The 69,244-nt window shown below is 41.8% G+C and overlaps 1 protein-coding gene across 1 annotated transcript; it reads left to right on the forward strand.

Annotated features, from left to right (window-relative positions):
* Nucleotides 1–51,494: 51,494 nt before the first annotated feature.
* FZD8 (frizzled class receptor 8) lies at nucleotides 51,495–54,133 on the forward strand. Its single transcript, XM_059818418.1, has one exon. It carries the CDS (start codon nucleotides 51,495–51,497, stop codon nucleotides 53,502–53,504), a length of 2,010 nt encoding a protein of 669 aa, XP_059674401.1. The 3' UTR covers nucleotides 53,505–54,133.
* Nucleotides 54,134–69,244: the final 15,111 nt, after the last annotated feature.

Below are 69,244 nucleotides of genomic sequence, written 5' to 3' on the forward strand. Positions count from 1 at the left end.
ATCAAAGGACAGTTTGGTCACCTGCATGAGAGGTTACACTGTTGTAACATTGTTTTAAACATCTGAAAGGTCAGTACCAATAAAAATATGTGCTCCCAGTGAGAAGTTCCCTTATTTGACATCAGCTGCCCTACACATGTGCTTCTGTCCAAACCCTATCCAGTCTAAAACCAGAGACTGGAAACAGCTTAGCTACTGGCTCCAAAAGTACAATGGTATTCAACCCTTTTTTCCACTTTTTGCCCGCTGCAATGTGAATAGCCGTGATTAACGTAGCGCTTGACCATGTTCTCTTGGAGTCAAATCTGAATTTTATTTGCCCCCTTCCAGGGCAGTTTTCCCTGTGGGCTTGAGGAAGGCGACTTGACGGTGTCAAATTCAGGCCTCTTTTCTTGTATATTCACCACGAGACAATAATCCAGGGCCAAGCTTACTTTCCTGACAGCAGAGATTCAGGAAAGAGGGTGTATTATTTCAACAGAAGAATGAACTTATTCCATCGCTAGCAAAACTCTAACTTACTTACACTTTTACAGCCTTACATAAACATCTATGATCTGGAAAGAGAAGGTGCATCTCAAGCAGACTGCATAACCTCTCAGAAAAACTGGCTCCTAACACCTCAGCTTAAAGTATTGGTCATGTGTGTGGTGCAGCAACATCTAAAGACCCCAAATAAACTTGGGACTCCTTGCGTTAGGTGCTTCAACCACAAATGCTAGGGGACATTGCTACAAAGAATGTACTATTTTAAAAAAAAAAAACACAGACAAGGAGAATGAGAAAATATGTTTATTTCCAGATTGTTACTGTAAAACTGAGGCATACAAATATCAGGCTACGCTGGAAGAGTGAGTAGAACAGAGAGTTAAGTATAACACCCATCAAGGTATCTCATGTTGCTGAATCACAAGGTAACAATTTCTTTGTTACTCCAAATCCTTTAAGAATATGTGAACATATATAATTTACTTCTTCTGAGTAGGATTGTATATCCGGTGGATTTTCATATTTTTTGGACAGCACAATATTCCTTGAAATTTCTCCAAACCTGAATGACAGTGTTTTAAAATTAACTCCAGTCACAGTTTCATTCATCCTCAGTCATGATCCAGACCTGCAAGGGGCTGGAGATCAAAACCACCCATGATCACATGTATTCTTACATAAGAGTGGCCACGCCGGGTCAGACCAAAGGTCTATCTAGTTGGATATCCTGGCTCTGACAGCAGCCAGTAGCAGATGCCTAAGGAAAAGTATCAGAGCCAGGCAAGCAGGCAGTGATCCTTCCCCCAGTTACACTTCCAGCATCCTGCGGTTTCAGGGCTTCCTGAGCCCGAGGTTCTGACAGCAGTTTTGTATGTTGAATTACAGGATTCAAATCTCCAGCCCTTTACTTCATGTAACAATGGGAGAAATAAATGTTTTGCAGTTAATTAATTCATGTGATAAGCAAGATCCGGTTTTTTAGCCTCAACACAATTTAAGTGCTCCTGCTGCAAAATTACATTTGTTTAGGCACATTTCCATGTCACACATCTAGACATGAATTCCATCGATCTTCTCATTTCATTTGCTGTTTGAAGCTGCAAAGAATCCACAGTTTGTCCATAACAGATGCCGAAAGCCTAGAAACTTATTACACACTGCTCGCAGTGTGGGTTCAGATACATTATCAGCATAAAAAGAGAAAGGCAAATTAGGCCACAGTAGGAGAACACATTTTTAATATTACAGTCTGCAGCTTGCATCTCTAATTTGATGCTGCTGTTTCCCAAAGTTACACTGCATCATTCTAGGTTGCTGAATTGAAGAGATGACAGTGAGCTAAATTTTTACAAGCAACTGGGCAAGGCAGGTAGACAGTGCACTTGATGAATTCCAGAGAAACCTTTAGGGCCAAAGTAAATGAGACATTTTCAAAGAAATCTTTAGGCATTCATATTGACAGAAATTCGGTATGAATATGTTCGGTGTATCAAACTTGGAAGAAAGGGAGGTTTAGCGCATTCTTTCAAAAGAACAGAAAGGAAAAACACTCAGCACCTGTAAGCAAAATGCATATACCCTCTTTAAGCTGTAAATGCTCAGTCCGATTGGTTAAATATACACACCACACACAAACTTCACATAAATTATCATCTCAAGAAATCATTGCTTACCAAGAGGATTATCTGTGCCATTATGGCTTCTCTCTGAAGCTGATAGAGAGTTATCTTTTACATCATATCTACTGTTTACTCCAGCTACAGCAGAAATCTTGAAAGCAGTTATCAAAGAATAGCAAAGAAATACAGTCAGCATGGAAAAATAAGTTGCAGAACTTGTAGTTTCATGATGCATCTTCCTAAGATTCTGGTCATCTGGGGCTACTGTGTTTTGTTTAATTTCAAGTTTTCTTTATGGAGAACCTCCCGACTAAGGGTTAGATAACTGATGTTGAAGGATACCTCAGAGACAATGAAACTTTAAGTTACGTTATTTTTATGAAGTTACAGATTTTTCTGTTTAAGAAGAAAAAAATCAGACAGCTCATATATATATGGGAAGTTTTAACCTGGTCAGATGGAAGCAGAAAGGCGAAAGCCTAGTGCCTGTTGACTTTAGGCTAAACAGAAGTCTTCTTTAATATTAGACAGGTCCAATTTCAACAGTTCCAGTACCCTGAGATTTTGCAATACTGTTCACAGGAGATGGGCTTATCAGAGTTTACCCGCTACAATTACTGTCAAAGGATGATGAGTTTCTGCCTTGAACATTTACTTTGCTAATATTCAAAGGATGCACATGCATGCACCACAAAACCAGTCACCAATGAACACCATGTCTGCTCTGGCTGCTAGCTACTAAGTGTCAGGCAGAGTAGAAAATGGTTCAGAATTGTAATTAATCTCATGATTATTCAGCCAGCATTTCATTTAAGATGCTTACAGCAGGTCATTTTATGTTGTCCAAAATAAGCAGTCTGCTACCATTAGATATTTCCCTCATGCAAACTAAGGAATTCACAGTACAGGAGGATTGCAAAAGCACTACATAATAGTCAATTTTCATGTCAGCAAATTGTTATCAAAAAATGGCAAAAAACTAGCTGCTCTTCATGATGGATATTCAACATGTTTGGGCCTCTTCTGCATTTCTTGGCTTGCTCTGGGGAATGAACGGTTTGAGACCTTTTGGTCTCTATTATAATCCAAAGTATTGTGTTACTTGAGCAAACAAATTGAACACAGCAATTAACTGGGAAGAAAGTGTCTGTGATTCTCGATACCCTGAAGTGGATTTAAGTTAGCACTTGCACTCATGTATCGAACATATTATCACTGTCAGATGTTTATTCAGCAACACTGCAGGGCCTTAGAGCCTTTAAATTAAATTTACATGGCCAGTTTTTAAATAGAGGATCAATAGCCCATATGTCTGTAGTGTTTGAGACATGTATGGTTTGCTGGACTGAATCATCAGGCAAGCTTTTAATTGACATTTTTAGCATTTTTTTTTCAGGAAAATATGTAAGTATAAGAAGATAGGAAATGTTTAAAGATATAAAGCCCATTTCTCTCTCTCACTCAGGAAGAAATCAGGATCAATTCTTGGAAATACTGGATGTCTGAAAAAAAAATCTAGTTGTTTCAGGACTAAACTAGTCTATGAAAAGAATTTCCTAAGTGTATTTTAGAGATATCAGCCTGAAATGTAGCAAAGTTGGTGAGCTCTGAGTGACAGAGGAAATAGTGGAACAGTGAATTGACAGGGTTCAGCAACCACTGCCAGACAAAAAGTTCTGTAAATTAATTAGTAAATTAAGAAACCTTCTTCACAGTCTCCACAGACTCCAAACTGAAACAATCACTGCAACTACCAGACTTTTTCCCCCATTTCAGTAGTCTTACAAATGAAGAAAATAGGCAAGAGCACACTTTAGCCACAAGAACATAAAACTGGCCAAACAAGGTCAAACTGAAAGTTTACCTCATACCACAAGGTGGACAGCACTGGATACTTAAGGAAAGACTATAGAAACAAAACAAGAATTTCTTCTATGGTACCCTTCCAGTTTTGGCAACTTGCAGTTTAGGGATAGCCTGACCCAAAATCTATATCCACCCACTCCTTGATGTTTAGCAGTTCATCATAAACTTTTATTAAATTACTTATAAATAAGTTGAGTAGTTCAGGTTGTACTGTAGACTCTATGGGAGAACACACTGAACACCCCTTTATGAAAACCTGTAATTTTTTCTACCCCCTCTTTTTAATCTTTAACTAGTTATTACTCTATAAGAAGGCAACACATTTTAACGCTATTCATTCCTTTAATAATGAGGCTGATGATTGATTAGAAAATAAATTCCACACTGTAGCTAATAATTTAACAATTCCATATTTGAGTTCTTCCGCAATTCCTGCAATGGCACTGTGAATCCTGGGACATAATTCATCTCGTCCTGCTGATCTGTCATTTGCAGTTCTGGGTAGTAACTTGTTGTTGTACTGCTGGCCAAGCTGGTTTTAGGAAAAGGTTCTTTTTTAAATTTTTTCTTTGATAGGTGGTACACTTTTACTCTGAGCCACTTTAATTATTTTACCCTGTTGGCTGCTCTTTTATATTTCTTTCCATGAAGCTTTCTCATTTTTATGTGATTTCCCTTTTTGAAGTTAAATATTACTACAGTGTTGGGTTTTTTTCCTTCCATGGGATGCAAACTTTGAATTTGTCCTGATCTCTTCAGCCTGACAAGTAGTAACATCTTGAACCACACTGTGTGCCATGATGAGGATTTATTCAGACATCACTTCTCCTTTTTTTGATTTTTGACTCATCACTAACAGAGGAGAACTTTCTAGACAATACCAAAGATGGTACTTCTTAGCAGCAAAATTGCAAGCCTGAACTGCTTCTGATGCATTAGAGAAATTCCTATGCCACTGAGTCAACCTCTGTGCATATAAGATTGTCACAAACCACAAATCATAGGTTGCTGATGAATAAAGTTTATAAACACCTATCATGCTATGGGGAAATATTTTTTTATGTAGAAAAAACAAGAATTGTTTAAACTGCTTGCTTGTAATTGTGATTTTGCTGGATAATACTAAGATTTCCTCATTTTTTATATAAAACAGCCATAAAGTTATTCCATCGTGCTTATATTTTGAATACGTATGTAAGGATAGTCAAGTTAAATGCAGCTTCATATTTAATTTCCAAGAAAGTCCTCAATGGCTGGTTTTACAAAGTAGCAACTAGAATCTCAAGAAAATTAAACAAAACTGAAGACTTGCCTACAACTGAAACTTTCACTGCCACAGCTTTGCTAAAAGTAGGAAAGAATTATGGTAGACCAATAAAAATCCTGGCGTAACTGAAGTGGTATCACTCCCCAAAAAATACACCTTTTTCATGAATGCAACAGTCAAAATAAGCTCTGGCAAAATGGTTCTCATTTGCAGCTGTAATTATGAAATTTGCAGTCTTAGTTACGGAAATTTGTAAGCATAACACAACCAGTAAACCTTGCATAGATAAATGCAGCCTTAGCCACATCCATAAAACAGCAGTTAGCAGTATAGTGTTTGCTAAATGCAAGTAGAGCAAAGGCTAATACTGGTTAGCACCAGATCTGAGGCCCTATGCGCATGAAAACAAGCATGATGTAATCTGTATCGCAATGACTGTTACTACAAATTGATTTTGAGACATTCTGGAAAGACTAATTTTAAAATTCAAAGGCAACTTCATTTTCAGAAATGTGTGGTGTTTTAATTTAATCAAAACATTAGATCTTACCTTGTTTGGAACAGACCTACATTTGTATGTCTAAAGCCACAAAATAAATAATCAACTACAGTAGTCCATGTGTTATTTAGTTCATATTAAATCCCCCACCTTAGGATGTGTAAATGACATGCAGGACTGGAATAAAAATACTGACCGCATGTTTCTGCTAAACTGGTTATCAGTAAAAATTACCAGGGTTGATATTTAAAGGCTGGATTTTCAGGAAAACTCAGCATTCAACATTTAGACACCTAACTCAGTGGACAGACTTTCAAAAGAACTTTGACCCCATTTTGGCACTGAACTGTATTAATTAGATTTCCAGGGACTGGGTCCTACAAGGCATCAGGCATTGGCTCTGCAGCAGTGAAGCACTTCAACACATTTAATTTAAGCATGTAAATAGGGTTATTTGCACACTTAAAAGCCCTCACACAATCTATCGTGCTGCTGGCTCAGGGGCAGAGTTTTCAGCACCTCACAGGAGTGACCCCAAAAGTAGCAATAGAGGCCTGGGCACGTTTGAAGCACTGCCATAGGTACTGGGGCTTGACTAAATTAAGGGAAGTTTGTTTCCCTTTTGTCTGAGAGTTTGCCAGTAGTTGGGGCCTTGCTCACTTGCTTCTATTTGGAGGAGGAAAGAATATATATGAAGTCCTATTGAACAAAAAGAAAAAAAACAATACCAAAGGTTAATATCATTATTTTGAAATCCAAGTCTGCCCTTCCATTAAATACTGTACATCTAAGCTCTGCAAACATCTCCACACTCCCTGTTGCCATCTCTGCTTCTCTTTATTCACTTAACTTTCTGTTCATTGATGTCCCTCATCCAAGGACACCTGCAGAACAGCTGAATTGGCAAGCATTCCCTCTGAAATTTCTTTTCCCATTCATTTTAGTTCATGTTTGGCTTTTCCACAGTGTTGGACATCGGCTTCTTATTGTTTCTACCATCACCACATAAAGGCAGAGGTCATTGCTCTTTCTCTTTAGCTCGAGGGAATGAAAAGTGATTATCGCTGGTGAAGAGCAGCTGGACAGATGCCACCTTTAACGCACACAAAATAAAACTGTGCACAGAAATTGCCCTAAGGGCTGTCATAGCATCAGTGTAAACTATCAGTCATAACTGGATCTGTGATCACACTACAGATTAGAGATGGCAGCCACTACTGCCAACATGAGTTGTCCACTCCTATGCTACATGATCATACTTCTCTCAAGTCTCCACGGCCACAGTAATTCTGCAACAACGGGACTACTCCTGCATCGCTCACCCATATGCATGAGCCACATGAACCATACCATCTGGCTTTACAGCTTACATTAGTAGCACTGTAACAGCTTCTGCGGGACTTTTGCTTTTGTTTCTGCGAAACATGACAGCCTCCCAACTGCAGCTCCTCTCTAACGTACAGTGAGCACTGGTCGGGGATGCCAAGATGATAATGTCAATTCCAGCATTACATGTGATGGCATCTTCCTGCTACCATGTGCAAAACTTCACGCAGCCTTTTATCCCTAGTCTGCGCTTTTACACACATACACATACAGCTGTTAAAATTGCCAGCATTCTTCACCAAAAGGATGTTAACTTCTATGAATTTATCACTTTTACAGAAAGCTTTTTGGATAAAGGGAATTAAAACTGTTCTTCAAAATGACGCGCATTCCTATTATGTGTAGTAAACATCACACTGAAAGGGGGAAAAAAAGGAAAAAAAAAAGCATTCCACGCAGCCAGCAGCTGTCAAGCATCAAAGATTTCATTTCAACATTATGTCAAAAATCACAATACTTTAAGGCACATCAAAACATGAATATATCTCCAAGGCAGATGTCTTGACTCTTGAGGCTGTTGAATGGCTGGATTATAGAAAACTTACCCAAAAAAAAAAAAAATAAAAAAAAGCACCCACCCACGCATCTAAAATTTTTCAGAAAGAAAAAGCATCCATATATACACAACAGTAACAGCTACCCTTACTTTTGGCTACCTTTCTAATTTGTCATCTGCATCTGCTATATCTAGCACTCCTTTTCTCAGCTGCTAAGGCCCTTTCGAAGTGTCTTGGTATACTCTCTTGGTTCTGATTCCACTTGTTCTCCAGCTCTAAGCAATTGTTACTGCTTTTTAGTGACATTTTTCCTCATTTGCCTTTGTGTAGGTCATACAGATTTTTATATATGTTAAAATGTGCATTAATAGACTCTGCGAGAACGTATCAGGCTAAGGATAAAAAATTCATATAGGTAACAAAAAAAAAAAAGAAATTGTGTTTAATTTAACTTTGGTCTAAGCTAACATGTTACCAAGCATACTGCTTCACAGAATCTGTTACATATCTGTGCTCTAAAACTAAATAGTGGAAAAAATAATGTTCTCCAGAACTCACTGAGATTCAAATAGGTGAATTTTTCAATTCCAGTGGCTTTAATGTGGCCTCAGCACCACTTGAAATGGGTAAAAAAGCCAGCAGCAGAAGTGTGAAAGATACAAAAGATATATTAATTGCATAAAGATGTATAAAACCAGATCATATTGGATTTATGAACCAAACTACAACATAACATCTTATTAACGTCAAGGTTTTAGGGGAAATAGCCATTGACACAAACTATAGCAGCAACAGATATCTAGACTCTCCAAAAGCCTTTGACAATTTTTCACTTGATGGATTAGTCCATACAGTATTAAATACAAGCTGCCCTAAGGAAAATTTGAGACTGGATAAGGAAAATTATAAGGCTAAATAATTGGTTTATAGACAGAAAGCAGAAGATCAGAATTTAAAGTATCCATTCACTATAACACGGCAAGAATTGTTTTGCATGGGATTTATATCAGATAGCTATTCTTAATATTTTGACTAACAATTTACAGAAAAGAATTAGACGAAATCCGTCTATTGTCATCAGCATCAGAGGTTAGGAACTGGTTAAAATGCAAAGAAATGTTTACATTTTGATTAAAATACAAGCTCAAGGTGATACAGGAATTTTAAGTTCCACATGTAGGATGATGCACCCAGAAACGGTAATTCCTTAATTAAGTACAGGTCAAATAACAGGAAAACAGTGCAATGGAGAATGCGATCTAATTAGGTACGGTCACAGTTTTTACATTCACTGTCTAACACAAAACAGAAATTTAAATGTATTTTGCTTTTCTCAGAAAGGTTCTTTTGTAAGAGAGAAATCCTCATGGAAATCCACAGGAGTTTCCCAACTAATTTCAATGGGTCAGGGTTTCACCAAAAGTGTCTACCATTGTTGGCTCTATCTAAATGAAGAAGGAAAATGTCACATGGGTAAGTGGTGAGGTTAAATGCAACAGGAAAGCTTTTCCACATGAGAGAAAATTGGAACAAGTGCAGATGGGGTGGGTAAATTTACTCTGATGAATATACTTGACTAACTTAAGGACTTACTTTCTGTAAATTAACCAGTCAGACACATCAGATGCAAATGGGCCTGTCTGAAATTACTTAACAAATGGTTCCTGTAAATATACATTACACTCTCGGACAGACCACTTTCCTAACATGCTTGTGGCTCACACCCACCTCCTCCCTTTGTGTGTAGAAATGAACAGCTATCACCTTCTGGATTGTTTCCAGATGGTCAATAGATAATTTAAGTAAGTCTCACAGTTTTTGTAAGGAAGATGCTCTCTCCTTGAGCCTCAAAGATAAAAATACACAAAAGGTCATTAAATTATAAGTATGAAGAGTTTTTTAATTGCACTGGAGCTGCTGCTGAAAGCCATCTCCCTATTTATTGGGGCGGTGGGGAGCTTGGAGGGGAAGGGAAGGTCGTCTTTGAAGGATATCACCTTGAGGTATATCCTCACAGAAAAAAAAAAGGATTTCATCCAAAAAGACAACAGATTTCCTCAGAAGATACAGTTCACTGCTACCTTACACCATGGTGTTCCAGATCTAGCATAGGAACTGCAGTCCTCAGACAACTATCACTCATTCTTCATGCCAAGTTAGAGCATTTTGTTTGAATTAGGTTTCCAGCTTGCAAATTCTGTCAGATTTAGGTATGGAATCAAAACAAATCGCTGCCTCAGCTTCCATCCCACCTATAGTAGGAACAGAAGTTTCATGACGTCACTCAGCCACCACAACTCACAATCCAGCACATGTATGTAAAACAGCAATCAACATCAGCACACTGCCTTTGTCTTTTGCTTTTTTACTCTCCTGAATCAACTCTTTGGGTTTCCCCTTGCCTGCCTGTGTCTTAGGTTCTTTCCTCTGCATTCCTTTATCTACAAGAACTTCCTTTCACATGTACCTTCATTATCCTTACACACACTCACTCACCTTATTTGAGATACCACATACTAATTACAAGTTTAACTGGCACTGAAAAATCATGGAATTTTGGAGTCCACACTACAATGAAATTGAAAGCAGGACAGAAATCACTGCTTCAATGATATTCAAACTACACAGTAAATTTTTTCTTAAAAATTATTAAGAGAACTGTAGAACATAAAACCACACTAGGAGTCATGGAAAAATTCCTGGTGTCCTAGAGGCTACATAAATATACCAATCAGAACGTAAGTCTGAACACCTTCTTCTGTGCAGATGGAGGTCTTAGTGACCCTGGTCCTGATTCATCCTGAAGAACACTGGCATTTAACTGAGGTGCTTAAATAAGTAGCCTCTCATCTCAGGAGCCTTCTGTTATCACAGAGAGACACAGACATACATTAGACTTGCTGATTGGCTTTCTTGGTAATCCTGATCCACAGGCATCTCATTGCAGAGAGAGGACAAAACAGAATATCCATAGCAGTGATACCTCAGTCTAGTGCTAGAATTAGCTGTGATAAACACAGGTTATAGCATTTTGCCTAAAACACCTACTAGCAAGCATTGTAACTTCAGGAAAAGATTAATGTTAACATTATTGGCTCCCTCAGAGCCTGTTTATGCTTCAACTGGGATTAAAAAATTAAAAAATGACTTTTAAGTAAATTTACATTTTAATACTATGAACAACTAGGAATAACCAAGAGTGTACAGAGATGTAATTGGAATAAATATATAGGCACACACAATTATTCAGAAAGAATTCTGGAGTGGCTATTCTTGACTAGCTCAATATATAGTCAAGCCCTCAGTGAAAATGGTTTGCTAGGTCAGGGAGATGTAAGGATGGACATGGTTCTCAACGGAGAAATCCTGTATTGCAGACTATCAGCCTTGGTCAGCTGACTTGCCCTCTGGAGGTGCTCATCTATCATTAGGAGCTGCTTACACTCTCTTCTTGTATGGTTTGGCAAAATACATAAAGTTATACGAAATAAATTGTGGTCATATCAGTCTCACAAGAGTCTGGAGCAATTGGGAATAGAAAAATGTATTAATTAGTATTTTTAATTGAGACATTCTCAAAGTTAATTTATCCTTCATGGGTTATTCTTGCTTCAAGAGAAACAGCAGTTGCTCCACATATAATTCAACCTCTGCTTGACAGGCCACCCCAAAACTAGTACAGACAGGCCACTGAGTTGGCTCATTAAAAGAGAAAGAACATGTGGTCATGGGAGGAGACTCCCTGACACTTCCAAAATCTACACGGACCTCTGAAAAAAAGACAAACTGGAAGTATTGTTACAGGTGATCTATTCTTAGATTATGAACAAAGAAAACCACACAAAAATTGATTAAAATAAATTGGAAGAGTAAGGATAAGATAGCATTGTGAACAGAGGAATAATGAATTTCCAGGAAGAAGTGGTAAAATTAGGTGTTAGTAGTGCATATAAGCACAAAAGTGGATAACATGAGCAGTTCAGTACGCTCGAGGAGTATCCATCAATTCAGCACCCACAAAAGCCATTTCACCTTTCTGGGACTCACTGGGGATTTTGGATTGGTGATATATTTCCTCTGATATATTGGCTATGACTCACTCTGGTGTTCTTTCATTCTTCACCACAAGGTCTACCTGTGATGTTCACCCTGCTTTGAGCAGGGGTTTGGACTAGATGAATGCCAAAGATCCCTTCTAACCTAAATTATTCTATGATTCTGCAACGTTTTTATGACTCACAGTTTCACAAATCGATCAGCTTGGGAAGTTTATCTTACCTCCCCAGAAATTAAAAGCTCCTTGGACCACATTCTATACTGGGTTATATAATGCACTGCCCCACTGAAGCCAATGTTTTCAATAAAGAACAATGGCCCTTATACATCCATTGCCCAGAAGCTACAACCAGACCTGTAAGAATGCTAACCACGGCCGTGAAAAGAAAAAGCCCTTGGTACATACCGAGTCCTATACAGGATGAAACTTCCTACCTAAAGGCTCTGTCTCAAGGACAGAAGTTTTTGTAAATACTTTGTTTCTCAGTAAATGCCAGATAATCCCTTACGTGATACTGCATTATTCTGTTTCAGTGTAAAAAGGTCTCAAGTAATCAATTCCAGACCACCTATTCTTCTCATGGAAAAATGGTTATGAAGAGTTGGTGTTACCTGAAAACAGTCAATGATCATTATTAAAGGTTAATCATAACTAACCTCTGTACACGTGTGTAATTTTTTCTGCTCTTTTTCACTTTTAGTATCAGACACTTCATGTAAAATATATTCATGCTGGCAAAAATGAATCTCTTTTGCATGAAAGATTAAAATATTAACAAAAATGTGTAAAATATTTTGAAAAATATATACATTTTCTTTTTAATGCTGATCCCATTATGTAACAGCTCATACAATGTGTTCCTAGAATCATCTGGGTTATGAAAAATCTCAGTCTGTAGGATTTCAAAGGCTATCTAAATCCAAGCCTCCTGCAGCATAATTTCACTAATCCTACACCACCCCTGACAGATAAGCATCTTGTTGAGTCTTGCATATTCCAGTGATACTGGTTACAAAACAGCCCTTGGCAGCCTTTGCTATTGCATAATTGCTCCTACGAGGGCTGAGTTGACTTTGTAGAGTTTGAAACTTGGCAAATACCTTATCCACTTTTTTGAGGAGTCACAAAAATAAAATCTAAAGTTGGGATCCATTTTTCTTATAACTGAAACTGATTCTTACCAGCCATGAAAAAGCTAGGCTACCTTAGGTTGGTACTTAATATTTTGAGCACATGGAAGATTTTTGCTGTGAAGTCACCGTCTTCTTCCACTACACCTTTATTTCTGAAAGCAGGCCATTCTTTGCTCTTTTCTACTCCAATCTTCCATTCATAGCTCCTCTATACAAAAAGTAGATTCAGTGGTTGAACCCTCAACCCGACAATGAATGCAAAATTAGAAAGGACAAATTTGTCTATTCATATTTCTCACTACCACAATGCAAAGCTTTCTGATTATTCTTAAAATAAGGGTTTTCTTCCTCCTGCTGAAGGCTATTCATTATTGTTTTCTTATTAAGCAGTAGGAATAATTGATGACAGTAATCCACAGATATCCCTTTGAATGCTCACAGACATAATCAGGTCTATTTCATTACACATCTTTAGATTTCAGCATGCAGTGACAGCATCTATAACATTTTATTAGCTCAGTGCATGTGATTTAATTTTCCACTATCAAAGCAATAAACACTCCTCAGACTAGAAAGGAACAGTGCCATCCACAGCAGCTTTCATACTACATGCACTCAGATTAAATGACAGGGTACAACTGACGAGTTATTTGAATTAATAACACTCTCAGGGGCAGAAGAAGCTACTGCCCCCTAGAACCTGACTTCCTACTATGAAATATATTCTAGTTTTACCCATAACTTTAATAAGAGTTGTTTACTTGACTGCTGGAAACATTTGATTAGTACTAGGAACATTGAAATTCCAAAGCTCATAGAAACTATTTTTACCCCTCTGGAATATTAAAAACACCCAAAGAAGGCTCAGCTGCTATTTGTAATTTGTAGACTGTGAGTGAATAAATATTTCAAAGTGTGTTGTTGGTGAACTTCAGTGAGCATCATTAAGAAGGAGCAATGGGTAAAGATCCAAACAAAAAAAGGCTGTTGCCCTGAGCCAACATTTTTTTCTGCCCTTGAACACAGGGGAAAAGCCACCAACACATGCCAAAAAAAAAAGAAAAGCTTTTACCTTCACGGTACACAACAGCCTTCGCTGGTTCTTAGATCTTTCTCCTATGCTTCCTAATAACATGAGCTGTCAATGTTTGCTCTTGTGGTGGGTTGACCCTGGCTGGACGCCAGGTGCAAACCAAAGCCGCTCTATCACTCCCCTTCCTCAGCTGGACAGGGGAGAGAAAATGTAACGAAAGGCTCGTGGATCAAGATAAAAACAGGGAGATTGCTCACCAATTACTGTCACGGGCAAAACAGACTCCACTTGGGGAAATTAGCTTAATTTATTACCAATCAAATCAGAGTAGGGTAATTAGAAATAAAACCAAATCTTAAAAACACCTTCCCCCCACCCCTCCCTTCTTCCCAGGCTCAACTTCACTCCCCATTTTCTCTACCTCCTCCCCACGAGCAGCACAGGGGGATGGGGAATGGGGGTTGCGGTCAGTTCATCACATGTTGTTTCTGCCGCTCCTTCCTCCTCACACTCTTCCCTTGCTCCAGCGTGGGATCCCTCCCACAGGAGACACTTCTCCACAAGCTTCTCCAACATGAGTCCTTCCCATGGGCTGCAGTTCTTCATGAACTGCTCCAGAGTGGGTCCCTTCCATGGGGTGCAGTCCTTCAGGAACAGACTGCTCCAGCGTGGATCCCCCGCAGGGTCACAAGTCCTGTCAGCAAACCTGCTCCAGCGTGGGCTCCTCTCCATGGGTTCACAGGTCCTGCCAGGAGCTTGCTATAGCACAGGTTTCCCACAGGGTCACAGCCTCCTCTGGACATCCACCTGCTCCAGTGTGGGGTCTTCCACGGGCTGCAGGTAGGTATCTGCTCCACCGTTAACCTCCATGGGCTGCATGGTGACAGCCTGCCTCACCATGGTCTTCATCACGGGCTGCAGGGGAATCTCTGCTCTGGTGCCTGGAGCACCTCCTCCCCCTCCTTCTTCACTGGCCTGGGTGTCTGCAGAGTTGTTTCTCTCACATATTCTCACTCCTCTCTTCTCCGGCTGCCGTTGCACAGTTGTTTTTCCCCTTTCTTAAATATGTTATCCCAGATGTGCTACCACCGTTGCTGATGGACTTAGCCTTGGCCAGCGGTAGGTCCATCTTGGAGCCGGCTGACATGGGCTCTGTCGGACACAGGGGAAGCTTCTAGCAGCTGCTCGCAGAAGCCACCCCTGTAGCCCTCCCGCTACCAAAACCTTGCCACACAAACCCAACACAGCTCTAATGCTTAGATCAGCTCTGCAAATATATGGTGAATTAGCAAGAAGAATTCAAGGACATTTATCACAATAAATATCATATATACTCCCAAACTCCTGAATCCATTTCAATGTCATAACATTTGGAAATGTAATTATTCAATGAAAGAAATGATGAAATTATGCCCTGCTCCATTCTAAAGAAAATCAAACTTAAGCTAAAGTTTAAGGTATTATTCTGGTAATTTGGGTTTTTTCCTCCCTCATTTGATCAAATCCTTGGTAAAGGAGTTTACTTTGTAAGTTAAAAAGCAGCACAGAGCTTGCAAGCAGAAAACTGTTAATATTTAACTTGGACTAGAATTCCCCATATGTTGGTGGAATCAATGCACAGTGAGTAGAAGAGCTGATACTGACAATATATCTACCTGGAATAAGACCTCAGAAAACTTTGTTGTAGTGACCAGGCAGCATATTGCAATTAAAGTCTCTGCTTTTCTAGTTTAAGCTAATACTTCTGGCAGCTGACAAAAATGAAGCATTTCTGGTAAATGCTTTTTACATGTTTTTTATTACTCACAAACATTTAAGAAGTTAATTTTCAATTGACAAGGCTGAATTTCTCTCTGCTGCTTGTCTACTTAATGCACAGTGATGCTGTTGTTCTAATGGTGCAAAACCTGTATAATAAGATACCCATATCAATGTCAATTATATGTGAGGCAAACTGAAGCAGAAGTAAAAACAAAATGTTGGAACACTTTTGAAGACTCTACAGGGTATTTATCAAATTCCACAGAGGTAGTGGGACCAGCTATTTTTGCAAAAAGCATTCTTTAAAAACCTTCTCAGTCCTTGACTCAGTAACAAAATGAAAAGGCGGGAGATAAGCATTACCTGAAACCTTACCAAAATGACCCAGTTGTGTTCTATTGTCGGTCATCATGACCAGCTCCCAAGTCATGGTACAAACCTAAGTTTCATCTTGCTTTTTCATGAAAGTCAAATATGTTCCTGCTCTCAATTAAATCAGTAAAGCTTTTATATTCATGGCAAGACACAGAACTCTGCCCTACATCACCATACCTTCAACATACCTATCTATAAATAAACATCTAGTGAGCTAAAGAATTCAATTAAGTTTTCATTTCTCTCAGTCAACTGCAGATCACAGAGGAAGCTCCAATGACAGCAAAGACAGATGATGAAAACCTGATCAATCGCTATCACTTCAATTTAGATAAAAAGTCACTCACTTTTCAGCTCTGCTTGGTGCCCAGAAGAGATTAGATTAAAACTAAATCAAGAGGAAAAAAAATCTAAACAACAGTCAAAGAAAACCTTTCCAGCTCTTGTAAGTGTCCTCAGTTAATCCTACCATGTAAAGTCAGGCTAACAGCAACAGCAACAGCTAAAAGCAAATTCCAGAAGGCTTTTGAGTCATTAGTACTATTGAGCATTCAGAGAAAAACAGCATGAAAAGTTAAACTACCTGCTTGCTAAAGTTGTCTCCCTCTATACTGGATTTTGGACTATATTAGAGAACCTTCTAGAACATGACTGGGGCAAACATTACTAATTCTTGTGTCTGCATTACCCACTATTGTGTACAGCTGTGCTGTGTGTGATTCCAAGAAGTTCTAGTGTTATTCAATTGTTATAAAGTCACTGCAGAAATTTGCTAAGATCTGTCTATCACATCATGATTTATTTCAGTTTTGTGAAATGCAGATAAAGCACTGAGATGCAGGATCAGCAACTGATACTTTAATTTGTATTGGATAACTGTTCTGCAAGTGGTTTCATAAAGCAAAATACAAAGAATGTGAATTTAGCTCTTTGTTACAAACAGAACACAAATAAACAGAGAAGACATCTATTTTACCACCACAATGCTGTCATCACATATAGGAGTCTCTAAAGCAACAGAAGTAAAAAATCTTGACTTTATTTAAAAAAACCTTATGCTTTATTTAAAAAAACCTTATGCTTTATTTAAAAGCTGAGGAATTACACTTGGTTCATCCTACCAAATTCTGTGTACAGCAGCAGTTCAAATATGAATAGCATATTTCAGCAGGCAGAATTAGCACCAAAGGAAACATTTTAACAAAAACAATATTAATCCTAGATTTTATCTTTCTTCTGTTGACATTTGTCGCTAGCACAAATCATGCAGTCACTTAACCCATTGTCTCGTGATGCCCAACCCTGTGGCTGCAACACACATCAAGGCTGTCTACCACAGCCTTGGCCCCTCTTTGGACCCAAGCGTACCGCCAATGTATGAACACGCACCCCACGGTGAGACCCCCACAGAAATATATATATCACATCACATGACTGAATATATCCCTCTGACGCAGCTGGGCTTACCAACCCCATCTTAGGATGTAATGTACACCCCACACACTAACAGAGCTGCACTAAGGAGTGCAGCAAGGAGGGGGCTGCAGGCATTCAGGACAGGTTATACATTGGCATGCAGTACAGCTGAGGGGACCTCGGAGACTAAAGGGAGCACAGAGTGGATTACAGACTGTGATCTGCCAGGCTATACCAGAACTGCTATTGCCACCTCCACATGATACGAACAATCCTTTGGCTTAAATTCTCTTTTCTAGCTGTCAACAATCAGCATAGTACAAGATAAACAGAATTTTGCAGTAACCAAAAAGGGCCAAAATTTTTAAAGTACCATAAAATATCTTTCTTCTTTGAGAACCCTTGTGTAGTATGACTTGGCGAAATTACCTCATAACGCCCCATGTTGGCTCAAAGCTGAGTGCACTAATGAAACTGTGAGACAGAAAAATTTGAATGCTTTTCTGCCTCTGCTGCTAAAATAAAACTGGCTTTCCTTCAAGCCTTCTATTATTTAACTCATAGAGTGCCACCATCTTGGTCAGCTAGATTTTTTGAGAGTAGGCAAAGTGAGACAGAAAGCAACAAGCATATCGGTAGAAACAGCACGCAACAAGTGTATGTGCTGGCTGTGTACTTGCATATTTAGAGGGAAGAAAAATGGGATAGAAAATTTACACTAGACCAAGCAAGCCAAACAGTGGTAGCCTAAAAATCCAGCAGGCAGAAAGAAGATACAAAGTGGAATGACAGAAGCCTTCATGTCTCCGAGAAGCCACACACCTTCCCAACAATTCACAGGTTCTAAAGCTGACCAGAGTGTTGAGGCAGAATCCCTCTTCCCTACTTTATGCTGGCTGAGCCCACTTTCATTAACCATTTCTCTCTCCAGTTCCATATAAAGTGTTAACTAATATTAACATTGTTAACAAGTTTTCTCCCATTTGGACAATAAAGTCCAAATCTTAGCTCAGGACTGAGAAACTTCATGCGAAAAGTAAAAGGCTTGACTGCACAGTATCCAGGGCTTACCTCCCTCTTCACACCATCATTTATACACAGAAGTTATCTTGTCACGATGACCGTTGGGCATATGGTGGTCACACAAGCAAACAGTAGAGCAAGCCCAACAAATTTTGCAGGATATCCCTGGGAAGACTGGATAGATGCACAAACAGCACTTTTAGTAGGGAATACCTTTACACTCACACAGTTTCACTTAACTCTGCCAACATCCCAACGCTTCCAAAGCTGTATACCACTTGACATGATTCACAAAAAAAGTTAGCCTGTTGACATGCACCACACTAGTGTAAAGGGATTGAAGTCAACCAGCTACAAGTATGGACAAGCCTTAAATTTCACAATTGTACAGACACTTGCAAAAGCATTGTTTGGCTATGGGGTTTTTGTTGTTCTTGGTTTTCATATTCTTGCACACATTATTAGTCAACTACAACAAGAACATGGAAACGGTATAGTGAGTAGCATTTCTCCAATAAGACAGGAAAAGGGGTTGTGTAGGTCCAATGGTTAAATTTTCACTGAAGCACTTCATGCCAGAAAACATCAGTTTAGGAAACTGCTGCTTTTTTTTTTTTTTTTACAGGAAACCATCTCTATTAAACAACATTTCTCACTAAAAAATGCATGACTGGTTCTTCTGCTGCAGTTTTAGACACTCATTCCAAAAATTGCTGGCATTATGTTCTGAGATTTACTTCAAATTTTATACTGTTGTTATTATTCTAACATCAGTTTTAAGAAGTGCACAGTGCCATGGCTACTAGAGAAAAGTGAGGAAATAATGAAAAAATAAAAATCAAAACACACATCAATATAAATATTCATTTGGAAGTGAAATTATGAATTGTTATTTTGGAAAAATACAGTAACACTACCCTCAAAGAAAAAGAGACACCCATCAATTATATTCTCATTGTTTCCATTCCAGAGGAAGACTGGAGAATTATTACTGTAACAAGAAATAGAAGAGCCAGTATTTCCCACAAACAAAATTTATGATTTTACCCAACCCCATACCTGCAGCATCCCATCTTCAGACTACATTTTCTCCCCTTCCTCTCCCCTCCTCTCCACAGACACATGGGAGGGATGAAACCTATCTGCAGACTCCACCATAACCAACAGCTTCCATATTCATGAAGACCCAGAAGCCAATTCAAGCTTATTGCTGAGACGACAGTTGTGTCTACAGATGAAACACAGGAGAAAAAGAGAGAAAAGGGATGAAACAAAACACCTGAAGTAGAAAGACTAGCTCAACAGTAGCTTTTTAGATCTTCCGAAAAGAGCCGATGAAGACAGAATATGGTCTGACTAAGCCTTGTCTAAACTAAGGCTGCTCAGAGGATATGTGGTAGCAGACGTGTGAAGCCTTAGCTTTTTACAGCAGTGAAGCAAAGGGCACGCACATCACAGTGTGATTTTGCATTATGAGGAACATCTACCACATAAAACAGTTCCGCTTGGTTGTGTGATGATTATATGTGGAATTCTCGGATTTGTTCAGCTTTGCTATGAATCTACTGCTATATTATTTTTCAGAGACATTTCTTTTTCTAGATGCCCAGAGTCAGAATTTGATTGATTAGTGTGTTTTTTCTGGCTTACCCACTAAGTTGATTTGAACAATTCATTTGTTAATATAGTGAAACACACTATTCAAGATTACAAATTGTTTAACAAGTCTTGACAAACAAGTCCCTTGGTGGTCTTGAAGTTTCTCAGAAGCAGATGGATGAAGTACAATTTTATAAATTCTCTTTCCTATTTGTGTAAAGCTGCTAAGGTCTGAAATAGGCTTTAGTGTAAACAAGGGGCATTGTCAGACAATAAAGAGACAATTGCCTGTGTTAGCACAACAATTAATTTATTTGCAGAGAACCATTCAGTCTATTTGTTACCAGAAATGTGCTAATTATTCCTGCTAATTACATGCAAAACCTTCATTATCACCTATATGAGGAAGAGGACCCCTCAGGTTTCAGTGACAAATTAATTACTGTGTTTTCCTTCTGAATGTACTTCTAGACAGTCCCTGTTATCTAAAAAATAAATTGGCTAGCAGGAAGCTTGTCTCTCAAAGACATTCTGCAAACTAAAAGCAAACATACAAATACCATATCAAGTTACTATTGCTATTTTTTCAGGCCAGTATATCCTGAAGCTCTCAGAACTACTATATTAATTTACAAGCTCTTAATCCTAATAAAATATACCATGCACTGCTAAATTCCACTATGTAACTGCTTTAAGAGCCTTTTACACATCTATAAAACAATGGATAAAAGAGAGCAGGCATTAAGTTTTAAAAATACAGCAAAAAAATCCAATGGTAAACTACACATTCAGTACAACATAGATATCATTTCAGTGAATAAATATGATTTAAAATTCATAATAACTGAAGTGAAAAGGACAGCAAAGTGGTTGAATTACCCAGTCTTTCATTATCACCATTCTAATTCAACACATAGGACACTTGCCACCAAGTCCTTGCAATGCATATCAGGGGCAAGGGAAATTTCATGCAGAAGGGTGAGGAAGAGGAGGCACGCAGGATAAAAGTCTTGGTTTGGAAGGTAGGAAACATGTCAAGCGAAGGATTTACAGCATAACAAATCTGGCAGAGCGATGAATGGAGAGGCTGCAGTGAAATCTCAACACACAGGCAGATAAATCGCCTATTTTAAAAAAATGTTTTTAAATCTCTTTAAATTTTGCTTAGAACCTGTTAGGTAAGTTTCAGCCATTCCTGTATGACACCTTGCCAACAGCCTGCCTCTAGTTCCCTTAAAAGGTGCTCTGGAGTATAGTACCCACTGTCCATCCTGCTTATAGTACTCGAGGTCTCCTCAACTTCTGTGTTTGGCACAGCAGAGCATCAATACCTTAACAATTCAGAGTATCATCAGCATCCAATAGTGGGCACGTGAACATCATCACACAACTCCAGAACGTGGACTTCAACTACAACTTTAGCAGCACCAACAACACTACATTGTACAAAACAACAGCTAATCCATGGCTAGATACAAACTGTGCACTCTAGGCAATATGGCAGGGATGGGATAGAGTAGCTCAGATAGGCTACTGAAAGGCTAGAAATACAGTTTCATAGTGAATCAGGTGATGATTAGCACACACACGAAGTCATATTTCAACAGCCACTTCACCTTATGAAGATAAAGCAGGAGTAGAGGAGTGGATTCAGAATCTGGATGTCTACAAGACACAGCCCCACCTCTCCAGACCATCAACACAGAAAGGCAATGTCCAAGAGCGCTGAACCTAGCCTTTGAGACTAGTTCATCCGTGAGTCACTGGACCTACGCCCTTCCTTCACTTTAATCTGGGTATCACTTGTCATACAGCCCTCTCCACTACATAAAATGTAAGATACTTCTCTTCATCTTTACTTGCATTTGTAGCCCATTCCCTAGACCCTTGTATCTATTTTGTATACCAAGAGACTGACTTAAGCCCCTAATTCACCCATGATACCTCCCATGCCTACTTGTTTCTCTTTTTAAGTAACTGTGTTGGTGCTTTCTGCAATGTTCTCCCTCAGAGGCAGGAAACCCCCATAAGTAACTATATGGCAACTTCATTATTCTTCAAGTCTACCTTCATCCTCTCCTTTCACTTGAGGCCTTCAAAAACCTCAGTAACAATAATGCTAATGATATACTCAGCTTCTATACGCTGTACTACTGAATACAGAGTTTCGCTGCAGTTTCCACCTGTATATCTTGGTTTGTCTCTTGTGTCAGAGGGTTAGTTCTCCAAAGCTAGAGCCATCTCTTTGGTGAATTCTTGTAGTAGTCAGCATGTCTTAAACACTACTTGATTGTAATTAATAATAATAGAAGAAGTAATAGTAGTAAGAGGAGGAGGAAGCACAGTGCAAGTTTTCCAAACCAGAAATGCAGGGAAAGATTCGATATTTGGAGGCCAAGTCTACTTTTGTCATTATTACAAAAAAAAATTTTAAAAGTTAATGGCAGACCAGCAGAGAAAACATGCCAACTGGCATGTAACCACAGCTGTATGCACTTATAATTTTTATTTTAATTTTAGTCTATAATCCTAACTGAGGTTCTGGCATATATGCATTGTCTATATTTGTATCCTCTAGCTCAATACCAACCTCCATTCAAATAAATCAAAATGAAAACAAGTGGATGAAAAGGAGGAGTACTGTACTACATCTGAGTGCAATAGTTTTTTGTTTATTTTTAAGTCAGAGACATTCATATAAAAGTTAGAATGTGTATGGTTTTATTTCCCCAAAATAGTAACTCATAAAATTATGCCTAAAGCTCAGACCCCGCCCCCAGCATAGCAGCTGCTTTGTTGATAGGATATTAGTACAGTCCATGAGGATAATAAACTTTTTACATATGAAAAATTCTCACCTCCAAATCTTAGCTTATATTACCAGGTTTTCTGTTCCAAAGCACAGGAAAGTTTCCTTGACGTAAGCAAAAAATCCCATCCCTGAAATTCAGAACACACATTTCACATTTTTAACCAGTATATCACCCTGGATGACTGACTGAAAACCTGAAAAGAGAACAGGATAACTACCATTGCTGCTAGGCTTCTAACAAGTGGCCTCCAACCTATTGTACCCAAAACTAGTTCAGATCCAGAAAATGTAAAATTAACCCATGATCAATCCATTGAAAATTAGTCTCAACAAGCAAGAGTTTTGCAGCAGAATGCAAAAGCAGGGCATAACTTATGATAGAAAGACCTTTCTTCAATTTATTATAGCCAGGTTACTCACCAGATTATTTTATCTGTTTGTCAATAACAAGAACAGCAACATTGGACTGACTGAGAGATGGCTGGCAACAGGGAGGCCATGTGGCAATGAGAATAGGAGGATTCTAAATTTGAGGGGAGAGTGATGGAGGGAGATTGATCTGAAAAATAGAGGTGCATAAAGAGAGCTGCATGGCATCAAAAATTATTGAGAGCTGGAGGTGAAGGGGAAGATGGAAAAGCAGGTGGTTCCAGCCTATTTTTGCTATGACACAGAGGAAGAACAAGACATTGCTTTCACAGTGAAACATTTGAGCAATAAAATCATGAGTTTGCCTAGAAGGCAAACCCTTTCAACATGGGCCTTAATATCTTCTCATTTGCCTGGACTGAATTATGAGGACATATTTTTGGCCTGACCTATACCACAAAATATGAGTAGGATTAAGAGCATTCAGAGTAGCTGACAAGATGCTGAAGAAGAAGAGAACCTTCCCGCAGAGACTAGAAATAGGGGTCAGCACTGGATTAGCTGACACATAGACTGCATCTTGCATTCCAGTGGCTTAATCACTTCACTTAAACATATCAGCATGTAAATGTAGCAATAGAAAAAAATTATAAACTCTTTGTCATAGCTGGACACGGCAACTATGTGACAAAGAATGACTCAGTAGTATTTCTTGCTTCTTTACTACATATGAAGTTCTCAGAGATTGCCTCCTCTCTTTTTATTCATTCCCATCTAGTATTAAGACAAAACTTTCAGTAGTCAGAATTGTTACAATTGTAACAGTTGAGTAGTACGGGCAATTTTTTCAAATGTAGGAGCCTAGAGACTTATACATCTACAGCTACAAACGATATGGGTCTACTCTTCCTGACAATACCCACGCTGGCCTATCGAGTTCTCCAAGAGAAGCAGCAAATACTGAAGTTGGAAAGAACTGTTCTAACTCAGAATTATAGTACTACTAGAATTTATTTTATTAAAATCCATGTGCACTAAAATACCAAGTAATTTTAAACTCCTTTACATTTGGCAGGGAGCGGGAAGTAGTTGTTGGGGACAGGATTTTTTCAGGTCTACATTTTCCTTCAGGTTTTCACATGCTCCTGCATAAACATTTCCTGGCTCAATATTGTGTTTGCTCACACCACAGTTCTTCCACAGAGGCATTTACTTCCTGCTGCAAAGAAAGGGAAAGGAGGCATTGTGCGGTGTAGCACCATTTATCCCTTTCAGAGAAGGTTTGATTTAGAAAAGAACCAGCCACAACTTGCTGTGTACCAGGAGCCAAATAAATGATTTTACTGTTTGATTATCCACATAATTCAAAAACAGTGTAAGTGGCAATTGGCTTCCTTCCTGTCATACTGGGACCTGGGTTGCACAACAAGTTTGTCTTGCACACAAACACTAGGTTTCTGGAGTTGAAAGGCTCCTGGAACTGTTAGTTTTCAATTATTTTGTCTTGGACTGAGCACCTTAACTCCTCCCTGTTTTCTAGCACAGCAGCTAAAATGGAGCCATCCTGCTGGAGCCTGTACAGCCGGCAGCTTCCCTAGGGACCCCCACACCCTTCCCCTCACTAAGTCAGGGGCTAACTAACAGAGTAAATAGAAATAAATTAGCAACGAACTTATCCTGGTAGATGTCCAGGAAGAACAGAATCCCAAAGAGGGATTTAAACAGGGAAAAAGATGTATGAGCTTTACAGTTCAGTGTAAGAAAGAGCGCTTGCATAAGATACTGCATATAAGAAAACAAGAAAATGGTTTTAAACAAAATAGCAAGTCAGTCTCTAAGGCTTGCACCACTAATGGAATTGAGAGGAGTTATGAAAAATGTTAGTATTATCTCTGGCTCAGGAAGTCCCAAAGCCATGATTCAGTAGAAGGTAGGAGAGTACCCCAAGAAAGGATCATTACATGCTTGACATTTTCTTCTACGCTCCCCCAGGCTGCTGTCAGAAACAGGATACCCGGCTAGACAGATGTTTAGTCTGATCCTGTATGACTGTTCTTACTTTGTGATAGTAAGACATAAATGTGGATAGAAAGAAAGTTATGTGCAACTCACAGAGATCACATGAAACTTTAAGTTGATGCAGGCATAGCAGCCAACAGTGAGGGGATTCAAACTGAGGGGTGTCAACTCTGGGCAAATTCCGATCACTATGGACTTCACCCCTGGGAGAAGTTCATACTGTCCAAAATCCTTCTCGCCCATTTCAGGGCTTGTCCACTTCCCCTACCCTCCTCTGGTCCTCCAGTGAAATATTTCATTCTTTCACAAAAGAAAAAGTTTCTTTCCTCTCTGTCCATGAATTAATATCTGTCATCATGCTATTGCCAATGTGGACATTTTCTGCACTGCATTTTCTAGGTCTTTGCAAGAAAACAAATCTTCCCCATGCCACCAGTCCTCATATGCAAGTCAAAACTTATTCACTAAGTACAGCACCCATTATCCCTCCACCAGACGTTTGGGAGCAAAAGCAGATCTGCAGAGATATTTTGCAATATAATAACAAGGTCATGATGTCAACCATAATTTCTAAGTAAGTTGTACATAGATGCCCCAAATCATCCCAGTTCAAACACAGCTGGAACAATGGGTCAGGAAGGGTTTTATTTCCTACTTTAGTAGAGACTACAGCAAAATGAGACCCAACAGTCACAAGAAATTTTCTTTCAGCAAGGCCATCAGAAATACTACCTTTACTTGCTCCTAGCCATTTTAATTCATGCTTATGTTCCAGGCAGGCAGGCTTGCTAAAGAAACTGTATATAGAAAATGTTATACAACAGTTGCAGCAAGTAGCCTATACAGCAGCTTATTTGCTGTGACAAATTGCACAGAGCATGCCACACACCAATACTCCATACTCTCTTCTGGGTCACTGAATTGATTCTGGTTCAAATTCCAGACAAACCATTTCATATGCAAAGCCATTAAAGGACTAGAACTATTTTCTTCTGCTAGCTTAGACTAGCCTTTACTCTAGGACCTAGGGTAATCTGCAAGCCAATACGCAACATGGATGCAAGCCCACTCAGACATTTCTTGGAAGGCTATCTAGCCACTATAATGTTATATAAAAGGGAGCGGCACCATCTTTCTCCCAGCGGTAGCAGCTGTCACTGCATTTTATGAGGAGATGAAGCTGTCCACGGATATTGTGGGCTCTGGGAACATTTACCAGCTCAGCTCTCCCAGGTAATTCTGATCCCAGAACATCTGCTTTCTGGATCCCAGCCAAGCTTAAGGAGCAGGGCAACAAGCTCTGCTGAAACAGGGCTGTTTTGAACCTCAGCTGCAACAGCATGCCAGGCACCATGGAACGGTACAGTGCCTTACAGAGCTTAGGTGTCTCCAGGGCCAGACTACAGTTAAGGAGGTACAGTCACAGTTCTGAACTTAAATAGCTTACTCTTCCAAATGTCATTTTAGGTAAAAAAAGGGGGGACTTCAGTGATTTATTTCTCTCAGCAGTACTGTACACTCTACAAATTTATTCCTCAACTGATTAAGAAAATTACTTACTGGTTGTGTGCACCACAGCCTGATCCCTAAGATGAGTCTTCAGGATAGAAATGTTGTATAAATAATACATGGAATAGTTATAATGGAATGATTTTCACTATGGAGGTATTCTTCATTTCAGCCACCTTTTAAAAAACAGTATTTTCTTAATTAATTATCTAGGGTCTCTTTCATAATGGGAGGGTGATTTGGTGACAGTACCGGCTTAAGCAGCAACTTCCACAAGGTCAGACCTGCCACTTAAAGAATAAAAATACTCACGAACAAAGTTTAAAACAGATGGGACAACTGGCCAGAGAGCAGTACTTTCTCTCTGTCCTGACAACAGATGAAGAAGCATAGACAACTGGCTTCAATTAGAGAGCAACGTCCATACAGTCAATGTCATCTTGTACCAGAAGAAAGAGGACACATGCAGAAGGATTTATTTGAAGCTAATGCACTTTAAAATACACTGGTATTACATTTTTAGTTAGCATCTATAGACTTTTTCTGCTCTGTGATTCTTGCAGACTTGAGACTTGTGCAACAGGCCAGGTACACCAGGTAAGATTTCACACTATACTATGAAAAAGAGAAGTTCTCAAAACAGCAAGAATTGTTTAATCTACATTACCTTACACTGTCCATCAGAACGACACTAGTTCTTACTGCTAAGTAAAAATATATGTGTGTCTATGTAAAGAGAGATACACAGATGGATATTCTGTTAATTTAAAAGAAGGTTAAATCAATCTTTACATATTAAGGAGTGTTTATCATTTCTACCATAACCCATTCCAGTCATACCATTGTGCTCTTATGGCAGACCACAATTAATCTGCTACCTCCCCAACTAATATTTCAGTGACTTTAGAGTTACTTAAGACCCCTTCCAGACCAATAGCCCCCCATGACTGAACCTTTGTTTCAACAGGAAAAACTTTACTGGGGGGAAAAGAAAAGTAATTTCTGTTGAAGCTGTAATCCTTATCAGTGATACTTAGCAGCAACTTTTTTGATGCTGTCTGACACCAGATGAGAAATCACTTTCTAATTAAATGGAAAAGTAGCATATATATGAGGTAAAAGCCAGCTTCTGAGTGTGGAAGTAGTACCATTTTCTCATTTTGCAGGGTAAGTCTGCCCTCCTTCCTCAAAAGAAGACACAATAAAGGAAAATGTGACCTTGGAACGATTTGCTATGTATGGCGTACAAAAACTCTTATTCCCAAGACTCCACAGCCCCTAAGTGTTTCAACAACAGGCACAGAAGAAAGAAAAAACAGACAGGTGACAATGATGGCATCAGCAAAATACCTTATGTCTCGCTTAAGTATTTTATATTCAAGGCACAAGTTACAACTCATATATTTCATTAAATCTACCTAATTTATACCAGAATCCATTGCCTCTTTGTATTTCAAGGGAATAGAAATACACGAGATTTTGTGGACAAAACTGATATTTCTTGTGGAAATAAAATCCAAACAGAAAAAGAGAGTGAGAGAGACTTAGGCTTAATCTTCCTTATTATTTGATAAGAAGTATTTTCTGAGTAAAGGTACAAGTCATTTGTGGTTCTGATCACTCCAGTACGTTGTTCCATACCTAAGAGTAGAAAATGTTTCAAATATTTAACAAATCAGAGCTAATTATATAGAATAATTGAATCCTTAATATAAAGCCTGAGAGACTTTATTCTTCTAACGTTACTTGCTGCTGATGTGAATACCATGAGAAAAGATAAAGCTACAGACCTGTTAATACAAAGAAGACAGTAAAAATTACTTCCAGTTTTGAGAAAAACACTAGGCTCTGGATATAAGTTAATTATTAAAGTTCAAATCCCTTTTTTCCCCAAAAAAACTTATTTTAATTACTGCTTTTTTATGCCAAGTGTCTGTTTTACTTAAGAGAAGAAACTACTTTCTATTTGAAGCAATGTCTACTAGAAATAAGAGTTACTCAAGGGCAGTGTTTTATTGATAAAGCCTTTTTCTTTATAATCATCATATGTCATAACATTTCACAGGATTCATGAGGTTCATATTTTTTCAAAGACAGAAATAACTGGAAGTTCTGATCTGGAGCTAACAAAAAACCCCAAAGCACTGTCTAGAGTTGAAGTAAATTCTGCATTTTAAACCCTAGAAAGAGTAAAAGACAGGGCTTCATAAAAGTAGGAAAGGTTATTTGTTACCGTAAGAGCTACCATTTTTAAACTGTTATGAGTATTTGCATACATTTACATGCACTGAAAGCACAGCCGTTCAGAACAAACAAGGTTCATTATGAAGACAAACATGCAGAGTATGACTGAGTGACAATCTACACAATGGCTGATTTAAACTTTATTGGTCTCCTCCATTCACCGACCATTTATCTGACGATGAGGAACAGCTAAGGATGCCTTACATCTCTTTGGCTACTTTTTATTTTTGATAAACCCTGGGGCTGCCTCTGTTAAGGTGAGAAAAAACACTACGCAGTCTGTTCGGTCTGTTGAAACCTCCGATATGGCCTCTGACTTCTAATAGGCAACCTTACAGGAATCTCTCTCAAGTAGTGGAATAGGTAAGAAAACTGGTTTAGCAAAAAGACATACACAGTTCCCTTAAACAGTTCAACTTTAAGGCATGTCTGCATGCATTCCTACTGCCTGTGACAATAGTAACACTTCCTTTCAGCCTAATAGGTCCTGAGCCCCATCCTTTGTCTGCTGATTAACTGCACTATTCATTGACCAGACCACTAATTGCATGCTCCTTATAGTTACCCTACATTACTGTAAGAATTAATGAGACACAATTACAGCTCCCAGAAATCTCAGGCCTAGCCAACTGCAAAGCACTCCAACTGAATAAGAACTCCCCAAGAATAAAGAGAAAAATTCAGCCCATTGTTCACAGGAAGCAGAATGTTTTTTGTTAAAAAATTGTATTTATTTGAAGCTGTTTCATAATTAGGCCCTGGAGAAAAAAAAAAGGAGAGAACAGAGAAAGAACTTGGGAACCAGCCTTCACTGAGAAATCGCAGTGGATGCAAAGAGACGCGCAGACAGTTCAGATATGAGGAGAAAAAACATAAGGGATGGAGTGCATGAAAAATTAGTGCTATGAATACTACAAACATCTATAAGCAATCAGCTGTTTAAACAGACCATGTCCCACTGTATAGGAATTACCACTAATGCAACCTTATACTTGACTAATATAGCTTCAGTCTTGAACAATTTAAAATAAGCATACAGCATGCTTCTGCACTCATGTCTCTACTATGAGGTGGAGGAAGAGGAATTTAATTTCCCACTCCTGGAATTTAATATGCATTAGAAGTCAGTGCCATTAACCATGAAAGTCAAAAGGAAGGACAGAAAACGAGTTTTTTTAAAATCAGCCATATTGAAAACTACACTCACATTTAATCTGTGTAATCAACAGCCACAGCTATTCAAAGTCTTAGTGACTAGAATCACTACCTATTAGCCTGTAAGTAGTTCAAAAGCTATTATTCTCACTTGAACAATTTTCCAATACACAAGAAACAGCATTAAGTTAATGAAATTAATATGCAAAGTCAATATTCTTTGTTATGAAGTTGTCTTCTTCCATTGGTTCATCTTCAACATATTTTCTCCATATAAATTTGATTTAAATTACGTATACAGTTTGACAAAGCCACTGGTACTTAAAATAGAGCTTGAAATGCAGCACTATACTTTATAGTCCCAGTAACCATTTTCCAGGGTACAATTTATAGCAGCCACAGAGACCCCAAACTAAGAATGTCATAGACTGGCGCTGCTACATTCCAGAATCAACATCTTTGGACAGAGACAACATTTTTTGTACGACTCTACAGGGATTCTCAATAATTGCACCTAACTGCAGTAATAGTTTAAATTCATGGAAAATGGATGTTCTTCTGATACTATCGCTCACTGATATCACAGCAGAACGCTTTCCTGCACGAAGCAGACAGTTACTACCATGTGGTGCTGAATCCCAAGCAGGAAACAAGGCACGAATATGGATCAGAGACCTTTGTGTTCAGTGTATAAGTCATCCAATATCCCTGTCATAGAACAGCAATCATTAACTCGGGGATCTTTTGTTAAATGGCCCCTGTGGCTGGACTGGTAACAGCAGGGATTGAATTTGCAATTTCTGTATCTCAAAATATCTCCCTTTTATGATTATGATCACATCCAGTGCCATAGTTATATCTCTACTTACCATCCTCAAGACTAGATTCATCTGTCAGGGAGACTTGCAGGCCTACAAATTCATGCATTTCCAAAGTAAGTCTCTAGGACTTGAACTGAAATACCAATTTCCATTACCCTTGGCTGATTAATCAACCTCAGTGCAGGACCACAGAGCTTACATATGCAGCTTTGGCTCTGGCAGTATTATTTGAAATGGTCTTTCTGCATCTCTTGAAAAAACCTTTGAAGAAAAAGGAAACCTCTGCCTCAAATAAAACATCACCTAGCTCATTCAAGCTATTCCTGTTTCAAGCCCAAAAATAGAACGAGTCCAAATTCCTGCAGTGTGACGTGAAATTATTTCTGCTAGTGCAAATAATGTATTCTAGTATCTGGTCCAGCTTTCATTTCTGATGTTAGGAAATAACTTGAACAAATACAAAATATGTATACTCTTGAGGCTAGCTGTAATTTCTAGTTAGGGTGTCTCTCTCTGCGTAAGAGAAAAGGGAGTCCTTCCTGCACACAAACACTAAGAGCCCACTCTTTAGGTCATCAATTCCAACTAAAATAGAACATCTAAATGAAAGACAATTAAAGGCATACAGGAACTATATCTTAAGAGACAAGGGAAGGTTTCAAGTCACAATCTGAGTTCACTCACATCATTTTTACTCTCCTGTTCCACTACCAATTTCTTTAGAACTACTTGGGATTTACGGTGCTGCACATAGGATCAGCAAAGGACAATCCTGATCCATTAAGTGCTTCCACATGCTTATTTTTTCTGGAACTGATTCACCCAAGGAAACTTCCACTTTTGTACTTCTCATCCCTTAGTTTGTGTGTTGCACATCACAAGCTTCACTACTAGGGAGTTTCCTTCCTTCCTTTTCATTGTTATATCTGCATCCAGACTCCTTTCTTCCTACAGGTGGTTCAGTGAAACAATGGTTATGCCTATACTGTCTCCTAAGTGTGGCCCCAAAACTATCGTCAAGACTAGAACCACCAACAGGACAGGCAATAAACATGAAAATTCATGCATTGCTAGGCATTATTCATGCAACTTGCAGATGTAAGACAACCCCATAGACAGAAGATGATCAGGAGACAGAGATCACATACTATTCTTAGAGTGGCTCTAGAGGTCATTCTTCAGAGTGACATAAGTGTAGACAATGATATATCATCTCTGTCTGCAGCGATAAACTTGCATATGAGTACCTACAGGATGAGGCCTACAGTTGATTTACATTAGAAAGTTTAATATAGAAATTATACTAACAAGACTCCTCTTCCCAAGCAACTTACACCTATCCCTCAAGAGAAGTAAAATGTACAGGTAAAAGAACTTCTTACACAGCTTCTCCACTAGGGTTTTTGCTGGCATAGCTATGTCAGCAAAAAAGTCATATCCCTCCCTGACAGGCCTCCTTGGTAACACTTTTAAGTGCAAATCAGGTGTCAGTATTTCAGTTATGACAGAAAAATATTTCTACACTAGTCATGTGCTAAATATGTAGCCTTTCATGACCTCGAAAAGCCCTTGCTTCCAAGGAGGTCAAATCCCATGATCATGTTTTCCACCAGCATAATCTCTCATGAGCACTGATTAATACAGTACTAATATGGTACTGTATTAACACATATAGAGTAGATGAAAATATTGTATCAGTTGACAAGCCACTTATATTCTGCATTCCGATCTAAATAATGTTTATTTACACTACATTAAAGCCACAAAAAATGCAGTTCATGGGAGGCACCATGTAAATATGTGCTGTGATTTTTAGATTAGACTAAAAATCATTTTAAATCTATTAATCTCTGGACATTTCAGTTGGTTGCATTTGGCATTCAGAAAGATTTAGATGATTCTAAGAAGAGATTCTATAGATTGAGTTCCCAGATGCATCTGATCATGAAACAAGATGACCAAGTACATCTTTCATTTTAATCAGCATCATTAACTAGAAAGTTAACAATACTGGTTTGAGAGCAGCTAGATAGCTTTTAAATACAAGGTTCATAATTAAGTACATAGACCTAGCATATGGCATTAGGCAACAACCCCACAGCTGAAGAGAAGATCGGAAGAAGCCATGCTGCCACAGGCAGAGCTGCAGTGTCCCTCAAGCATCACCAACATTGTACCTGTTCCTAACCTAGTTTACCATATTCTCATCATCTCCAGTTCAGTTGCTCTCTGATCCTGTGAGATTATTTATGGAACATGCTTAGGCCTTGCACTGATGTGGCAATAGATAAGGCCCTTTGAAAGCACCCCTCACTGAGGTGGAGTGCAAGGGCCATGGTCCACCTGGGGTGTTCCTCAATACAAGCGATGATGCCCCATGATAAAAATCAGCATGAATAAAACAAAGTGTTTCTAACTACTTACACATGCAACACTCATGGCCATCGATTAGCCAAGCAGCATAAATCTCTGAGCCACAAGAAAGAGTCAATCACATTAATTTATTTAATTAATTAATGTTCCTTTACTGAGTATAGAGAAAGAAAACAAGTTTCACAAGCAAAAAGCAGTCTGTGATATCCAAGCACTTAAATCACTACTGCAAACTGTATCCTACTCCTAAAACTTTTTTTTTTTTTTTTACTATTAGCATTTTTTATAATCCACTAAGATTACTCATAGACAGAACTGTGGCAAAACTGGGATTGTATGTAAACTGTTCACATACCACTAGCTGAGAAAAACACTGGTATTAGTCCAGAATAGACCAATTTAGTCTCATAAATCAGCTTTATTCTTGCAAACAACACTGAGGGGAAACAATTTTGCAATGAGGCAACAGCAACACAGAGCACATGCCCCCTTCCGTCTTCACCTTATTCACTGCCCTTCCAACACTCTTTCTTTCATCCATTTAGCTGCACCATCCAAAAATCCTATCACCCTGGACACCAGTCCTTAACAGGGCGATTTCCTCTTTCCTGTGTGGTTGGTGGCCTATGTACCCACAGCATCGTGTGCTCTTAGGCTTTCTCTGTCAAAGTCCATAAGCCACACAGATAAGACAATGCTGTCATCCCACTCAGGGGCTGGAAACCACTCCCTGCATTCTCCTTCCCCTGGTATAACTTTACTCCTTTTAAAAAAGGAGCGTGGTACAATACCAACTGTGTTGAAAGAATCAGGACCCCTCACCTCCACTCATTCACCCCTTCCCGACTCCTCCTAGGTCTAGAAGCTTTCTCTTGCCCTCACCATTCCCCCTAGAGCAGCTAGACACTTGTCTAGCTCATCATTTGGGCAGCAGCAGAAGCCAATGTCTGTAGGTTATTTACTTTCTTCCAGTCACTTTCATCTACCAGGACGCAGGGCAAGGGATCCCTCTTGCCGATAACCACTGTGGTCCTGAGGTAAACATGCTTCATGATCACATGGGAAAAGATGCACTGCAGTTGAAGGATGGCAGATTTTACAAAGCATCCTTTAACACTAGAGTCCTTGTTTAAGTCCGTTTCATTCCTTTCCACTTGCTACACTTTAAGGAAAATTGTACTGTGGAAGTTAAAAGTCTAGCATAGGAAGAAAGTGTTATGCTTTCATTGTGCACTTCAGTTACAGATAACATGTGTAGTGAACTAAAGAATGGAGAAGTCAGATCATACACAGCCAGAGGAAAAATTGATTTATGCCCTGATTTACTATTGCTAGTTTCAGAAGAGCAACCAGCAGAGTCATTTCAGTGACAAAAGCATTAGACTGACATAAGGTTTTGCATTATTTAACTACCTGTGGCACATACCCCTAGCCCTACCCTTTTTGTCAGTCAAACAAAGTAGAATTTGGCTAATATGCAACTTGCATATTGGGCGTATATTGGTCAGAAAACAGACTGAATGGACAAAATAGTCAAATCCCTGTCAATTTTGAGCCTTAATGATTCCTTTTATAGCATCTTTACAAGGTAGCTAGCTCTATTAATAGCAAAGGTCTTATGTTTCATACATGCCAATGTGAGAGGGAAGCTAAGTCACTGGAAATTAAGTGTGCTAGTGCCTTTATTAGGTACACAAAGTGTAAGAGTGGAAAGAGCTGAAAAGGAACAGACAGTCCAAAGAAATACAGGATAAGATTAGGAAGAAACATATCCCAAAACAGAAGCATAATTAAGCATCCAAATTGCCAAATAACAGTAAATAGCCAACAAGGAACATGTATGGAAGAATGCAGGGATGTGTGGAGAATTAAGGAGCTATATTGCAACTAAGCTTTATTCATGGAGAATTCCAAGGTATATAGGCTCCTAAATCCTACTTAGGAATATAAACTCCCACTCAGTTCTACAGGAAATTAACCACTTCCACATCTCTTAGGATACAGGCTCAAGGATCACTACCATAAGGCATCAGTGTACATGCCTCTCTGGTGCCTGTCTTGCTGTATTAGGCAACCAGAAGAATATTACGAAGAAACTCTTGATGCACCAGTGACTCAGAAAAAAACTCCCACTCTACCATAAATACATTTAATGTACTACACATAGGACCATTTAACGAGACTCAGTAAAAGCATTAGAAGAGCAGTTGTATTGTAGAAATGCAGAGTATGGGGGAAGGGAAGTTACAGGCAATTGCTTATCCTGAACCTACCTACAGGTTCAGAAATTTCCTCTGTAAAGCTGCCAGCCTTTCTTCACACACAATTATCATGTACGATTTGTATTACGGTAGAACCTACAAGCTCAGGTCATGGATCAGTCCTACACAAATGCAAAGAAAAAAAGCATGTGCCTACACATCTGATGAAAGTCATGCAACCCAAATATTAGCCATAACACAATTTTTTAAAATTTTATTGGCTTAGTGTAAATCTAATTACTATCATCCATTCTAGAATTATCATAAAAACGTTCTTCATATTACAGTTGAACAGGCTTAGAAAGGAGAAATATTCATTAAGCCACAAGGAGGAATACAGATTGTTACAGTATTACATATACTCTAGGTAGGCAGGAGAAACGCCTTCTTTACATGCAGTGGTTTTTTTTATATAGATAGCTAGATAAAATGTATTCCATGTAAATGACTTACAAAAACTGAAGAAATGGGAACCACTCCAGTAATTAAAATCTTGGAGAGCTTTCTGTTATAAACATGAGAATATGTTTGTATATCGTTTATAACACATATTCCCCAGCAATAATTTACCCTTCCACTCAGAAACCTCGTGTAAAAATGCTTCACTGTTACCGTGCACAAAAATCAAAATAACTTATAAGAAAGCAACAAAGGAAATTTGCATCTTTCAGGCAACCTGACACTAATATCTTCATAGGGTAAGATATATTTTAATGAAGATATTCTCAGCAATACATGTGTTTATACTTTTTTTTCTTCATACTTGGATTTTATTGCATTTATGTCACGATCTACCTTGCAAGCCTAAGAAATGCATCATTTATTCATGATCTCTACTTTCTTTCAGACCCCCTCAGTTACACAGATGACCAGGTTAAAGAAAAATCAAGTAGTTTGTATGATAACTGTTAGCGTCAAAACAAACCATAATGTATTTCTGTTAGCTGAAGTCACAATAAAAAAACCAAAACAATCCAAAAAAACAGTGCTTGCTTTACCTTTTTCCAGAATAAACCCTCATAATTAAACTTTCCTCTTTTCCAAGTAGCTGACTATGTATTCCTGCCCAGCAGGAGGTTTTCTCCACAGACATATTGACTTGGACAATAAACAAAGCAGAAATCCCTGACTGGAATTTACAGCTAAATTTAACCATGCATATTGTTAGCAAAATTTGCATATCTGTCTTTCAACACTAAGAAAAAATAAAAGTTAAAATTCAATGAATTTGGGCACTGCACTGCTTCGCAAGAAAAAAAATTATATTTATGTTGTAATTTCCATACTTACTGAGGCTGTATGTCAAAGGAAATCTGTGCAAAAAAATCCAGGTGCTGCCTCAATGAGATTTGAAAGATGACAGCATACTAATAGTAAAGGAGCTTCTCCTTAACAAAGATCATTTAAACAGTACCTATAAAATACTGATGAAGGGCCACTGAATTCTAGAAAACATTTCCAGCATCTCTTACCTCTCTGTCTTTCAACCACAGAATAGATAGAAGCAATTAATATGTTTTGAAGAAATATCACCACCTTTTCCCCTCAGTGTCAACGTTCCCCATGAAACATTAACAAATCAGTCAGCATTGGCTTCTTACAATTAAAGATGGCAGAAACTTTCACTGATACTTTTTCACTGATTTTTTGTCACAACACTGTGTCACCACTCACCCTCCAAAGCCATGAGCCATCAGGAGCAAATATTCACCTTCTCTTTTTTGATTTCTGTGTCTCTTTTTACAGTATCCTGGACACCTGGATGTCTTAGGAATTTGATTTAAAGGAATTAGGGTTTCTAATTCCTTTAAAACTAACTTACTTCACCTGGGTCTGCCTATCCACAAAAATTAGACATTGGGATGCAGTTGTGCCAGCACAAAATGTCTTAGATCAGCACAAATACTTGCACACTGAAAAGAGAAAGTCATACTACTTAGAGGTACTTTTCCAGCATAAAAATTGGATGTATTCCAGGGATTATACTGTTGGTTGGGTGGGGTTTTTTTCATTATTATTATTGCTTTTTTTTTTAACTGAAGCAGTGAATTTTTATCAGTAAGGCTCTCATTAAATTATGAAAATGCTCACACTACCACAGTGTGCACTTTATGGCTTTCCATACTTGCACTTGCTCTGGGCAGGATTTCAAGGGCACCCGTAACCTATGCTTAGGTCTTTAGAGCTTGGCTACTCCTCAACTGGAGGATGGAGAAGGAATAAATGGCATTCTGGCAGAAATGAGGAACTTGGTCATCGCTTTAAGACATTACCTACAGTTGACTGCATAGATAAGTGGCCCAGTCTTTCTTTTCTTAGGTTTCAGATGAAACAAACACAACCGTTAACACTGAAACTACAAGATTTCTAACACCCCAGTGAGATGCACTGATCAGCTCACACCTCTCAGAGCAGCTTCCAGCATACCTTGTAGACTTGGGCAGGAGATCTCTGAATCATGCTCCTGAATTTTTCCTGCAAATATAACTGCAACTTTTTTCTTTTCTAATAAACAAGCCATGCTGTGACAGAAGTTCACTACAGCCACCACCTCTAGTATTCAGGCTGTGGCTATAAACACATCATATCATCACAAGGTCTAACTGAAGCTGGTAAGACTCTGTGAAATAGTACGGTTCCCTACAGAGTACCCCCTTGTGAGATCGAGGCGTTGCAGCATTACATCAGATTTTTTGCAAAAAGTTGCGTTCAGATATTGTGCAACAGAGATAGCTGAGGAACTGGAGGAGTAATTTTATTCTGCAAAAGTGCAACGAAAACTAAGTAAATAACCTCAGTGATACAGAGCATTTACCCGGAAGTCACCAACAAGCTATCCGCATTCTGGTCCAGTCATAGCAAACAAAAAATCTACAAGAAAATATGACTTCCAGTGACGTAACCGTGAGACAGTGAGAGCTCACTGAGATGTGTTCATGACATTGAAGTCAATGGGACTCAAGGCCCACAATTCTCCAAATGCAAATTGCTGAGTAGGAAACCAAGCCAGCAGTTAAATGGTTCAGAATCGGGCACTGAAATTAATGAGTTAAAGATTAATTCACTCACAGACTGTGTGTACATGGTCACCTCATGGGGCCATCACCAGGAAGACAAGAGATCTTCTTAGAAGAACTGGCTCTACCTGAGGCTAATTAACAGATATGCTGACTGTAAATAAAAGCAGGAGGTGGTAAACAGAAAAGAATAAGAAGTTTGATGGGGCTCCCAACTGATGCTGTGTGTCAATAAATGTCAGTTGAAACTTAGATGCTGCTTTTGTACTCTCTCAAGGAAATCATTATTATCACATTATTCTGTAACACAGTCTAACCTAATCTCCATGCCTCATACTAGGGAAGATATTCTTTATCAACTCTACATTTGTTAATTACAAAACCAAGCATATTGAAGTTATCTTGATTTACATACAGAATGAAATAGCTTATTTAAAAGTGCGAATTATGATATTCAGCTTTACTACCCATAAAACTAACAACTATTTCTTATATCCCAATCCAAATTAGTGACCCTTGTAAAAATACTGTTTGTTTCAAAACCACCAGTGAGATAGAACTAACAACTGTATAAAACAGACAACAGACTGATACACACAATGGCAATTAGGCTTTTTAAGCACAGAAACACTTATTCAATTTACCCTCATCATTTCCTAAACCTGTAGAAGATACATCCCTTAACTCTCTGGGTTTTGGCATGAGATTCTTTATATGTATTTTACCATAGCATTTTCCTTCACTGACTCTTTCACAAATTTTCTGCCCATAGGGGTTACCTGTAAGAAAAACAGTTTTGATAGTACTGAACATCGAAAAGATGGTGATACTCATTGTTCATTCTCTGCCTCACACCCCCAAAAGTTAACTCCCACTGCAAGCTGGATTTTGTTTGTTGTTTCCTAATCCCCTCTCTCATTTAAAGACCCAATTTGACAAACCTTTTCTCAAGCAAGCAGACACTTGAAAGTAACCAGGATCACTGACATGAGGATAGACTATTTTGCATGAGAAAGTTTTGCAGGATGTAATCTTCTCTTTTTCTTGAAGTTTAAGTAGTTACTACCTACTACTTAAATGAAAGAAATTTAATAGTCTCAGACCAATTACTTGTGAACACACGTTTATTTCGCACCCAATTACTTCCCACAATTCTTCCAGTTTCAAAAGAGTGGACAGATTTGGCAACTCTACTTGCTTCTCGCTTCTTGACACTATCATTAAGATTCAGATTAAGGCATACAAATGATGTGAGAGAGGTTGCACTATTCTCGCTATTCTTGACACACTTTAGAGACAGGATTACAATCTCTCCTTTCACTTCACAAAATTTCTAAGTTCGTTTTAAAAGAATTTACACATTTTCACTGCATTTTTAGGAAAAAGTGAACATAAATTTTTTTGCTACTTTTTCCAACACATGAATTCTAATGTACCAAAATTTGTTCGTTATACAATGATTACTCGAAGTAAAGCTAATTGACTGTGTAGCACTATGCTTCAAAAAGTATTTGGATTCCACATATGAACAGCTGGAAAATAGTGCCATAGGAGCTCTCTCTTATACTTCAGTATTGTGCTTTCCTTTCTCCATCCTCTTTCCCGCCACAATTTTGGTATTAGAATGATGAATCTCTTTCTCAACAATACTCAAGCTATTTCCTCCTTTCAAATGTTGTCTGGCTATTATCTTTTCTTGCAAATATTTATTTAAAATAATTCTCAAATAATAACAGGGAAGAGGGAAATTACTGGTCATCTACTAACAATGTACTATAATCAAATTCTGCTGACAGAAATTTGACGGAAAAATGTATACCCTGTCAGGAAAGGAAATAAAAGAGACTTCATCTATTTTGGTCAATATAACTACCAAGAAAACTTAAGTACACACGAGTATAACTGGATATAACTACTTTCAGGTAACTGCAAAACTTCTGAAGAGTTTATTAAACATATAGAAAAAAATTATATGCTGTCTTACAAAACGAAGCATATGCTCATTTACAGATTTATCATTAATGCCTGTGAAGGCTAAAAAAGCATAGTATTGTTTAGCCGTCATGAAGCGATCTAAATTAAATTGCCATGAGAACAAAGTTAAAAATGTCTGGAAAGATATTTCTGTAAGACTGCTAAGGTGCAAAACAAGCAATAAAGAATAACAATCAACCTTTGCTTAAGAAACACCGCATGTTGCCAGTTGCTGATAGATTCTGGCTACAGACTGCATTCTAACACTGAACTAATGACAGAACATAACACATACAAAAACTAATGTAGGTCACATTAACAATTTCCCTCCCTGAATTTCAGTGTTCGCTTTGATTTCTCTTCTTGTCTTAATACGGAGTCCAGTGAACTCTGCAGGAGTCTTACACTAATGTTCTACCCACCAACTTTGGAAGAACATCCAAAAATGCTCACAGTTGTATTTAAGACACAATTGTAGCAAATTCTTACTGCTACAAGAAAAAATGAAAGAGCAATGGAAGCTGCAAAAGCAAAAAAAAAAAAATCAACAGGAAGCTTGAGACTCCAGAATCACAATCTATTCAGATGAAATTCTCTATCCCCATGCTCATGTTTTTTGTGATTGGCTGACACTTTTCTTGGAGGAAGTAGCTTCATTTCTGATAAATTTTGCTGAATTCCAGATTGCCAAAGCCCACACTTACTCATTTATCAGTGTACTTCTCCTTACCCAAGGATGGCATGCCAATTCAGATCAAAGGTCTGTTTAGCTCAGTATCCTGCTTCCAAAAGCAGCCACAAGTCAGAACCAAGAGAAGAGAGCACGAGCAAAGAAATCAAATACAGTATTCTCCCAGAATAACTCCCCAGCCTTCAGCTATATGCCACTGAGGAATTCCTGAGACAGATGTGATTTATCTGTTTAGCTTGCCCAATGAGTCTTCTCTTTCAAGCACTTAGCCCATTACCCCTTAAACTCACGTATACTGTTTGCATCCATAACATCCCAAAGCAAGGCTACCTTGGGTAAAGAAGTAAGAACTGTTATCAAAGTGATGCTATGTTTTGTGCAGGTTCAGTGGATACAGCTACTCACATTTGCTTATTAAAACCCAGCCAAAATAAAAAAGCAAGATTGACGCACCCCTTGAAAGAAACTTTGAGTTTGCACATATCCCTGCAAGTTGAGTCCAGTGGGAACCAGCATTCTGAGCACAGTAAAATGCTGCCATAGCAAGAATTATAACAAGGTTGAATATAGCTGGAGAAGCAGGCAGATGTCATGAGTGAAAAACCAGACACCCTAACAAAAGCAACAAAAAAACCTCTGTGAGCCTCCTTCAGTCCAACACTGAATTTTGATCCAAGGAGGTTAAATATAGGGCTGCTTGAAAATTTTCCACTGCATCTATTTTTGATGGGAAACGAGGCTTTCAGCTAAACACTTTTTGGTTGGATTTTTTTTTTCTTGGCATGTCTAAGTATGTGCTTCTGCAAATACACTTTTCTTACCAAAAAGCCAAACTTACAAACCAAAATATTTTGATTGAAAACAAAAAATGTTATTAAGAGATGTTAGTGTAGCATCTTATTAAATCTGTGGCTTACCTGCTTTATGTGGCAGATCTCCTCTATCAACTAGACTTACCATTTAAATGACAACTCTGATAATAGATCACTTTGAGGGGTTCCCTACTTCCAGCACTCCCTTCAAAGAGGAAAGATCATGGCACAGTGTCAAAAGTGGTAGGCAGCCTCAGCCTTGCAGAATAGGACCAGCAGGCGTACAGATGATAATGTCAGAGGAGGACTACAGTAACATTTTTCAAATCAAGATGTTATAGTTTTCAGACAAAGCCTTCCAGTCCTCTGAATTCTGTCAAAGCATATAGTTTTTCCTGGAAAATTAAGACAAAAATGAAAAAAGCTTTTATTTTTTATCAAAAATTCATGCAGGAAATTTCATGGGTCAAGCAAGGTCTTATTCATTAACCTGCAGATTCAAAACTAGCATCTGCATCCATCCATACACAAATCAGAAAAACCTTAAACAGCAGTAAAATGTTTCAAATTTTCCATAGCAGTCCTGTTAGCAGGACTGTTCAAAAGCCGAGGAGCTAAAACCAAACAAAAACAATAAGGGCTCGTTAGATGGGATAACTTAGTGTATGAGCCCTAAGTTATAAAAGACCAACCAGCCAAACATACAAAAGCAAAGAATGAAGATAAGATTCGAACAATGCCTACACTTACTAGGAAAGAAATCTGTAATACAAAAAATCTGTATAGCAAAATTGGCAAAGTGGCAAGAAAATGAGATAGTCCATTTATTATTCCCTTTCAGGACTCTAATTCCGTGAATTAATCAGAAGGAATAAATTTGATAAGGCTAATGCAATAAAAAGTGAGAGTAACAGCTATCCCATTATGGCTTTTATCACCCCTTTTCTTGAAACCCCACAATCCAGTAGAAGAATTGAAAGCCTGTCATCCAGAAACAGGCCCTGACCAGACCAAGACAGAGAAGCACCCAACTAATACTACCAGGGACAATGTTAGAACTAAATTTCTAATATTCTAATATCTATCTCTTCCCTTGTGGCTGTTTCCTGCCATACAATTGTGTCCCCCCACCCCGAAGGCAAAATAAATGTACAAATAAAAGAAATAAAAGACAAGAAATCAATCAAGAATGCATCTTTTGTAACACTGTTGTGAGCTCACAAAAGCCAACTGCAAAAAAATCTCATACCAGTGCGGTACTATTTTCTTTTCCCCCACCACACACACAGAGGACTATTACTGCCATGATTAGCACCAACTAAGAACCAAGAAAATTCAAAGGAACTGGCAAAGGAATATCCTTATTAAAAATTCAGTGGGTAAAATGACAGGAAGGACATTTTGCTATTACAGTGAAATTCCTCTCAACACTTCACTTTTCAATCACACCATTCTTTTACTAAAATAAAAATAGAGAAAGGTTTTTAAGAGCGAGTTTCTGCTGAGACTAGGCACCTGAGAGTTCCCTATAAGCAGTTCCAAACACTGCCTAATGCTGATTTCCTGCACAGAGTTAACATCTTTGACTGGCTAATGTTATAAAGTGAGAAGTGCTAACACGACTTGTCATTCTCAAGACCAATTTATTCAGCAAAATTAGCACAAGCCCAAGCCTGCTGTCCTTATTCATATTTGAATCACCAGCTACCTATGTCCCAGCAAAATTAGCACAGTGAAGGATTAGTCAGGATCTAACCCTAGAGATAAAAAATTTGTTTAGAGTAAGTGAAATACAAAGAATAAATATTCAAAATGAGTGATGAAAGATATGTTTGTTATTTCCATTTTAACTCCAGGGCAATGAGTAATTTCAGTAAGAATTTATCAGTGCGATTTTTATCATTCAATATTTTAAAAAATACTACTGTGCATCCTCCACCAAAAGATGGGATTGGAAACAGTGAAACTTAAAAAATGTCCACTTCAAATGTGAGCAAAACACTATTCCCTTAAATTATGCTATTACTGCCTTACAAGGTGCAAAAAGTAGTGCAGAATTTATGAACAACTTTGTATTTGTCAAGGATTTAACAACACACGTTCCTCTTCAAATCACTCATACAAAGTTTCGCTTTCTCGTATCTGGGTTTTATCCTTATCCAAGCCTTTCAATGCAAAGTGTCATTTTTTCTTCAGTTCACTTCTTACTCCTAAGTGCATCACCTCACTAATTTCTCATTTAATTTACAGCATATGAGAGGGCATACACGTAAGCTAATGTCTCTGTACAATTTATGCAAAAGTTAGTAAGTCAAAGTGGACTGCACTGCCTAATCTTGCCTCTGCATCAACTCAGATAGCCCAGACTAGCCTACTGCAGATGGGCTATCCTTAGCTCAAAGCCTTTCATATCTACTTCTCTCTACTTCCACCAGGCTGGATCAGCTAGTAGAGAGCTGTGCACAGGCTGGCTAGATTTCTTGCCAGGAGTCCCACGGCTCCTTGCAGTGTGGCAACTGAGCTGCTCCTACCCTGACTTACAGTACACGAGAGAGAACCCTGCACTCCCCAGCTTCTCTGTTGTGGTTCTTCCTTATACCCTGTCAGCATCAATACTGAGAGTTGGTAAGAGTTACTTGTGCTACTACCTTGTTCACTATCACCTAACCCAAATATAGATGCCACAGAGTTAAGTAGGTCAAGTTAATAGATAAAGCCCCCTTAATTCCTCCAGCAGATCTGACATCAAAGACCGGATACATGCATGCCATACCAACTTAAGGCCAGACTGTGATTTTTATTTGGAAGCCGCCCACCCCAGATGGCTACGGCTCAGTCAGGTAAGCCAGGTGGCAATCAGCAGCAGTGGGTATTTACCAGAAGCTTTTCAGGGGGTTATACCCAAGTTGTTAAAACTGAGGTCTCCAAAACTGAAGACTGACCAAATGGACTTCCCAACCCATGCTGGAAGTAACAATGCTGCATGTGCCATTTGAGCATATATAAGCATTAACATTATTTTGATGGAGCATGGAGAGAATCACAAATATGACCACAGAACTCACTGGCATACTAGAGGTCTGGACAAGCTTTGACTTTTAGGACAGAGTGGTGCATGTGTGTACTCTCATATTATCCCCAGAGACCAAACCTCTCCTTGCCAGCCTGGATCCACATAACCTTCCTGAGATTCAAGACTGCATTTGCATACTAATGTTCTAGCAGTTGCCAGAAAGTAAATTAATGGTTACCTGGGCAATCAGAGGAAGACAACACCACTCACTATGTCCATACATACTTAATATGGTTAGCAATTTAACTGCATGACATTTGTATTATTCTCCAAACACAGTGACAATGAATCAACGGACTCTTTAACTCAGGACAATTTGCCTTCAAAAGTCACATGATCTATCATGTGTGAAACATCACACCATGAGGTATTAAGAGCACAGACAGATTATAAATAAAGCTTGCTAAATAATGAGCAAAAATTAAAAAAAAAATATTAAGGAAAATGAAAAAGATTGCCTTCAAGAATACTTACTTTCTTTCATAATCCTTATAATCCATATTTTCTTGCATTCCTTCCTCCTGCATTGTTTCACTAATGAGAAATGAAGCAATACACGATTACACTGAGTGAGCCAATACACTGCAGCCCAATCATCATAGTGTAGGAGAATGAAGGTAAGCCCTTCAATACACATTGATCTTACATTGCCCTCATGCTAAACTGCTGTTCTCACTGACTTCTTACGCTCATTCTGCTGCTCATGCTGCTTCTCTAGCGAAGCCTACACATCCAAAGCAGCCTCAGGAAGAAGTCTAATCATGGTCTGCTCCTACATTCAGCAGAAAACCCTCCAGCCACATTCAGGGCCACACCTGCAGCTTCACTGTCAGAGCAATCCTCAGAACACAGCACTGATGAATCAATTTGTCATCCTCCTTTATGACAAAGGGACAGCAAAGCACTCTTCCAGCAGTTTCTCCTCCTCTGTCACCAGCACACTGCACTCCAGAAGCAGCTACTGCAGCAGATTGCATTCAGCCTATTTTCTTCTCTAAAGGTTCTCTCACATCTCACTGACCAACAGTAGCATCATGGTACTGTGCCCATCCACAATCAGATCTGACATTCCTGAAAAGATGTAAGCAGAACATTGCTCTTCTCGTCTACAAAAAGTTCTCATGAATCACAATAAAATACAGGCTGCCTCAGAAGATGTGTCAATGCCATTTAATTTTTTTGTGAAAACATCTATCAAAATATAAGATATATATGCACACTGTACTCTCCCATCCCTATTTCTTTGCAGGTTTCACAGTGCTGGATTTTTACTCATAATTTCTGCTTTGCAGACTTGCAGAAGTACAAATCAGTGTTCCTTTCCATACTCCATGTTTTCAGTTCTGGACTATATGTGGCATGTGAGAGAAAAGGACGGATTGGAAAAAACAGTTTCTCTTACTTTTATTTGGTACTTTTGGAGAAAAGCTGAACGTAGTAAGATGCCACAACTCCTCCACCTTATGCTGTCTACTAACTTGCCTGTAAAAATACTCTTTCTTCCTGCTCCTATTTACCCTGTCCTCAAAAAGTTCCACAGTTTCTAGTTTCATGATGTTGTTCAATGTATTGGCCATGCAAAATCCCCTATGTCTTGTAGCTAACCAGTATTTGCATAGACAGTCTCTGGATAAAGCTCTGTGGCCTGCGATAGGAAAGAGACTAGACTAGACAGCCCCTTCTGGGTTTAATCCATGAAATTACTGCCTTCAGTCAAGGCTTCATTCTAACAAGATTATTTGAACAATTTCCATGGACTGAGTTTGTTTCAAATATTTTTTAAAAGCACCATTCATTGACCTATCCAATGCAGACAATGCCACACTAAAATTTACTGGAGAACACTAGGTGGGAATTAAAAAGCAATTTTTCAGTCTTGTAAACTAAACATCTGTATTTTTAAATAAACAAAATACCATTTTAAATCCTAGATTTTATGTGGTAGTTTTCTTTCCAGTAAAAAAAAAAAAAAAAACAAGAGCCAATTTACTAATCTCAAACTAAAACACCCTGTAGTTACCATTACCTGGTTTGGTGTGATCCGTATGATCCCAAATGCAAAACCTTAGATGCACACAAAAATTAGGCTTATATCAGAGAGGTCAGTGCCAAACCTAAACGTTTGAATAAAAGAAGCATTAATATCTGTGGCAACAAAGACTTGTAGAAGTGTTACCTACTTGTTGTCAAATCTATAGGTTTGCAAAAGGTTATAGCATCTGTAACATTCTTGCCAGCTTTGTATTTCCACATGATTTGATGACCAGACATCTGTTCTGAAATCCCTGCAAAAAGTGCTCTAAAGTAGTCTGTATTGCTATAGCAAAGCTCAGCTTTTCAGAAAGAGCAGCTGCTGTATTTTCTGGAATAAACACACAAACCATTTTAAAGACTTGACCCATGATTCCTTCATCTCAGTACTTCTACTGACTTCAGGGAAGTCTCAGTATATGAGGAACACACAATAGGCTGTGATTCCAAAGCCTTGAGCTACCTAGGCTGCTTTTCAGCCACATAAAGTAAGGCAGCCTCCCCACAACTGTGCTGTTTTATATACCTGAAAGACAATTTCAAAAATTATCATGGTCTTACTAGGGAATGTGGACATGCAGTCATTACTAAATTGCCATGAAGTTCCATATTACCAAGTTTGTCATTACTGAAGAGCTTCAAGACACACAGTATCTTTGTGCTGCATCTCTTTTCACGCTGTAAGAAAACAAGAGCATATAAACGACAGTAGAAATGAAGCCAAGTGTACTGTTGAGAGAAACTTGCTATTCTCTTATTTCGAGGAGAGTTATAGTGTAATTCTAAACTGTAGCATTCAGCATGTCTCCTGAGTTTCCTTGCTGAAATATTGCAATGGAAATTTTACAGCATCTGTGTTGCTTTTGGAAGCCATCACCTCACATCTGCTGTCTCTGTAGTGTAGAGCTTAAGTTCAGCGTAAAAAGGTACTTTGTAATAGGCAATAGCAATCCTGACAGAGCGGTAATTTACAGACTCGCCCAGCTCTCCTGACTAGACTCACTCGTTTTTACATTCTGTAGAGATTTTTAAATAAGGTACTCTTCAAGGAGCCAACAGCGCAACAGCCACTTCGTAAAACGGAGCATCACATCCAGGACTGGAAAGAGACTTTTTAAACCTCTGTCAGTCACGGAGAACCCAGCCAGATGATAAATTTTTCATTCCGTTTTCTTCACTGGGCATTGTTCAATCTCCTAACACTTTTTAACTAAGTTGGCACTAAGTAACCGTCTGCTACTTTCGGAAAAGTTCCGATTTTGACCAGAAATCGTAACACGTATGTAGCAGCGGGTCTGGTTTCACAGCCCGGGATGTGAAGCACGGAGCAGCACGGCCACGTCCTCCAAGCACTTCGCTGTCACGTCAGAAAGCAACACCTTCCCCCAGGTCGGCGCTGGGGTCGAGAGAGGGGTTTTGCAAATCACCGCAATGATGACACAGTAAACGTGCTTATTGCCCCATTATTGCCCATTTCCTCCTAACGGGGTAATCCGTGTGTTCATTTAAACAGAGAGGCAGACAGGGGCGGCGAGGATCCTGTTAGCACAGCCAACAAACTTGGGATTGCTTTTTTGTTTTGCCTCATGCGCTCCATTTCCTCCCGGCGCCCGCTCCGCCGCTCCCGCACCGCCCCCCGGGGCGGGCTCGCCCCCACCCCCGGCCCCCCGCCCCGGCTCCGCTTCTGCCGGTCTGAAACCCGGCGAATCACGAAATTTCACGCCGCCGAAAGACAAGCCCCGCCGCGCCGCCACCCCGCCGGCTCCCCGAGCGGCGTGTTCCCGAGATTACAGTCATTACAGCCCCAGCGTGAGCTCCTCACAAGCGCGAAGCGCAACAGCGCGTCAATTAACAAACAAACGCCCCGTCCTGGGAGGACAACAACCCCCCGGGACGCCCCCGCCGCGCACCGAACCCGCGCCCGCCGCCGCTCCCCTTAAGGTGGTCCGGCCGCGGAGAGGCCGCCGAAACTCCCTCCCCGCCCCCCTTCTCTGCGGCGGGCGGGGGAGAGCGGCGAGTCCCCTCAGGGCCGCCCCCCGGCCCCCGGGAGCGGAGGGCGGCAGCCTCCGCCCGCGGGGCGGCGGGATAGGGGGCGGCCCGCGGCCTTGCGCGGCGGCGCCTGCGCGGGGAGCGAGGCGCGCGCGTGGCGCCTCGGCCCCCTCAGGCCCTCAAGGTTGCCCGCGGCGCGGCCCCACCGCCGGGACCGGCGGGTCCCCGCGGGCGGCCGGCGGGAGCCACCGCGCAGCGCCTCAGCAGGGAGGCGCGCCGGCTCCTCTGCCGCGCCGCGGGCCGGCGTTGCTGCCTCAGAAGCCGGCCCGGGCGGGTCACGCAGCCCTCGGCGGCTGCACGTGGCTCCTCAGCGAGTCACCGCCTGCCCCACCGGGCTGACGTGAAAGCTCGGGGAGCCGCGGCCCAGCTAGAACCGGCATCCCGGAGCTCCGGCTGGGCCGAAGGTCACTCGCCAGGGTCGGCCGCGACGCGGGCCGCCTGTGCGCCCACCGCAGGCCGCCGAGCCGGACCTTGGCCCTTTCCCGGCTGGAGGAGCACCAGCTCGAACCAGCGGCCGCGCACACCTGCGGCGGGAGCTGCCCTGTCGGTGGCCGCGCCGGCCCCCGCGGAGAAGCGTTCACCTGCCGGGGCGCGGGGCTGCTCTCCGCAGTCCCACGGGGAACTTCAGCCGCCGGCCGCTCCCTGGTGCGCGCACACCGCGGGTGTGGGCGCGCGGCAGCAGGCGGGTATGTCCGTACCCGCTCACTGAGCTGTCTTGCCTGGCAAGCACGCTTTGACTGGCAACTGCCTGCGCTTCAGGAATCCCGGTTTTATTAACCTTACGTTTCCTCCCTGCTCTTCAGCCTTAGCCGTGACCCCGAGTAGGAGAACACCAACGCTGCATTTCAGACTATGCATTGTACGCGCGTGTACCGCCAGCCGTGCAGCGGGTGACTGCGGAGACGCGGGAGGCCCCAGGAGGCGCGGCCGGGTGTCGGCCAAGCCACTGCTCGGTGCCGCCGGGTCCCCAGCTTCGCCGCGCTCCCGCCTCCTTTCCTAACACGTGCAACAGCCGGTCCAACGCGGCCTTAGCATCGCGGTGCAAGACACCCAGCACAGGCTGAGGGACGACCAGCGTTTGCAATATTCAAACCGGCACAGGCTGAGAACTCCCGCCAATACCAAAGATGGATAGAAAACCTCTTCCCAGGGGACTCCGGGCAGTGGCTGAACTGCTGGCTGCGGTTCTCCTGGAGTGAACCTGACGTGACCGGGAACCCTTGCAAGGGGAAAGAAGTACCCTGCAGCAGCCCGGACCGGTGCTTGCCTGCCGCAGCCCACGCACCCGGCAGGGAGCGCTTCACGGTGCAGAACCGCACCTTTCCGTACGGACAGGAACCCGTACAACGCAGATTAAAACCACCGCCACGTCCCCCGCTGCTGAGGGGGACGGAGGAGCGCCCGCCGCGCCACAGCCGGGCGCCGGCTCCACCTTAAGCAGGGCTGGGGCCGGCCCCCCGCCCCTCGCCCGGGCCCGGCTGATAGGCGGCCGAGGCGGTGGGGGCGGGGCCTGGCGGCGCTTGCTATAAATATTCATGAGAGCGCGGCGGCCGGAGTGGCGCTGCCGGGGCCGGAGAGCGAGAAGTTAGGCGGAGGCGCTGCCGCGCTCGCCCCGCGGCTCAGGTGGCGCGATCGCGGCCAGGGGCGCCCGGCTCGCCCTGCCGGCAGCGGCGGAGGAGGCGCAGAGCGAGGACTGGCCGGCGGTTCACCGCAGAGCCGGGCGCTCGGGCGGGCGGCAGGAGGAGCCGCTCCGGCCGCCCCAGCACCGGCCCCGCAGCTGCCCGCCCGCTCGGGGCGGTGGGAGCCCGGCGCCGCGGGGCGCACCGCCTGGTCCCCGGGACGCCTCAGCCATCTTGACCGCGCCGCGCGGGGGCTGACGGCGAAACTTCTCTGCCGCCGCTCCGTGCCCGGCCGGCGCTGGAGCAGCGGCGAGAGAAGCGGCGACCCTTCCCGCGCAGCCAGCCCCGCGAGGAGCGATGCGACGGCGGCTGAGGGGCCTTCCTTGAGCGGAACCCCCTCCTCCGGCGCCGCGCGGGGGCTCGCCGGCGGCTCCCCCTCACCGGGTGCCCGCGGAGCCGCTTCCCTCCGGGGCGACGGAGCCCCGCCGGGGCTGCGAGCCCTCTCACCTGCGGCCGGCACGGAGGGGGCCGCCCTCCGCCCCCCAGAGGGGTAGCCGGGGCGGGGGGCTGCTGTGGCGCCGCGCTCCCCGGGTCAGCTGAGCGGGACGGGAGAGAAGCCGGGGCCGCCGCCGCCCGCCGCCGAGCATGGAGTGGAGTTACCTGTTGGAAATCACCTCGCTGCTCGCCGCCCTGTCCCTGCTGCAGCGCGCCGGCTGCGCCGCCGCCTCGGCCGCCGCCGCCGCGTCCTCCTCCTCGGCCAAGGAGCTGTCGTGCCAGGAGATCACCGTGCCGCTCTGCAAGGGCATCGGCTACAACTACACCTACATGCCCAACCAGTTCAACCACGACACGCAGGACGAGGCCGGGCTGGAGGTGCACCAGTTCTGGCCGCTGGTGGAGATCCAGTGCTCCAGCGACCTGCGCTTCTTCCTCTGCAGCATGTACACCCCCATCTGCCTGGAGGACTACAAGAAGCCGCTGCCGCCCTGCCGCAGCGTCTGCGAGCGAGCCAAGGCCGGCTGCGCCCCGCTCATGCGCCAGTACGGCTTCGCCTGGCCCGACAGGATGCGCTGCGACCGCCTCCCCGAGCAGGGCAGCCCGGACACGCTCTGCATGGACTACAACCGCACGGACCTCACCACGGCCGCCCCGCCGCCCGCCAAGCCCCCGCTCCGCGGCGCCAAGCCCGGCGGCCCCGCCAAGGCGCCCCCCGCCGCCGCCGCCCCGCCGGCCGAGGCCCCGCGCAAGCCGCGGCCGCCGCCGCCCTGCGAGCCGGGCTGCCAGTGCCGGGCGCCCATGGTGTCGGTGTCCAGCGAGCGGCACCCGCTCTACAACCGCGTCAAGACGGGACAGATCGCCAACTGCGCCCTGCCCTGCCACAACCCCTACTTCAGCCCCGACGAGCGCGCCTTCACCGCCTTCTGGATCGGGCTCTGGTCCGTGCTCTGCTTCCTCTCCACCTTCGCCACCGTCTCCACCTTCCTCATCGACATGGAGCGCTTCAAGTACCCCGAGCGCCCCATCATCTTCCTGGCCGCCTGCTACCTCTTCGTCTCCCTCGGCTACCTGGTGCGCCTGGTGGCCGGACACGAGAAGGTGGCGTGCAGCGGCGGGGCGGGGGCGGGCGGCGCCGGGGCCGGGGCGGCGGGGGCCGGCGGCGGCGCGGCGGCGGGGGCTGCGGCGGCGGGGGGCCGCGGGGCGGCGGGCGGCGCGGCCGAGCTGCAGCCGGAGCTGGCGGTGGCCGAGCACGTGCGGTACGAGAGCACCGGCCCGGCGCTGTGCACCGTGGTCTTCCTGCTCGTCTACTTCTTCGGCATGGCCAGCTCCATCTGGTGGGTCATCCTCTCCCTCACCTGGTTCCTCGCCGCCGGCATGAAGTGGGGCAACGAGGCCATCGCCGGCTATGCGCAGTATTTCCACCTGGCCGCCTGGCTGCTCCCTAGCGTCAAGTCCATCGCTGTGCTGGCGCTCAGTTCCGTGGACGGGGACCCCGTGGCTGGCATCTGCTACGTGGGCAACCAGAGCCTGGAGAACTTACGGGGCTTCGTGCTGGCACCACTGCTCATCTACTTGGCCATCGGCTCCATGTTCCTGCTCGCCGGCTTCGTCTCACTCTTCCGCATCCGCAGCGTCATCAAGCAGCAGGGCGGCCCCACCAAGACCCACAAGCTGGAGAAGCTGATGATACGCCTGGGCCTTTTCACTGTGCTGTACACCGTGCCAGCTGCCAGCGTGGTTGCCTGCCTCTTCTACGAGCAGCACAACCGGCCCCGCTGGGAGGCCACGCACAACTGTCCCTGCCTGCGTGACCAGCAGCCTGATCAGGCCCGCCGCCCTGACTATGCTGTCTTCATGCTCAAGTACTTCATGTGCCTGGTGGTGGGCATCACCTCCGGTGTTTGGGTCTGGTCTGGCAAGACCCTCGAGTCCTGGAGAGCCCTCTGCACCCGCTGCTGCTGGGCCAGCAAAGGTGCTGCCGTGGCTGGGGGCACGGGGGCAGGAGCAGGTGGGCAGGCGGCGATTGCTGCAGCAGGAGGACTTGGGGCTGGAGGCGGTGGCTCCCTCTACAGCGATGTCAGCACTGGCCTGACGTGGAGGTCGGGCACCGCCAGCTCTGTCTCCTACCCCAAGCAGATGCCCCTGTCTCAAGTGTGAGGAGGGGGAAAGAGGCCAAAGGTTAAGGAATGAGGGACAGTGGCCTGCCTAAAATGCCCCCTCACTGTTTGGTGCCATTAATGAACCCCTAATGGTCCTTATTAGCCACAGCTTGTATAGAACAATGCAGCTGGCAGAGGCCCCAGGCTCCAGCCCCCTCCTCCTTCCCCTCCATTCATATGCAGGGAGCATGTACTTCAAGGAGCCAGCCTATTATTTTGCTGGCTGAGGAGGGTAGAGGCTCACCCGTGTCTTGCAGAGGACAAGGCACAGCGGCTTCTGATTCACTCTGGACTCACAGCAGCTCTTCGCTCCTGGGAGTGAGGGTCTTCCTCCCCCCCCATCCTGAGGTGGGAGTCTGCTGGGACTGCAGGTTTTTGCGATATTGATGACCAGGCAAATGCCTTACAATACAGACTGAATCAAAACATGTCTTAATTATACACCCCAACTAAATACGGGTTTCCTACATTAAAGGATGTATTTATATAATTATTTGTTACCTTGTACAGATGTGTAAAATATGTATATATCCAAAGCTATACAGTCTGTAAATTTTTTTGTAAAAAAAGTGTAGAGGCTACCCTTGTAAGAGCAAATATGAGTATTCTATTTTGTCAATAAAATGACTTTTGATAAATGACTTTTTCAAGCTTTTCCCCTACTCCTGCCGTGATTATTCCAGCTATGTCTTTAGGCGGTTCTATAAACTACAAACTACATTCATGCTCCAGTCATTACTGTATAATAGATGGCTGCCTCTCTTAAAGCAGTGAGATACGTAGACACAAGGAAAACAAGTCATTCAACAAATTGTTCTGAAAAAGTGTTTGCCGAAACTGGGAGGTGCCTTACCATAGTTCTCTGCTTTTCGAAAGATGACAGTGTCTTTAAACCGAGCCTTTACAAAAGAGTCATCATGCATGGCATGTTAAGTATCCTTTTAAAATGGGTGTTATTTTAGGAATGTGCACACACACCTCTCATATCTGTTGTCTATACTTCAGTAAGCACCTGCCTTTCCGGGGATGCATACCGAAGTGTAAAAGGTTAATGTTTTAAATTCATAGATCATGTACTATGGTGGAATAGCGAGTTGAGATTTGTGTTAGATCAATCTCTTCTTAACAGATTAAACTAACATCTTAACCTTTCATACTTAACTTTTGTATATCAAATATGGTCCTTTTTCAAGAGAAAAGGTATTGTTCTTCTGTCAAGACTAAGCTAATTTATTTGAGCAGAAGGCTGTTGAATTAACAGAAGAATGCTTTGGCAATTGTTGAACTTTTTACCTGTCTGCCCAGTGGCTCAGAACATCATTCCTTTAAGAGGAGCTAAATGAATAGGGTTAATCTGTAGGGAACTTGGTTTCTTTTGAGTTTGGGAAAACTTTGATCTTTTCTCTTCACCAAACGTGATGTATAGTCTGAAGTTTCTTTCCCTGCTGCCTGGTTCCTCTTGTTGCAGACCAATTGGCCACCATGGAGCCTTAAAGTTCTTCAATTAAAGGGACATGGGACTTTTCTTTTTTTTTTTATTTTAAGAGGAAGACTTGTAACAGTTAGTGAACACCAGAGGGAAAAGGGAGAACAGCCTTTTAAACAGCTTTTCCCTGCATTGTTAGCCAGACTGCAGGCAGCAAGGCATGGCTTGGAGCATTATAGAAAAGAGCTATGAATGCCCTACAGGTGGTCTGCTCACATAATCTCCCCAATTTAAAACATTTTCCTTTACAGGACAATTGCATTACAAAACTCCCTTCTCTTTTGCTCCTAATTGAACCAAAGAACAACTACAAGATTTTCTTTAAAAACTGGGTGTCTAAAAAAAAATGAAAATCTATTAACTACATTCTAATCTGTTTTCTAAAATGGGATCGCTCAGAATACCAGGAGTAAAAGCTGCATTAGACATTATTCCACATATTTTTATGCCTTCTGCTTATATTCCATCAAATTAGCAATCATTTAAAAGCAATTGGTTAGGTTCTGTGCTAGCAGTGAAAAGATAGCCCCAGGACCCTTATTAACCTGTCAATCACAATAAGAGATGGGCAGCTACCCTACTAATGACACAGATATCAATCATGATTTGTGGGAAAAACCTTGTTCCATTGAGCACTGACTTGATTATTGGTGTCCCTTTCAAAGATCCCGTAACTTAATAGACTCCTCCACTTCTACAAAGTTACTGGGCTCATGAAAAGGACGAATTGAAAATGCCAATCTCTAACTCCTTGGAGGGAAAAATAATTTTAACTTCTCAAATGCAAAGGATGTTCCACTGGGATTTATGCATGGTGCCTATTTATACACCCATTGACCAGGATCAGAATATTGACATACCTGTAAGCTGAGAAGGCCCTAATGTTTTCTTGTATTGCTGGAAATGTTCTTTGACAGTTGTTGAAACATTTAAATCAACATGGCAATTTTCCCTGCTGTTAGTGGGGCTGAGGCAGAGGTCTTCTTCCTGCTGGGGAAGCCCCACATATGGAAGTGCAATCACTTATTTAGATAAAAATCTGTGTTCCTTCCCCTCCAGTGGGTTTTAGCAAGGAAGACCAAGTGGAGGGGGGAACAGCCACAACTATTCTGTGAGGCTTTTTTTAGATAGGTCTCTTGCAGACTGCAGGTACAGGTTGCTAGTGCTGAGATAAAAACATTTCCAGTAAAAGATAGGAAGTAGCTCTGTGGCTTAACGTACCCTGGAAAGAGCTAAGAGGTGCTGCAGTTGGACTTAGTCAGGAAAGCAGTCTGGGAGCTAGTTAGGTTGACAAGATGCCTGCTTTGGCATTTGGAAGTGACTGAGTAATAATGCAAAGGTTAAACAAATAAAAATGAGACAAAATTCAAATAATTAGAAACATAAACCTGGGGAAATGGTGCTAGAGAAGCTTTTTTACAAGTGCAGATTTTTGTGAATCAACATAAAATTTGTGTCTAGGGAAGAAAATAATCAGAAAAAACAACAGCAAGGCATTTAGGTATACAACAAATAAAAATACACAGCTACACGGAACTTCACATTATTATGATACTCTTTATCAGACTTTAAAGATAAATTTGCTATGACGATCCAAAAAATATCGGTGAGGTGGTAGGAGTTACATGTCAACTTTCAAGGTCTGATGATAAACTGCCTTCTCCCTAAATTTTCCAGAGAGCTACTAAAAATAGTCCCAGCCGACCCGTGGCCCAAGCCCTTGCCTGCAGAACAGGAATGCCCTCGGCATCCCTGCTGGCGTAGGCTCACCCATGCGCAGGGGCAGCACCCACATGCCCCAGCAACTACACCAGCTCGTGAGAGCTAAAGAAAAGCTTTATTATCACTGATGCGCCTCCATAGCACAACTTGTATAGCAACATTTGGAGCAACATCATGTGAGCCTCCTGCAGCTCACATGAAGGTCTAACTAACTGCTCTGTTCAGCAGAGTGACTAAGCTAGCAGAGAAACCTCGTTCGAGATTTTTTTTCTTCTCTAGTAAGCGACAAACCTTTAGAGTGTTCCTTTTCTTTCCAGGACCCCTCCCTGCTTTACATGTTCCTGCTTCAAAAGGAAATCCTATGGATTATTCTTCTCCTGCTGTAATGCTGCTGTAATGACTGAATAATCCTGCAGCCTCCAGGAACTGGCCTAGCTGCCAGTGGGCCTTTTAAAAAGAGGCAGAGCAGTGCAGGTGTGCTGCAGAGCCTCAGGAGGGACATCACACCTCTCCTGGGCCCTCCTGCTGAGTCCCTGGGAGCTGCCTGGAAGTGTCCTGCAACCTGCTCCAAAGAAGTTTTCCCTGTTCAGGGGAAGCTTCCCTGGAGCTGTGTTCAGGGGAAGCTTCCCTGGAGCTTTGATAATCAGTCATGGAAGGGAAGGGACTTCAGAGAGGGAGGAATTGGGAAGTTCCTGTATATTGAAATATGAATGTGGCCAGGCTTTCTGGGAATGCTATGTAGGCTAAAAGACTGGCACACGAGGAGTCTTTTTTCTTTCTTTCTTACACAATATTTTAAAATCAAAGTATTGGGGTGCTCACCCATTAAAGAGTTCTTCAGATGTGCTTGACTAGTCCTAAAAGGTCTCCCAGGTGGGGAAGGAAAGCTGGAGGCAGGGATGCCTCTGTGCACACACTACCCACAGCATGCTTCACTCCCACCTTCAGAGCCCGGGCTCTTTCCAGATTCACTCGGGCAGACACCTCGCTAGACACCTGAAGGTGGCTGGTAGGAAAAAATCAACAATGCTTTTTCACAAGAGGAAACCTGTACTGGGAGCCAAAGCAGAATGCCCAAATTTAAAAAGGGATCAGTAGCTGAGAAAGAAATACCAGAGTCCTTAGGAGAAACCCAGGTCCACTTTGCAGTATAAAAACTTCATCACAAGTAAGATACTACTGTTTGATCCCAGTGACTGTGCTCGACATACTTCTTTCACAAGCACTACATGCAGTGCAAAAGTCAAACCTAGCCTGCCCAGTAAGTTAACCTTCTTAACCAATAAAGACATGGAATTTTATATGGGATAGACAGGCCACCTAATGTGGAGAAAAAGCGAACTGGTGATAATGAATGTTAAAAAAAACCAAAAGATGCTCCTAGAGTGAAAGCTGACCTACAATCAAGATCATGCTGGAGGAAAGCTCAATGTGGGCCAGTCAAACCAGCTTGTAGAATGACAACCAGTTTCCAAAGTGCCTGTTACAACCTGCCTGTAGCATGCCCTGCTCCTGCACCCTGTTTCCAGAGCCACACAGCCTGTGTTTCTCTAGGCGCATGCTGCTTCCACTCCCACCCACCGTGGCCTACCTAGCTTCTGGCCCAACAGGGAAGCAAGTGAAGAACAATGTCTCTCCATTGCCCATCCTGTCCATGTCCCCTCTCTTTTACCCCACATACCAAAATTCGATGATATTGAAAAGATAGCACACGTCTTCCTAGAATTAAAGAGGCTGGGCAACAAAGGTCACCCTGAAAGCAACAGGATGAGTCTAGGAAGAATAAGGAAAGTGATTTACAGACAATGGTCCAAGGAAGAAATATTAAACAGGGCAGACTCCCAGTGTGTGGTTGTGATGAGTTCTAGGCAGCCTTTAAGAGAACTCAATTATTAGAAATATTCAGACAGCTCTATTTAAGCTTTTATAAATGCCCATCATTACTGTAATCAGGTATATGAATTTCACTAGTTAAGCAGAAAGGATCACACATCATAAATGCTATGGTGGTATGGAAATAACTAGTGTCTGGTATTAAAATGTAGAGCCATAATCTGAGGTGACTAAGGATAGTCAAATCACTTCAGAAACTAGTACCTAAGGTAAAATGCTGAACCAAGCTTTTTGAAGGCTGAGATAATACTTTTTCACTCCCACAAGCCTCTTATCTATGATCTCAAAACACTTTACATTCACTAGTGAACTAATAGTCAAATTTCTTCTTGGGAGACAAAAATTGCAGTAATACCCAGGCTAAAACAAAATGAAAGTGCAAGTCCAGGGCAAGAACCTGGATTTCCTTACTCTTCTGTGTTTTTAATAACGTGATATTTTACAAGCACATCCTCGCACCTATGGCCTCCCCACCAGTTTCCCCCCAACAACCCTACCCCAAAAGGCCACAGTCCCATACGCCCGGAGCATATGCAGTTTCCCAGGCAGAGCACCAAATCTATCCCCAGTTTTCAGTAAAGCTGACACTCTCGAACACCAATTCCACTGCTGCCTTTGCAGCTTATAAAGTACCGTAGCCTTACATGGGGCCTGGGTGAGGGATGTGATCCTCTTCATCAGGAAGACACGAAAAGATTTGAAGGAGTTAGGTGAAAAGAAGCGGGCCAGCGTGGGGCCATCACGTTCGGCTTACCAAGCCAAAGCTGGGCTATGTGTGCTGAAGGGCTGCAGTTAACTCGGCTTTTAAAAGAGTGGCGAAAAATGACTCATTCTTCCCATTCTCTAAGGCAGGCAGGTATGGAAAAGGGGGTTTACAACCGTTTTGGAGTTGCATCGGGCAAGAAGTCCCGGCAAATGGAGGAACTCCGGCAGGAAGCGGTGTGCAGCAGAAGCCTCGGAGGGGCGGCGGCAGGAGCGGGCGAGCGGCGGGCGGCGGGAGCGGGACCGGGAGCGGGGCCCGCCGCTCTGCTCGCCATCCAGCAGTGCCCTCACCTGGGAGAGACCGGGAATTTCACCCCGAGGCCCTCCCGCCGTTCGCTGCTCTCGCAGGGCTCCGCAGCTGACGTTTGCAACCTTTTCCTCGGCTTCTCCCCTCTCTTTGGTGCGTGACGGAGGCGGCGGTGTGGGCGATGCCACCTTCGCCCTCCCCGTGCGCGCTGGGAGGGCAGAGCGCACCCCGGGGACCTGCCCGCTGCGTCCTGGCCGTGGACACAGGTATTGCTGTGACCCTCTGGGCAGAGGTGGCTCTCGCTGCAACCAGCAGAGAAAAATACAGAACTATGATGTCCTTTTCAAAAACACAGCTTTCCAAGAAAATATAAAGTTAGTCAGAAAGATGTGGGCAAGTTACCATACATGCCCAATATATTATAAAGGAGAAAGCTGGGCGCTCTCTCTTGGATACTATCTGATTTCTTTAGTATGTTGCAGAAGAAGAATGGTTCATTTCCAATCATTTTTGCCTTCTGTGTGACTTGTTAGATGCTTTCATGTATGTTTTAGATGCGTTAGCTAGAGGTTCTTTCCTCGAAACATTTGTCGCTGCTAAAGTATACCTGACGTTTTTCACGAAGAAGAGTTTAGTCTCAGTTATTTTTTCTGCTTGATTTTTTCCCAGAAAATAAACCTACAACTAGGATGTCCCATTTTCACATCTTCGGAAATTAGAAAGAACAGTTTTCATGCTATGATGAACTGACTTGATTCAAAATGTGTGTTAGACCTGATACTCTCATCATTTCTCAGTGGTTGAAATCTAAATGGTCTCTTTCAATGTAAAAGAGAAAATGTAGGAATCTGGCTTACGAAACAAATGACTTGCTTTGGCTTTCTGTCCAAACGTAGGGTGGGAATAAAATAAAATCCAACTTTTTGGAAGTGAAGGGGAAATGTTTCCCATCCAGCTACAGAACCTGCAGCTTTGGGGCACGCGTGTTCTGTACATTGCTGCCATCTGGAGCGACAGCCTCCCAGCGCCGCAGAGAGGGGAGACCAGCCACTCGGCAGTGAGCTGCGATACTTTCCTACCCCAAACCTACTGGGCAGAAAACACGTTTACCGTTGTGATTTTTTCAAGCTGAAGTTACTTTTTTGCAAAACTCCAGGGAAGCAATATTCTGCCTGTAACAATTTGGAAACCCACGGCTTTCCAGGATATGGAGCAGGGCATTAGGAGTAGTCAGATCAGGAAACCACAGAGACCCATGAGGAGCTTCATTGCTGCCATCCTCTAGCTCATTAGTGTACAAGAATTGTGTGTGTTGTTTTTAGCAGCTAAAGAGTTATTTATGGTTTCTATGTTCTCAAGCCAAAGTGAGTGAGGGGTGCAACCAGGGCAAACGCATCAGAGCAATGCAAATCACTGACAAGGCATCATGAATGCAAGCTGAGCAGAATTTAAATACAATCCATGAATGAGAGGAAAGATTTGCATGAGGGAAAGAATCATTAGAATCTGATTTAACAAGCAGTATATAAAATGGGCCTTTGCAGCTTAAAATGAAGCAAAGCACATTCACGTTATACATTCTTAATGGAAAAAAAAAAGCAAAACCACAAAACCCCTAATTTATTAGTAGAGCTTGGAATAGAAATGGTTTTCACAGAATACCTTTAGATCCTGATTCAGAAACTTGTGCTTGATTGCTTTCCTGAATAGAAGTGGACCATAAGCATGTAGGGTGGCAAGGACTATTTAAGTGCATGCCAAAGTTCTATTGATTTCAGTGAGATTTTATAAGATGCTTAAAGTAAGCATATGCGTAAATGTTTTCCTGAACAAGAGTGCTTTTCGGAATTAGGGTTTAACTCATGAATTTACACAGTGCTTTCAAATATAATTCCTTCTGGGAAAATAGGATAGATGAGAATGAAAAAATATATATCTTTCTGCATGTCTTAAAAGAAGGTAATGGAGAATTATTCTGGATAGAATTATTCAGAATAGAATTTTCTGTAAGGTCCAAAAGCCAACAGTGAAAAACCTGTGGAAGTTGAAAGTGAATAATGTTCATAGAGCAACTTTCATAGACCCTCTGCTGGTTTCATCCCAACTAAATTATGGAAGATTTTGAATATAAGGTTTTATATAGAAAATGCCAGTCTCTTGGAAGAAAAGGGATAAGTTATTTTACATTAAGTGATATCATATTCTATCTTTGAGAAAAGTAAGAGAATTGTTTTTAAGAAACTCCTGCGCAGTGTGTCTACTTCTAAATATGTTGTCTTTTGAAGCAATGGCTGAGGTGGCAGATTCTGATGTGCTGTGTTTTCTGATAATAAGAGATCATATATCTCTGTCAACACTGGACAATCTTTCAGTTTCTGTTGAAGCATTGGTCCAGCTGTTTATTTACATCTCCTAGCATATTCTGTAGAACTACAGCGCTTCTTTCTATGCACTTCTCTCAAGTAGGTCATTAGCAACAGTAGACACGAGAGTTACAAAAGCTCAGTCTACAGCTGTGCGCCTGTATTGACTGTACCTGTGAAAGTTAGACTTTAGTGTCAATTTTTCTTTTGGCATTTTAGAAGATTTCAGACTGTTGCAGTGGTGACTTGCAAGATGTCTTTTTGAAATCTATGAAAGGTATGACCAGTGTGGTTTTGCTTTTCCTGCTCTTTTCCTAAATAATTCTACTGTGAAAATATTTGACATCATATGATATTCAGGTCAATAGCAATACTATTCTCCTGACTTTGCTTTCTCTGTGTCTTTTGTTGAGCAAAACCAATATCACATTTGGTGAAAGGTAACATCCTTTACCATACTTCTCCAGCTGTGATCATTGCTTAAATATTTCTCGATATTTTCATACTTTCGTTTTTAATTTCTTCTTTTTTTGCCCCCCTTGCAAGTGCCATGTTTAGGTGAAGGCTGAGGTTCATCTCAAGACTAAGACATTTAAATGCAGGTAGGGGTATCTAAATATGTTTTTTTAAAGGTAAGCTATTACATAAACTCCTGTTGCAGTTAATAGAGTGTTAGTAATGTAGTCAGTGTGTCCTGGAAGGTGAGTCCGTTCCCTCTAAAGTAAACTTGTGGGCCTTAATTCAGTTGCCCAGACATAGGCTCCAGGTGGTCCTGGAGACTCCTATCCAGTTGCTACCTGCCTCTCTAAAAGAGCATGGGTCTTCTGTAATTTTCTGTCATGTCTGAAAGCCCCAGGTGAACATCTCAGTTACCCTCCGGCAACACTAGTAACATGGGATACCTTTTGTGGGCAACTGGCTGGAGCCCAGATCTGATTTGACCAGATCTCCTTGGAGAGTAGTGGGAGTTTGGACACCTACCTCACAGCTATGCGACAAAACGTAGGTGACTTAATCTTGAGCTGAACCTTGCCAAGAGAGTCTGGTGATTCTTTTTATTATCATCAGTCACATCTCTGTTGCAAGCTTTCAGTATTTTCTCAGTGGTGGATTCTTTAATTGCTGCCTCCTCAAGTTTTTTTACACTTTTTGCTGAGCTCCATCCTGCCTTTGCACAAGCTGGTACAATTTATAGTTTTGATTGTTCAATAGAGAGGTTTCTTCTTAGCCACTGGTCTGGCCTCTTTGACCCCCTTAAAAGCATTCTGCACATTGTCTGCTAAGGATTTGGGAGGGGTTATTCTTGACAAGGCCTTTGATTGTTATAATCATAATTTATTCAGTATAATTATAAAATATTGAAAAGGTGTTATTTTAGTATCACCTCACCTGTAATGATATCTATGTGTTTTCTTCTACCTCTTTGCAGTATATTAACATCTCTGTTCTTTATACTTTAAAATTTAAAATTTATTTTGCTGCTGCTTCACTTCCTGGCAACATTTTAGGGAGGCTATTGTTTACTTTGGTTTGCTTCCTTTCTTCAGTTTTCTTCATTTAGCCAGATTCAGGATGGCTTAAAGTGCATAACCGTGTATCGTTAAACCATGCAAGTTCCATCATCTCCTCTAGAGAGCAGCAGATATGTTCAAATAAAATATTACCATGATTAAATCTAATGACGTTCCCTGAAACAGTCACAATCTTTGTTAGCTAAGGTAGCTAAGTACTGAAAAAGAGCAAAGAACTACGAGGAATGGAGGTCCTATACCCCAGTCTGGCATTTTCAGAAGTTGTCTGAGAACTGTCCTAGCATGGATGCAGCCCCCTACCCTCCGTAAAAGCCCTGCTTGAGCCCAGCCCCAACTCACCAACATCTTATGGCAGAGGGGAGAAGGAAGGCAAGAGGGGTGCAGCCTGGGCCAGGGACCAGACTTGGATGCCCACCAGATCCGTGGGCTGTAAAGCTTCCCTTCCTTCCTCACACAGGACTGTCAGCCAAGAGGAAGCACTCACTTTCTGAAAAACACCCGCAAGTTCTCCATTCCTCATGGCCATCAGTGGGTGTTTGACAGATGGGGCTCTGTCTCCTGGTGTGCACTGAGGTTTAAGGGAACTTGGCACCTGACAGTGAGCCACAATTATTTTTTTAAAAAGAAAAATAGTCCAAGTAATGGAAAGTCTTCCCAGCTGTAGACCTCTTCAGACTAACACCACCACGTGTTCAGACCTAAACAATACATAAATCTTCAGAAGAAGGACAAAGGTCCTTCTGTTCTTTAAGATCAGTCTCCAAAGCAAGATTGACAGCTGCCTGCCTGAGCACTCGCACGGCTGACACAGGCCTACGGCAGGGCAAATTTGTTCTAATGGGAAAACTCGTAAAAAAGAGCTTTCAAAAACATGCTCGTGTTTGCAAGCCTGTCTCCGGTAAGGTTTTCTGCCACTAAAGCTTCTTGGCCTATGCTCGAGTTTGTATCGACTGTCTAAAGCAGCTTTTGCAAAGGTTTTTCTCTCAGATACAAGCCGGGCCAATTAAGCCAACCTAAGCCACCCAAGGTCTGCAGAAGGCCTATGGCTGCAAGCAGAGCCCCCCACTGCATTTCATCGCCACTGCCGCCCCTCCTGCTGGCATTCGCTTCAGGTTACCAGGTACCGAGGTACAAATGGGAACCGCCTTCCCCAAAATAACCACCTGAGCTCTGGTAAACGTGAAGGGCTCTAAGGGACGGCCCTGGGCGGACAGAAAACATTACCAGCGTAAGGGCTACTGCCAAGGCCGCACTGAGGCAAGGGGCTGAAATCCCTTCTGGAAAATGGACTTACCATGGGTTGGGGGACACAGGGGGCTAGGCCGGGGTACCGACGGGCTGGCCTGTGACAAAGCCAGAGCGGGCTGGAAGAGCCGGGAAGTGGATGGGGCCTGTACGCACCTTCCATTGCTTGCCTCGAGGACGCTCACCTTCTCCTGGCACATTAGCGCAATACGGGAGAAAGGGGTCAAGGCAGGCAAAGAGGGGAAATACAGCAAGAGGGAATGCTCCATACGTAGCTAAAGACCATGTTTATCATCACATTTTCCCTGTGTCTGGTTCATCTTTCATACCAGGGTCCTGCCTCTTCAGTAACGGCATGGCACTGGCTAGCTTCTGCTGGTAGGCTGGAGAGTAAAGGCAGACACAGTCAAGATGCAACTGGTACAGCAACACAGGCGGTCTGGTGAACAAGTTTGCCTCATTTTTGGAAACACACTTTGCCAAAGAGCCTGAAAATGGTGGAAGTGGTACTCCAGGGTGAGTGGTGGAGGCTGTACCTTGCTGCTTTTTGAGATGCATGCTAGCAGTGGGGGTAGCCCCATGTGGGGTGCAGCCGGTGTACTGGAAAACCACAGCCTTCTGCACCATAAAAACCCAGCTGGTATTGAGGCAGACAGAATATAAAGAGACTGGCAAAACTGGAAGTAGCTGACACTCACTAGCACTTTCTCTTTACAAACTAATTCCTGCAAACACTTACATGCGCATTGCGTGGTGATGTGCCAGATTGCAGGGAAGACCCAACCAGGGGAGCTCAGTCCTCACTGAGATGGTCAGTGAGCTCCTCTATCAGGTGCTGACTGAGGCATCCATACCCTCATGAAATTCTTTATGTAATCCAGTTTCAAGGAAGATCCTGCTGATTCTCCAGTCCAAAGAAATTTATCTATAGTTAACTTTGCAGACACAGAAGTGTGCATGCAATTGTATTACATATGTACTAAAGGGTTGCTCTGCAAGGTGGCCTTAGCCTTGCAATGGATTCTCAATGTAACCCTGTAGCATAGGATTTGTTTCAACTAATCTACTAATTTCTTGTGAATCAACAGAAGTAGTACTCCATGTTTAAGGTGTTCAGTCTGTATTGGCAGAGGCCTGCAGGCTGCCTGGAGGGATGCAGTGGGCAGCTCTGTAGGCACTGGAAAGTCCTGAAAGTTGTATTTTGGTGCCCCAGCTGAAATGTTCTTATGATGTCTGTGCATACACTCCAAAACTAGGGCAAAATTTGTACAGAATTTGGTATCAGAAGCAGTGTGGGACAATATTTAAACGGAGTTGGTGCCCAGCTTCTAGTAGGCTGGACCCCAGGTCCCGCACAACAAGAATATTAGTCACTGGTATCAACAAGAATTTCAACAGAAGTGAACAGCCTAAAAGTTTTGCTGAAGTCTTTATCTTTAATTTGTAGGATCTTTGGGTTATACCAGTAAAACTTCATAAAAGGTAAAGCGTGCTGAGCCAAATTGTTTCTGGAAGTGAGCCTTGTCTTTTTTTGAGAGAAGTAATATCTCAAAGAGGAATGAAATGTCAGCTGCCAAGTTTAAAACATGCTGGTACCATTTTAAGGATTTTTGCTGAAGTACAGAGAGCTAACTAAATAGAAAACATGAGACTGTTGTTCTAAGGGGTTGTCAATATTTCTGTCCAGAAGTCATGAAATATGTTTCTCAGATATGGGTAATTTGGAGAAATTATTTCCTATTTATCTGCACATTTCAGACTCTATTACTATAGACTCTGAAAATTGAGATGGATTTCTTCTAAATTGAAATAGCTGCATTTCACATAACTCCAGGCCATGAGGTGGATAATTGTTGCCACCTCTCTCTCTCGCTCTCTCTATCTACTTCACCAAAAAAAAAAATCTGTGTCTAGATCATTCCTTAATTTAGGGTCATCTTTTGAATTTCATACAAGTTTGTGCTCCATGGGATCAGTTCTGAGAGACTGGTGGGAGACAGGAGTGGGACTGCAATGCAAATTCTATGGTTTTCTCCAGTCATTCAAAGATCAGGATCCTTTCCAGACTGTGCACCAAGACATATGTGAAAGTCTCTGGTGAACCTGTACAAACAGGTATCTATCAATGCATCACATTTGGTAAACTGTGTTATAGATGTTCCATGTTTACGTTTCAGAAAAATACTTTAGAAAGAGGCGTGCTGAAGCAGAAAAAAAGCTTGCATTTGTTAGCCAATGTATACATGAATTGTCCATCTGCCTACCTTTGAATACCTCCGCTAGGTCTTTTCGAAAAGCACAGAGCTTTAGGAAAAAGCAGGTACCAGAAAGAAGGAGCTAATTGCACTGTATATGGTCTATCAGAAGTAAGAATCACTCACACTGACTTCTAGAGAAATGAGCAGAAGGAGTGGGTGTCTGAGTGGGTGTGTAATTGTCAGGACAAGGAGGGTATTGCTTAACAAGCCTAGTGGGTCTCTAAAAGCGTCTTATCCTGGTTTCTCGTAAAAAAAAAATTATAAAAATATTGCCTATCTTCAGTTCGAGGAAGAGGCAGGAAATCACAGAGGAAAAAGCAAAAATTCATTCTGCTAGGTCAAAATCTTCTGTTTCTTTCCATTATTGTTATTTCTTCACTGAAAGTAACATGTTCAATGAAAGAAAATCCCCAAACACACTCCAGTGTTTGGTGCCTGAAGTCTCACAGGCAAAATAAACATTACGCACATAGGAAAGCCAGAAGTGAAAGGACTTACTTCTGATTGCTGACCACAAATCCTCTGTATTTCTTGAGGGCACCATAGATAAACTTCATTTTCTAAAGAAAAGCTCAGAATCTGCCATCATCTTCACTCAGTAAATTGTTCATCAGTGAAAGATTTTCAAAGCTAATACATTACTCAATCTAAAGTGTTAGCTGCAGAGCCTGAATTAGAGACAGCTCTCTGTCTCCTGGCATTTCCACATTGTGAATGGTGCGGGATCATAAAACGGTCCTGAGATTTAGCACTGTATGTGTACTCCCATAATTAAATTATAGTTGTGGAGATGGCCTGGGACATCCTGCCTGTCAAACCCAAATGGGAGAAAACAGAAGGGGAAGTGGGAGAAGGGAAAAGCTAGTGAAGTAGGTTGTTATTGTAATCTAGCTCCACGGATGCTGGATAATTTTAATTGTAGAGATATAGTTCATACTTTCCAATCAGATTTCTGCCTTGGTGAACTCATTTTTCAGAACTGTCATTGCTGTGCATCACAGGCCAAGAATTCATGTTATGACTTTGAACAGAGACCATCTAATTTGCAGAACATTTTAGCAACTCAGTTACAATGTAGGACCATTGCATTGTAAAATTACTTCTCTATTAGTTGAACATCAGGCTATTAAAAGTAGTACAAAAGACAGAAGTTAAAGAACAGCCTTTTCAACTACTCCACTTTCCTATTTTTGGAGATGCATTTCTTCATTATCCTAAAATACTACAAGCAGTAATAATTTATCTGTTCTCCATTGTAATCAAGACATTAAAATAAAATAATGTGCAATTAATATCCTCTTTAATGATCCCTCCTAGAAAGATAATCACTGCAATAATGATGTATCACGTAAGGGCAGATAATTTTAATAACTTGAAAGAATACACTAAGGATCTCTCTACATTGTTAACTTCAGTTTTAATACTTATTCTGGTCTGAACTGAGAGATTCGTGGAGAACAACTGCTGCTCATGGGAAATTATGCATTCCCTAGACACCTGTCTACAGTGTATTTCACAAGAGAAGAGAGAGTCACAGCTTTCCATTATGCTGATGAGAGTAAATCAAAGTGACCCAACCTAGAGTGTGAGGAAAGAGCAGAGTGATTATAACTGATTGAAACTTGGTGTTTGACCTCTATTTCAATATTAAAAAACATATTCCAAACTAAAACAAACAAAAGAAATTGAAATTTTTTTTCTAGGAAAAAAGATTTGAAAATCTATCTTATTCAGGGGTAAAAAAAATGATTTTTTTTTTTTCCTTTAAATCATGCTGATACTGCAGAAATGCCCAGTGATACTTCATTTTGCTGTATGGAAAACATGGAAATTCTGGGTCTCCAGCAGCCTAGTAGATACTTATTTAGCAAGAGAAGTGCTATGATGCAGTTGGAGAAACTTAGAAAACAAAATTTTATTAGGCATTTTATAATTTTCCAATAAAAAATTTATTTCCCATGTGAAAACTATTTTATCACAGATTTCCTGATCAGTTCCAACTCTTATTTCCAGGGAGCTCAATTCCTTTCTGTATAGTCTCATGTTCAGTACCACACGAGACTGGATGAGCAATATATGCAGCTTATGCACTGTTCCATAAACCCACCTCAGGGTGCAAGTGGTACTTGCGCTGCAGCTATGGCAGCCTTGTCTGAACGCAAGACAAAGCTTCCTGAGGGCAGGATTAGGAGTATTGTGTTTTCAGCACATCTTCGGAAATGCTTTCCTG

This window comes from Gavia stellata, chromosome 6 (genome assembly GCF_030936135.1).
Source record: "Gavia stellata isolate bGavSte3 chromosome 6, bGavSte3.hap2, whole genome shotgun sequence".
In the NCBI taxonomy this organism is placed as follows: domain Eukaryota; kingdom Metazoa; phylum Chordata; class Aves; order Gaviiformes; family Gaviidae; genus Gavia; species Gavia stellata.

What these genes read in the sequence shown, in the direction of transcription:
- FZD8 (XM_059818418.1), top strand. Translation starts at nt 51,495, where the DNA reads ATGGAGTGGAGTTACCTGTTGGAAATCACCTCGCTGCTCGCCGCCCTG.